This window comes from Oncorhynchus masou, chromosome 6, assembly GCF_036934945.1.
Source record: "Oncorhynchus masou masou isolate Uvic2021 chromosome 6, UVic_Omas_1.1, whole genome shotgun sequence".
Classification (NCBI taxonomy): domain Eukaryota; kingdom Metazoa; phylum Chordata; class Actinopteri; order Salmoniformes; family Salmonidae; genus Oncorhynchus; species Oncorhynchus masou.
In genome coordinates, this window is record NC_088217.1 from 53,193,201 (window position 1) to 53,265,289 (window position 72,089).

The window sequence follows — 72,089 nt, forward strand, 5'->3', positions numbered from 1 at the left end:
TCATCCTGACATGACCCTCCAGCATGACAATGCCACCAGCCATACCGCTAGTTCTGTGTGTGATTTCCTGCAAGACAGAAATTTCAGTGTTCTGCCATGGCTAGTGAAGAGTCCGGATGTCAGTCTCATTGAGCACGTCTGGGACCTGTTGGATCAGAGGGTGAGGACTAGGTCCATTCCCCCCAACTTGTTCAGTTTATGTCTCAGTTGTTGAATCTTGTTATGTTCACAGAAATATTTACACATGTTAGTTTTGCTTTAATAAATGCAGTTGACAGTGAGAGGACGTTTATATATTGTATTCTATTCTACTGTATTTTAGTCAATGCCCCTCTGACAATGATCGATTTGATATTTGTATATTTCTAAATTCCATTATTTTACTTATAGATTCATATGTATTGTTTTGGATCCTTTTTAGATACTACTGCACTGTTAGATATGACTGCACTGTTAATAAAACTTGGAACACAAGCATTTCTCTACACCCGCAATAACATCTGCTAAATATGTGTATGTGACCAATAACATTTGATTTGATTTAGTGCACTTCTGTTGATCTGGGCCCAGTTTCCCGATAGCAATGGAACTAACAAGCTGATCAGTCCGCTCCTGCATGGTTGCGCCATCTCCGGCATGTTGATTTTGTCCACCCACACCAGACGTAATCAGGACACACAGGTTGAAATAGCAAAACAAACTCTGAACTAATTATATTAATTTGGGGACAGGTCAAAAAGCATTAAAATATTTATGGCAATTTAGCTTGCTTGCTGTTGCTAGCTAATTTGTCCTGGGATATAGACATTGGGTTGCTAATTTACCTGAAATACTCTTCTGACAATTAATCCAAAGATAACAGGGTAAACTGAGTTCGTTTCTAGTAATCTCTCCTCCTTCAGGCTTCTTCTTCTTCTTCTTTGGACTTCATATGGCTGGCAACCAACTTCAAGGTGCATTACCACTACCAACTGGACTGGAGTGTGGACCTCAGTTCATCTTTCAATCTCTCCACGTGGGTATATCTTCCTAAATGAGGAGAAGGGAAAGGCGAGACTTACAGCGCGTCAAGCATTCCAACTAGAACCAAGATCTATTTTAGAGCCTGACAATGCAGATGCTTGTTGACGCGCGTGAGCAGTGGCGAACTGTGTGATCAGCATGTTAGGCTCACAGGTGTTTTAGCAATATACCGTTCCCACAACGGCCGAAGATGTAACGTTTCCCAAAACACAGCGCAGAGAGAATGTTCGCCAAATGTGTCGATATTGATAGGATCGAAAGAAGAGCAGCGCTGCTCTCGGATCAGCTGTCTCCATTCAAATGATTTCAATATGATGAAAATATATAGGCGCGTAGAACATGGGGCGGCAGGAAGCCGAGTAGTTAGAGCGTTGGGCCAGTAACCGAAAGGTTGCTTGAATCTCCCAGAGCTGACAAGGTAAAAAAATCTGTAGTTCTGCCCCTGAACAAGGCAGTTGGTCCTAGGCTGCCATTGTAAATAAGAATTTGTTCCTAACTGACTTGCCTAATTAAATAAAGGTTCAAATAAGTGTAGCTTATTTTAATGCCATCATCTCTGTGTTCATTTGAAGCATCTTTTTATTTTTGGTGTGTAACAATTGCAAACACATTGGCAACTACTCCGTGTGTTTGTAGTCAATTTTACTTTATGTTCGTATTCTTATCTTTTATCTTTTTCTTACTGTTGGTACATTGTTGAGAAGGAACCTTCACGTCAGCATTTTGTTGGACGGCGTATAGAATGTGTATCCCATACATACGACTAATAAAACTTTCAATTCTAAACTCAAGTTAACATCACAGAGAGATAAACATCTTTGATCCTGTATTTAGAGGAGATCTTCTGTGAGTAAACTGATGCGGACGGACAAGAAAGCACATAATGACCCACTTAGATGTTCTATGAGTGGTCTGAGGCAGTCAGCAAATAGCAAACGTTTTCAAGTGCGACTTTAGTAACGATGGTTTTGGGAAACAGCTCGGAGATTCAACCATGCTCCTACGAATGTTCTAACGATGAACTTAGCCTGAAGATGCTTTTGAGAAACCGTGCCCTGGGTTCTGGTCAAAAGTAGCGCACTATTTAGTGGATATGGTGCCATATTGGATGCAGCCTAATCCCCTGAATCCCCATTCTCTCACTGTAAATATGAAGGGATCGGAGTCTAAGTATATATTTGGTGTAATTAGTGGCAATAACAGGGATAAAGAATTAGTTCTTGGAGAGATTGGTCACCCGTGGTGTGGCTCTGAGGAACTGCATGATTCAGTCTCTTCAAAGACTAACAGACCAGTAGAGTTAATTAGGAATGGTTGTTTGAAGTCTGTGCTAATCAGATGTTCAGCTTTGTTTGCTTTTGTTGGGATTTTAAATAGGATTTACTGCTCTGACACACAGTTATAGACATAGTGAGACATTTGAGGGTATTTATGGTGGTAATATAAGACAAAAACATACTTTTTTGTGCCATGTTGCAAAACAAATTGCCCAGAAAATAGCAAAAGTGTAACGTCTGCTTCCAACTCACTCTCAAACACGTAGATCCCCTGAACGCAGCTCACTCACAAACACGTAGATTCCCGGTGTGTGTGTGTGTGTGTGTGTGTGTGTGTGTGTGTGTGTGTGTGTGTGTGTGTGTGTGTGTGTGTGTGTGTGTGTGTGTGTGTGTGTGTGTGTGTGTGTGTGTGTGTGTACCAATGACAGTGTGAACCGATGACATTCATTTGGGGATAGGTTGAAAAGCATTAAACATGTATGGCAATTTAGCTAGCTAATTTGTCCTGGGATATAAACATTGAGTTGTTATTTTACCTGAAATGCACAAGGTCCTCTACTCCGACAATTAATCCACCCCCAAACGGCCAACCAAATCGTTTCTAGTCATCTCTCCTCCTTCCAGGCTTTTTCATCTTTGAATTTATATGGTGATCGGCATCTAAACTTTCATAGTATTACCACGACTACCGGCAAAACAGTTCGTCTTTCAATCATCCACGTGGGTATAACCAATGAGAAGATGGCACATGGGTACCTGCTTCTATAAACCAATGAGGAGATGGGAGAGGCAGGACTTTCAGCGCGGTCTGCGTCAGAAATAGAAAGGAGTTCTATTTTAGCCCTTGGCATCACAGACGCTCGTTGTTGTGCGCGAGCAGTGTGGGTGCAATAATTTAATAACATGGATTTCTAAATTTATTTTGCGACGCTCGCACACGCAATGTGTCCGTTCTGGTCAGCATGTTAGTCTATTGGATTTCCTGTTATCAACCTATTGCCTGATCTCCCGGACAACGTTACTAGCCTTTTGCCTGCCTGTACTGTTGCCTTTTTGGACCCCCTGTGTATGACCTTCTGCCTGCCCCTGGACCCAGCTACCTGCCTCCTTCTGTGGTCCTTTCCAAATAAACACCTGCTGGAAACCAGCTCTGTCTCCCATCGTGTCCATTACAAAAAGTCTGAAGATGCAAAGTACATTTTTTTTTATTGAATAATTAAGTAGATGGTCTTATCTTGACTCTTAGATATTTAATGATAGACCTTTCATTGAATGAGTTGCATTCACTTGCATTTACTTCCAGAGACCATCTCCAGTGGCTGCCTAATTATACAGCTCACATGAATTGCCAGTGGCAGGAAATGTGTGAGATGACACTGGCACATCCTGCACATTGTCACACTGTCATCACACAATAACAAAGTGAGCAGATGTGGGGTCGGTATTTTTAGCTTTCTTCATGATCAGGTGTTTTCTATACCGTCTGAGAGCCTGAATGAATCTTTAGGAGAGTGACGAAAGGGCATTTTTTTACCATATAGGGAAGATTCTGTGATTTGCTCGTTACAGTATTAGGTTAGTGTGGCACATTCACTTCAGTACCCACCACTCTGAGCAGAGACTCTGCAGCAGAATCACTATGGCATGCATCAGATAATGTTTAGATATTTTCACAGTGTTAGTGACTTTTCCCACTTATAGCTACTCAGGATGAGCCAATGGGCAATGGGTGGTGCCCCCTCCATTTCAATGGGCATGCCCATGCATGCCTCTGCTCTTCAGGGAGGTCTTTTCCCATAGACCCGTCTAGACCAGGATGTTTGATCATCATCTCCACTGACCTGGATTGCTGCCTGCATGTATTCAATATTGCCCCTAATGGATAGGACAGGATGAGTGAAATCAGTTTAAATAGGGTGAGTCAGCTAAGGGTAGTGACACCTAACTGTCCAAGATGTTCTCATTTGGTGCCTTTTGAGATGTGTAACTTGCTCAAAAGAACTTGAGATTTCACCTCATTTTAACATTCTGTCATAAACGCGCGTTCCAAATATGTCTAACGGTTTCCCCCCCATGAGTTGTTTTATGCACGTGATGCCAGAATGCACTCACTGTTCCAAAATGTGATTGTTACGCAACAGGATAGTAAACACACGCTGCCTGCTAATTATCTATAGGCTATGTTTCAATTTGTCAATTTGAAATGATTTTCTAACAAATGTAATTTTCTAACAACAGTTTGAATTGAGGTGTGTTCCGCCTCCTCAATAATTCAGATAGAAGTAGCCCATTTCACTGTTGCGGACAATTTATGTTTGAGGCTTTACTGAGCCAGACAAACTTCTTCTATCTTCTACTCAAGGAGAGCCCAAGCACCTCCCCTGTGTTTCCTCAGATCAACTATGCAGACATTTGTGCAGTCTTGCATGAACTGGCACATTTTCTGGCTTGCGCACGCATTGCCTTCTTTGTTGTTTTCCTTACACATAATAACATCGGACATGTGTGCATTCCTTTCAAAGGAAGTGCCTTGTTTTCTGTATATCGTGTTGTCGTTTCTACTGTAGCTTAGAGTATGTATGTATGTATGGAGCATAATGTATTGACAATTTATTCATGTTTCCAAGTACTGGTGACAAATAATGCAGTCTGATTATTGCATTGATTGTAATGGACAACTATGATGTGTGTAAAATACTTTTTTGAAGGTTGTATTGATTATGATGAGCTAATGCTAAGCTATTTGCCAGCCATGTGTGGCGCCATGTTTGTTGACATTATACAATGCATTCTGGGTGTCACATTAACGTATGTATAATGAGATGAAGGAATGGTTCACACATTTTTCAAGCAAACATCTGTAAGTGGATGAAGGGAAGTGAATGACCGTCGACGACACCCGCCCTTCAACATGTCTATTGCAAACAGACTAAACTCATCTTGTCTTCTCTTCTTATCTTTGGTTGATGCGAAAAGAAAAAAAAACATGGTGGCGCACACAAACTACCCGTACTCAGATTACTTTCGATTTTTTTGTATTTCACTCAATTATTTAGATCAATAGTGAGCTCACTCGTGATGTGATGAATTGTAAATAGTAATTGCTATTAGCTAATTCATATTGTGGTTTCTGTCAGCCGAGAGTTAGCTAAATATGACAGCTTGTGATACGCAAATCTTTCCTCAGTTAGCGCCAGGAGTAATGTTGTCAGGCCCTGACCTTTGGTCTCATTCTGACTATGGACTCATTCTGACGATGGACGTAACAAATGTAGCCCACATTTTCCGGTTTGGATGATTGTGTTTTGCTGTCTTTACTTCTGTGAATGTCTGAATATTGCATCCAAAAAATGAAACAATCAGGACATAACTGTGTTTGTGCTAAATGTTTCTGTGAAGAAACAGTGTGGCCAGCACAAATGCTGACTGTTGCGTCAATCGAAACTGGACGATCTAAATAAGCGTTCTAATCACACCGGTTTGAGCATACGCTGCAGGGAACACTGTAGAATGATCACACCCGTTTGTTGGTACATGTAAAAAGGTTAACTTAATTAAGAAACAAGTTTTCCCATCTCAAGAGGTTAAAAAAAGATATACTATGGTAAGTGCCTATTAAGAGCCAAATAAAGTAACAAGGTTGAACATAACTGGGTTTATGATTTCATCTTAAATCAGTTATAGGTCCCATTGTGATCTGGAGAATGGAAGTGTGTTGTATGCAACAGGGAGTGGTCATTGAACGCTAGCTTCACAACAACAACAAAACATTTCGAGCCTGTCTACCCACGAGTAACAGGGTTGACTTGTTATGATCGACTCGCTCAGTTTTCCACCACAAAACACCAGACAATGGCAAAAAAAACTGGAATTAGTAGTGTTCAAAAGTTGACTGGTATTGTATTTTTATTTGTTTTAACACTTATTTTGGTTACTAAATGATTTCTTATGTGTTGTTTCATCGTTGATGTCTTCACTATTATTTTAAATCGTACAAATAAAGACAAACCCTTGAATGAGTAGGTGTGTCCAAACTTTTGACTGGCGCTGTATGTTTCAATTTCAAGCAGGGGCAGAGTATTTCTTCAATTTCTCTGGTGGTGGGGTTGTACATGGAGACGATTGCTTTTACCTCTTCTTCAAACTTTACAGCATCTTTTTTTCTGGGTCAGTGACATCACCCACTATCACTTTAATTTCATCAACATACAACGGGTCTCTCCATGTCCAACACGCCCCCACCTCCATTGAAGTTGGGGCAGTGTACTATCAGATACATTCCTGGGGAGGCTTTTTATTCTTTCTCGTATATTTCTGTCTTTGTCCTTGTTGCTGTCCTCGCTGCCGCTTGTTTCATCTTCTTCTGCTCAGCTACTTTACTGGCATTCTCCTGCTGCTTGCACTTCATTTGCGTCTTGTATTTCTACATTCTCTCTTCTCTCTTACATTTCCCCAGTTCTCTTCTGAGGTTCTCTAGTGCTTATTCTTTCACTTTCTCTCTCTTCTGTTCCTCTCAGCTCGTTTCCTCTCTTTCTTCTTTTTGCTGGTAACCTGTTCTGCAGCTCTTCCGAAAGCTCCTAAACCCCAGGTCCACCCCCAAATGGTTTGTGTAGGGGTGGGAGGCCACCAACTCTGTCCGCTGGTGGAGGATTTGGCAGTGATGGATACCAGGGAGGTCCCATGAAAGGGTTCCCCTCTGAAGGGCCAGCCGGGCTTCTTCTTTTTTCTTCTCTTCTTCCTCCTCTTTCTTCTCTGGTGGTTCCACTTGTTTGACCGTCAGACCACTTACAGCTTTATTTTTTTTGCATGTTTTGCTTCCCTTTCCCATTTTCTGAAATCGTCCCACTTCACTTTCACTTCATTGTTCTGTCAAGTTGGCTTCTCACAGATCCCAGTTCATTAGTGATCTGTCTCTGGTCTGCTGGGAAATCTCCATCTGTCCACTTGGTCCAATCTTCACTTTGTTCCCAGTTCAGATTGTCCCTCCTTCTCTTACTATTTCTATGACCCATATTTAAAGCTTTTAGAAAAAGAAAACAAAAGTTCCTCAAATTAACACTTACTTTAACAACCACACAGCTTTCATGCTGGAGCGAATCTCCTGTTCAGTACATTAGTCAAGCATACAATACTCTCTCATACATTGCTTTCACAAATTCCTCTTATACACTAGTGTTCCATTCATACACCATATTCAGTAATAGTACTCTCTCCGTTCTTCACATACATAATGTCATAAATCAAACTCCATTCATGAGAAATGCTAATGTAACGGCGTTATTCGTTTGTCGAAAGAAAGTCGGACCGAAATGCAGCGTGTTGGTTACTCATGTTTTTAATGGAACAAATGACGATACACGAAATAACTTATAAATACAAAAAACAACAAACGGAATGTGAAAAACCTGTACAGCCTGTCTGGTGAACACTAACACAGAGACGGGAACAATCACCCAACAAAATACAAAGTGAAACCCAGGCTACCTAAATACGGTTCCCAATCAGAGACAACGAGAATCACCTGACTCTGATTGAGGCAGCCAAACCTATGCAACACACACCCCTAATCAGCCACAATCCCAATAACTAAAAAACCCCACTAAGAAATACAACAAACAATAAACCCATGTCACACCCTGGCCTGACCAACTAATAAACTAAAACACAAAATATTAAGACCAAGGCGTGACAGAACCCCCCCCCCCCCCCAAGGTGCGGACTCCCGAACGCACCTCAAAACCATAGGGAGGGTCCGGGTGGGCGTCTGTCCATGGTGGCGGTTCCGGCTCGGGACGTGGACCCCACTCCATAAATGTCATAGTTCCTCCCCTTCGCGTCCTGGGATGATCCACCCTCGCCGCCGACCATGGCCGAATAGTCCTCACCCAGAACCCCACTGAACTGAGGAGCAGCTCGTGGCTGAGGGGCAGCTCGGGACTGAGGGGCAGCTCGGGACTGAGGGGCAGCTCGGGACTGAGGGGCAGCTCGGGACTGAGGGGCAGCTCGGGACTGAGGGGCAGCTCGGGACTGAGGGGCAGCCCAGTACTGAGAGGAAGCCCAGTACTGAGAGGAAGCCCAGTACTGAGAAGAAGCCCAGTACTGAGATGAAGCCCAGCCAGGCAGTTGAATCGGCCAGATCCTGGCTGACTGGCGGATCTGGAAGAGTCTGGTTGACTAGCAGATCTGGAAGAGTCTGGTTGACTAGCAGGTCTGGAAGAGTCTGGCTGAATGGCAGATCTGGAAGAGTCTGGCTGAATGGCAGATCTGGAAGAGTCTGGCTGACTGGCAGATCTGGAAGAGTCTGGCTGACTGGCAGATCTGGAAGAGTCTGGCTGACTGGCAGATCTGGAAGAGTGCTTCTGCTGCATGATCTGGCTGCTCCATGCAGATTGACAGCTCTGGCAGATCTGGAAGAGTCTGCAGACTGGCAGATCTGGAAGAGTCTGGACTGAGCTCTAGGCTCCATGCAGACTGGCAGATCTGGACTGGCAGCTCTGACTGGCAGATCTGGAAGAGTCTGGCTGACTGGCAGATGGCAGCTCCTTGAAGAGTCTGGCTGACTGGCAGATCTGGAAGAGCTGGCTGTCTGGCAGATCTGGAAGAGCGCTGGCTGACTGGCAGATCCTGGCAGACTGACGGCTCTGGCTGCTTCATGCTGATTGACACCGGCTGCCCAACCTTACCTGGCTTGAATACTCTGGTTGTCCTCCATGCTGACTGGGCGGCTCTGGCTGCTCCATGCAGATTGATGGCGGCTCTGGCTGCTCCATGCAGATTGACAGCTCTGGCGGCTTCCTGGCAGACTGACAGCTCTGACTGTTCCATGCAGACTGGCTGCAGTGCTCCCATTGCAGAGGGTCATTTCCATCCAGCAGCTCATTGCAGACTGGCAGCTCCTTGCAGACTCGGTCCGTGTGTGGTGGGTGATTCTGTAACGGCAGCTCTAGCTGCTCCATGCAGACTGGCAGTGGACACGCAAAAGTGAAACCCAGGCTACCTAAATACGGTTCCCAATCAGAGACAACGAGAATCACCTGACTCTGATTGAGAACCGCCTCAGGCAGCCAAACCTATGCAACACACACCCCTAATCAGCCACAATCCCAATAACTAAAAAAACCCACTAAGAAATACAACAAACAATAAACCCATGTCACACCCTGGCCTTACCAACTAATAAACTAAAACACAAAATACTAAGACCAAGGCGTGACAGCTCATGTAATCTAAAAATGAGTAATGTTACCCTCAGAGACGTCAAATCAAATCCAACTTTATTTGACACATGCGCAGAATACAACAAGTATAGTCCTTGCTGTGAAATGCTTACTTACAAGCCCTTAACCAACAGTGCAGTTCAAGAAAGAGTTATTATTTATTATATTTATATTTAGCATAAGAGCCGGTGTAGTCGGTTTTAATCTTAATCCAGTATTGATGCTTTGCTTGTTTGATGGTTCATCTGAGGGCATAAGCGTTCTTATAAGCGTCCGGATTAGTGTCCCGCTCCTTGAAAGCGGCAGCTCTAGCCTTTAGCTCAACGTGGATGTCACCTGTAATCCACTGCTTCTGGTTGGGTATGTACGTACGGTCACTGTGGGTCACGTCGTCAATGCACTTATTGATGAAGCCGATGACTGAGGTGGATCATATTCTAGTCTGTGCAATCACTATAGTCCTGTAACGTAGCATCCGCGCCATCTGATCAGTTACGCATTGAGTGAGTAACGGTCACTTCCTGCTTTAGTTTTTGCTTGTAAGCAGGAATCAGGAGGATATAATCATGGTCAGATTTTCCAAATGAAGGACAGGGGAGAGCTTTGTATGCATCTCTGTGTGTGGAGTAAAGGTGGTCTAGAGTTTTTTTTCCTCTGGTTGCACATGCTGGTTGAAATGAGGTAATAAGGATTAAAGTTTGTCTGCATTAATGTCCCAGGGCGCTAGGAGCGCAGCTTATGGATGAGCATTTTCTTATTTGCATTTTGCATTATAGAGTCTTAATAAATCAAAATATAAGTTTACAACAACTACCTTATATACACACAAGTGTAAAGGAATGAATAAGAATATATAAATAAAACTATATGGATGAGCAATGGCCGAACGGCATAGGCAAGATGCAGTAGATGATATAGAATACATTATATACATATGAGATGAGTAATATAGGATATGAAAACATATAAAGCTGAATTGTTTCAAGTGGCTAGTGATACATTTATTACATCCAATTTTTAAAAATGAAAGTGGCTAGAGATGAGTCAGTATGTTGGCAGCAGCCACTCAATGTTAAATCTCGATGTGGATTGGGGGCTGCTCCATCTGCTGTTTCCTGAAGTCCGCGAACATCTCTTTTGTTTTGTTGACATTGAGTGTGAGGTTATTTTCCTGACACCACACTCCGAGGGCCCTCACCTCCTCCCTGTAGGCTGTCTCGTTGTTGTTGGTAATCAAGCCTACAACTGTAGTGTCGTCTGCATAAGGAATGATTGAATATGTCCGTAAACACACCAGCCAGCTGGTCTGCGCATGCTCTGAGGACGCGGTTAGAGATGCCGTCTGGACCGGCAGCCTTGCGAGGGTTAACATGTTTAAATGTTTTGCAGTGAAGGAGAGCCTGCAGGGTTTGGTAGCGGGCCATGTCGGTGGGACATGTATTGTCCTCAAAGTGAGGAAATAAAGTTGTTTAGTTTGTCTTGGAGCAAGACATCGTGGTCCGCGAAGGGGCTGGTTATCTTTTTGTAGTCCGTGATTGACTGTAGACCCTGCCACATACCTCTAGTGTCTGAGCCATTGAATTGCGACTCTACTTTGTCTCTATACGGACGCTTAGCTTGTTTGATTGCCTTGCGGAGGGAATAGCTACACTGTTTGTATTCGGTCATGTTTCCGGTCGCCTTGCCCTGAATTAAAGCAGTGGTTCGCGCTTTCAGTTTTGCGGGAATGCTGCCAGCAATACCTTGAGACTTCTTTAATATTAGACATCGCGCACCTGCTGTTATTGACAAATTAACACACATCCCTACCCCTCGTTGTCAGGACCCGGTTACGAACCTGGGTCTCCGGAGTGAGAAACAGTCACTTAACCAACTGAGCCACGAATAGTCAGCAGAACCCAGAAGATGAGGCAGACACAGCAGTACTTAAGACGGTGTATTTAATAAAGCAAAAAGGAGAAGTCCTTCAATACAAAAATAGTAAATCCAAAAGATGGTAGGAATAGCACAAAAAACCGTAAGAGATCCTCAAAAACAAAAACAGAACTCCACAAGAGCATCCACCGGAATCGACAAGAATACACAGAACACTAGGGCTGGGTGCTAACATACAAACACAGAGCACAGAACTGAGGGAAACAAAGGGTTTAAATACAATTAGGGGAAACAAGGCACAGGTGCAATTAATAATGGGGAACAAGGGAAAAAACATAAGGTCAAAAAGCACAATGGGGGCATCTACTGACCAAAACCCGGAACAACCCTGGCCAAATCCTGACACTCGTCTTACCAGACGTAGCTTCTCTGTCCTGCCGGTGCGTGGAAAATTCAGCCAGCTCTATATTATCCATGTCGTCGTTCAGCCACGACTTGGTGAAACATAAGATATTACAGTTGTCCCATTAGTAGGTTAGTCTTGATCGCAATTTCTTACACTGGACACTCAAAGTAAATATTAAATGAATCACTCTTTCTTGTCAGCAAGCTGGAGAGGTCACAGTCAAACTGAAACGCATAAAGTACCGGTCTGAAGTGAGCTCTAAAAGGCTCCTTTCCGGTCTGACCAATAAGAATCCATCCTTCAGGATTGTTTTGATCACACAGACTGGTATATGTTCCGGGTAGCCTCTGAGAATAACATTGACAAATACACAGATGCGGTGCCTCTTTGTTTGACATCATAGGAAAATCTAAATAAATCAGCCAAGACCTCAACCAAGACCTTAGGGTGTTATACACATGCAACTCCCTTCCCTGCTCTGCCACGGGCCTAACTCTATCTGAATATTCTCTGAGGTATCAGCCCCCGCTCTTCCCCGAGCAGGAGGAAGAAGTCAGCGTACCTTCTGCTCAGCTGTCATCGTCCCTAGAGGAAAGCCCGGATGCGCCCTCCTCAAGACCACCTCCAGGTATTGACGACAAGCGGATCGCCATCGGACCCCGGCTCCCTGGTATCGTCTCGGGCAGAAGGTATGGCTATCCATCCGGGATCTGCCTCCCCCCCTAGTTTATTGGCCCGTTTCCCATGTCTGAAATTATTAGTCCCTCTGCTGTTCATCTTCTGTTTCCCCCGTAACCTTCATATACACCCCACCTTTCAAGTGTCCAGAGTTAAACCCATGTCTCACAGCCCTGTTCTCTGTTTGTCTGTTGCCAGTTGCCAGTTCATCTTGTTTGTCAAGTCAACCAGCGTTTTTGTATCAGCTCCTGCTTTTCCACAGCCTCCCTTTTCTCGTCCACCTGGTTCTGACCCTTGCCTGTCCTGTGTGGCTCAGTCGGTAGAGCATGGCGCTTGCAACGCCAAGCGTCGTGGGTTCGATTCCCGCTGGGACCACCCATATGTAAAAGTAGTGGCCCCAGCTGACTTGTAAGTCGCTTTGGACAAAAGCGTCTGCTAAATGGGATATATTATTATTATATTACCCTGAGCCCGCCCGCCTGACCACTCTGCCTGCCCCTGATCCTGAGCTTGCTTATGGTATAGAAATGAACATTCAATTCTCTGGCAACAGCTCTGGTGGACATTCCTGCAGTCAGTATGCCAGATGCATGCTCCCTCAAAACTTGAGATATATGTAGCATTGTGTTGTGTGACCAAATTGCACATGTTAGAATGGCCTTTTATTGTCCCCCAGCACAAGGTGCACCTGTGGAATGATCATCCTGTTTAATTAGTTTCTTGATATGTCACACCTGTCAGGTGGGTGAATTATCTTGGTGAAGGAGAAATGCTCACAAACAGGGACGTAACCAAAGTAGTCCAATGAATTTTAGAGGAATAAGTGCATACAAGTAATAGACAACAACAACAACAAGATATTACATAAGAAAAATAAATAAAAACAGTTATACAGTGTATTGGAAAGACACCAAGAGACAACAAAAATACTATTTACACATAATTCATATACACTGAGTATACAAAACATTAAGAACACCTGCACTTTCCATGACATTGACTGACCAGGTGAGTCCAGGTGAAACCTATGCTCCCTTATTGACATCACTTGTTAAAATCCACTTCGATCAGCATAGATGAAGGGGAGGAAACAGGTTAAAGAAGGATTTTTATAAGCCTTGAGACAATTTACGGTATCTCCTACACCTCCTCGCCCATCTCTTACAATGTTTTAGCTTCCTTTTCAAGTCATCCTTGAAATATGGCCCACCTCTTCAACCGTGATCAGACAGAAAGCATTGACCTAATACCCAAGGGGGGGGGGGGGGCTTTCTGCCCAATCCATTACCTTGACAGGATGTCATACAGTATATGGTGTGAGGAAGCAGTAATCCAGGAGGTTGGATCACCTATTCCCTGCACGCCTCCTCTACTCCAGATGACCTTCACATCTCATTGCCGTGGTGTCATTTGTAATAGTGTCTTAAGATGTGATATGCCATATGTCATTTCTGGGGCTGTAAGTCTTAGCTGGTGTTCTGTCACTCGTCGGGAGGTTGTACTACAGTATATCGCACTAAACATTTACCTTCAATGTCACTTTCTGGTGATTATGGGTCGGTAAAGCTCTTATTAAAATCGATCTTCGGGCTTCTATTCATGATCTTGTGAGTCAAGTGATCACAATAGCAGTCATTTGTAATGATGTATCACACAATGATTGTTTGGTTGGATATTTCTATCCAATACATACAGTGCATTATCCTCCCTGTATGTATGACCTCCACAGAGAAGGCTTATTATGGAAGCGGAGAGGTTTGTCTACAGCATTTTAAATGCAAAGCCTCTGAGCTGTGTGTGTGTGTGTGTGTGTGTGTGTGTGTGTGTGTGTGTGTGTGTGTGTGTGTGTGTGTGTGTGTGTGTGTGTGTGTGTGTGTGTGTGTGTGTGTGTGTGTGTGTGTGTGTGTGTGTGTGTGTGTGTGTGTGTGTGTGTGTATTTACCTGTGATATTAGAGCGTATAGCTAAGTTGATGAGAAGCTTCAATCTATCCCCCCAGGCCGTTTGGTATGTGTGTCATGCTTGTTTTGCACGTTGCCGTGGAAGCAGCTGCTGTTCACATTTCCGTGGTGGCAAGACCTAATTAATGAAGACGAAAAAACATCACTGAGGATGCCAGACCGCAAATTAAGTTTCCTATTGTTCCATTTAAAAAAAATGTACACTTCATATAAGAAATGAAACATTGTATTAAATTGTTTAATATTGTTTATCATGTATAAGTTGATTATGTACATTTAATTACACTGATGTATATATTTTCAACATATTATTTTAACACAATATCATTTTCGCATAGTATTAGTTTACTCAAATGAGTTAAGGTAATTAGTTACTCCAGTGATGGGGAAATGCAGATTGCAGACATCTGCTGTATAGATCTAATTGGAACAAATTACCCCAATGCAGAATGCGGACATCTGCTGCATGGATCTAATTGGATCCAAATGAACCCTAGTGGATCTCTCTCGCTGCCAAATGGTAGTCTGGTTGAAATAAATGAAAAATGTTATGTTATGTTATTTATGACCTTGACCCGCAATATTGTATAGATCAGGGGTCTCCAAAAGGTTGATTGCGAGCTACTGCCCACCTATGAGTAGCTCGCAGCATAATTCTGAAAGTACATAGAATGAGCACCACCGCAAACTCTCACAAACAAATCTCACAAGTATCAGAAACCGCAAGCAATTAATACAACATTGACATTATCCCAGAAATATATAATGATTAAGTATATCGTTTGTATCTATTATTTGCTAACTTTGCCATGAAATGAGCAGCAGCAGTACATAACCATGGCATGACCGACCCATTAGATGGCACATTACACTCAAAAAACGAAATTGGTTAGTTTTCTTCCAAACCTAAACAAAAATGTATTCTGATGTGATTTAAGCACTGGTATGCACACATACAACTGTGTTGTTTCTCTATGAGTTTTTTTTTCATTTGAGAGTGAAAATCAAAAAAAGTATGAAACCAGGAGAAATAAAACTGAGAACATATTATTTAGGAAAATGTAAAAATATATTTGTTTAATGTTTGGGGAGGGGGGGGGTGATCACAGATTATATAGGCCCCCTTAGAGTTGTTAATTAAACATTATTTTACTTGGCATATTAACAGAAAACATAGTGCACTACTTGTACACTAATGACCATGGGAGGAGTTGCGGGGTAGAGGAGAAGAGAAGAATGTGCCTATTTGAAAGCTAGGAAAAAAATAGTAGCCCACAACATTACATTTTTTTTAAAGTAGCTCTCATGCTACAGAGGCTGGAGACCCCTGGTGTAGATAGACAGTGTAGTGTGTAGTAATTCCACGCACAGCCAAGGGATTATGTATCGATGCCCCCTGGTCTCTTTCTGGCTCTATGGATTCCACCGTGTGCTTACGAGCTGGAGCAGACGAACAAAAAAAGACTTGTTTCTCATTAGTCAAAGAGGCACCTAAGCATCATTACTATGATAAAACATGAACCGCATTGAAGAAATGTCATCTGGCCTGGTGTACTGCAGTCGAAGTATGACTGGAGTGGCATATCCTCTTTGTTCCCCAGTGCAGATAAGACTGTTTTGTTTCCGAGGGAATTATTACGGTTGTTCCCAGTGTCCTTTGGCATGCCAGGTCCTTGTCCTAAGCCGTGAGACAATCGCACGAAGCAGTTTCGAATATCATATTACATTTCAGCCGTACCAAAGATAAACATTCCCTGCCGAAATGTAAGTTGTAGCCCAATGCTCTTCACTCCTAAGATTAGAGAACGCAGAACAATTCCCATTGGTAGGTTGGAATGGGTTTTGAATGTGGTAAATGCACGCAGGGACTTTATATGAAAGCATATTAACTATTAATGCAACTACTGTACGTGAAATTGAGCATGGGGATGTCTGGGAAAAAGGTTGTTCATGTCCAACCACTGCCCTGGCCTGTTCTAGATGGGAGAATCAATCACTTTTGGTGGCGTTACATTGTGACTGGAACAGTTCAAATAACCAACTTGATTTGCAGCCTGACTGACATCTTGGGGAATTCCATGCTCTCTCTCTCTCTCTCTCTCTCTCTCTCTCTCTCTCTCTCTCTCTCTCTCTCTCTCTCTCTCCCGAACACACAAGAACACGTGGATGTCATACGCGAAGATGCAGATGATGCACATCCCTGACACCGTCACCAAAATGACATTAGGCAGGTGTGATTAATGATGTCTGAATATGAAACGGGCCTATCAAACGATGTCAGGACTCCTGAATGAATGACCCTTCGTCCCCATTAATTGAACACATCGAACCACTTCCGAAAAAAGGAAAGGTATATGAAGACATACATGAAAACATGACGTTTCTCAAAGTAAGATCAGATCCCAAGTGGGTCAGACATGGTTCAGAACAGTTACTCCCTCACTGTTTACAGGGATGGGACAAACAGACTGCTTAGTGCTTACACAAATTCCCTGGGCAAATTACCGATTTAAATGATATTTACTGTTAGCTGAAGATGTTCATTTGGAGAAAGAGAGCAGGGGGGAAATAAAAAGGGAAAGAGACAGAGCAAGAGAGACAGAGGCAGAGAGAGAGAGAGACAGAGAAAGGGAGAAGAGAGAAGACAGAGATCCTATCATAGTAGTAACCATGGTGGTCTATTCAGAAGAGTATGTCCATTAAATTTTTTAAATGAAAGGTGTCTCTTCTACCCAGGGTCTTTTCTTTTCTTGTATCTGTCACTTTGTTGATCCAACACTAAAGTGATTGAAAAGGGCCTTCACATTCAACACAAAGAGCCTATTTCCTCTGTGTCTGAACTGAAAAGGGCTTTTCATGATATTTCCTTTAAGAAACATTTGGGAAATAGTCTCCTCTGTCCTTGTCCAACAAATGTTTTATTGGAAGTTAATGTAACATGTCTGTTGCCAACTCAAGACTTTTCATCCTATGAAAGCTTATAATGTTTTGTTTCCATGGAGGCCAAACGAGACGTAAACAGTATCCTACGAGGGAGGGGAAGGGCGATCAGCAGGATAATTGCTCTAGTCATTTTGATTTAGTTATTTTTTGTAGCAAAGCCTCCAACTTCCTTAAATATAAATTACATCAGAGTTTTAGTCTTAGTTATACACTGAGTGTATAAAACATGCTCTTTCCATGTCATAGACTAACCAGATGAGTTCAGGTGATAGCTATGATCCCTTATTGATTGTTAAATCCACTTCAGTGTGGATGAAGGGTGGGAGACAGGTTAAAGAAGGATTGTTAAGCCTTGAGACAATTGAGACATGGATCGTGTGTGTGTGTGTCATTTAGAGTGGGAATGGGCAAGACAAAATATTTAAGTGCCTTTGAATGGGGTTTGGTAGTAGGTGCCAGGCTCATTGGTTTGAGTGTGTCAAGAACTACAATGTTGCTGGATTTTTCACGCTCAACAGTTTTCCTTGTGTATCAAGAGTGGTCTACCACCCAAAGGACATCCAGCCAACTTGACACAACTGTGGGAAGCATTGGAGTCAACATGTGCCAGCATTCCTGTGGAATACTTTCAACATATTGTAGAGTCTATGCCCGACAAATTGAGGGCAAAGGGGGGTGCAACTCAATATTAGGAAGGTGTTCCTACTGTTTTGTACACTCATTGTAAATGCAAAAAGCATATAATGCAGCGTTTCATTAACCTTCTGTGGGCTGTGACCCACCAAATGTCTTTTGAATTTAGACAAAATAGACAAAAACATATTTCTACTAGAAAATCCAGAGGTTCTGACCCTACTTATTGGAAAATGCTGCGCCATAGAAGCTTTTCAAATGCAGCCAACTCCAAAAGCCTTTAAAGCACGCTCAAAACAATCACTATGAGAATGCAACCTTTTCATGAAAATGTAGATTTTTGCTTTGTTTCACCAATATAAATAATACCATTTTCGAATCAGTTATAGCTCTTGAAATGTTGCTGTGCAGAACTGGTGCAGGAGCAATCAGATTTTTTTCCTGAATTGCTGGTTTGAGTGAACTTGGTCATACCTTATTTCGTGGAGGATCTGTTTGTCTGGACAGATGAACGTGTTGCAGCTGACCATAAACCCCTCCCTCTGATGAGCCCCTGTCATCATTAATAAGTAGTCCATTGAGATTGAACATTGATGTTGCATTTTCCTCATCAATCCCCTGCTGCTACAGAGGTTGATAGCTCAGTTCAGACACTTGTTTGAGGCTGTTCGGAATACTGAATACTGACAGCACTGCACTTGTGATATAGTGATGAAAAGTGACTTTATGGCCTATTTTAAGGCATGAGGTCTGCGTGCTGTGATCTGATAAAATGGGAAAAGTGGTAATGGACCTACTGTTGCCACGGTCTCCAGATCTTAGCAATTGATTCATTACTACTGCATACCAGCAGTCTGGACAATAGGCTTCATAGTACACTACATGACCAAATGTATGTGGACACCTGCTCGTCAAACATCTCATTCCAAAATCTTGGGCATTAATATGGAGTTTGTCCTCCCTTTGCTGATATAACAGCCTCCACTCTTCTGGGAAGGCTTTCTACTAGATGTTGGAACATTGCTGGGGGACATTGCGTCCATTCAGCCACGACAGAATTAAGGAGGTTGGGCACTGATATTGGGTGATTAGACCTGGCTTGCAGTCGGCAATCCAATTCCTCTCATAGCTGTTTGATGGGGATGAGGTCAGGGCTCTGTGCAGGCCAGTCAAATTCTTCCACACCGATCTTGACAAACCATTTCTGTATGGACTTCTCTTTGTGCACAGAGGCATTGCCATGCTGAAACAGGAAAGGGCCTTCCCCAAACTGTTGCCACAAAGTTGGAAGCACAGAGTCGTCTAGAATGTTATTGTATGCTGAAGCATTGAGATTTCCCTTCACTGGATCTAAGGGGCCTAGCCCAAACCATGAAAAGCAGCCCCAGACCATCACTCCTCCTCCACCAAACTTTACAGTTGGAACTATGCATTTGGGCAGGTAGCATCTGCCAAACCCAGATTTGTCCATCTGACTGCCAGATGGTGAAGTGTGATTCATACTCCAGAGAACACGTTTCCACTGCTCCAGTATCCAATGGTGGAGAACTTTACACCTCTCCAGCCGATGCTTGGCTTTGGGTGACCTCGAAAATGAGTGTTGCAACTGAGGACAGACAATTTTTACGCACTAAGCGTTTCAGCATTCGGCAGTCTCATTCTGTGAACTTCTGTTGCCTACCACTTCACCACTGAGCCATTGTTGCTCCTAGATGTTTCTATTTCACAATAACAGCACTTACAGTTGACCAGGGCAGCTCTATCAGAGCAGAAATTTTAAGAACTGACTTGTTGAAAAAGTGGCATCCTATGACAGTGCCCCATTGAAAGTCACAAGGCTCTTCTGTAAGGTAAGTCTAATGCCAATGTTTGTCTATGGAGATTGCATGGAGGTGTGCTCGATTTTATAGACCTGTCAGCAGCGGGTGTGGCTGAAATAGCCGAATCCACTAATATGAAGGGATGCAATATACTTTTGTATATATGGTGTTTTACTGACACGTACATAAACAGCGAATAATGATTACTCATGATGAAATATAGACATAAAATAGCAGTGATTGGGTTATCATTCCTATGTGTTATGAGTACGTCAACAAGTGCAAGAGATTGATATGATGATTGGTCATGAATCATTGAGCCATGTTTTGTGGCCATGGGTAACGTTTTGCCAACTAATCAGTCATATGAATGGAGCGCTTATTTCAGCACCATGGAGAGCTATGGTTGTTGGCGCTGAACAGTAAGCAAACCTAAAAAAAAATATCAGTCTAAACATAGAAATTACTTTTAACCCCTTGCGACAGACGGTTTTGTCCTTTAATTGAAATTGTCATCAAATTAGACAATAGGATTGTACATGTATGATAGGGAGATGATAGGGGAGATGATAGTTTTAAATCAGGGAAAATATAAAATGAGGTAACCATTGGAACCCGATACATTTTGGGAACTTGCTGTTATCGCTTCCACACAAGGTGTGGAAACAAAGTGAGATGGCGCGCGCCTGCTTGTCTATGATTATGTCACGTTGGGGTCTGATTTGGTGAACGGTGGGAGTGTGTCAGACATATGTGCGACATGGGCGGGAATAAATATGTGTTTATAAACCCCCAGTGTGTGCTTAGTGGGGCGGAAACACTTCACTGTGGCAACGAGCGGAGACGACGAGGAGAGGGGATGGGAGACGCGTCGCATGAGCGTCGGCTCTGGTTCTCCAAGGGTCTTTGGGGGTTTGGCTAGAGGAGGCGCGTTGCAGTCTGACCCCTCCATACCACCTGTGTGGATGACCACTTCAACCTCATCCGACAGCGTTTAAGAACCACGGTTACTCAAAGACGGAGATGGGCGTAATTTCAGTGGAGAACATGTTAGAGGAGTCAATGGTGCTTTCGAGACACCTGTCCGTGGATCGATATGAGCAAGAGCTCGGCTGCGAGAGGGTGGTTATCAACATTTCAGGTTTGCGATTCGAAACTCAACTAAAAACTTTCAATCAGTTTCCCAAAACGTTGCTCGGGGACCGGAGAAAGAGGATGCGTTACTTTGACCCACTGAGGAACGAGTATTTTTTCGACAGAAACCGACCCAGCTTTGATGCCATTCTCTATTATTACCAGTCGGGAGGGCGCATCAGGAGACCTGTTAACGTGCCCATTGACATCTTCTCTGAGGAGATCAATTTCTATCAACTCGGGGAAGAGGCTATGGAAAAATTCCGGGAGGATGAAGGATTCATAAAAGAAGAGGAACGTGTTTTACCAGATAATGAATTCCAAAAGCAGGTTTGGCTTTTGTTTGAGTACCCTGAAAGCTCTGGGCCAGCTAGGGGAATAGCCATAGTCTCCGTGCTTGTCATTTTAATCTCAATTGTTATATTCTGTTTGGAGACCTTGCCTGAGTTTCGGGATGACAGAGACCCTGTCACTGTGGCACTTACAGTCAACGGGACGGCCTCCTACCACGTAAATCCATTCACCGACCCTTTCTTTGTGATAGAGACACTTTGCATAATATGGTTCTCTTTTGAGTTGCTGGTCAGGTTCTTCGCGTGCCCCAGCAAATCCACGTTCTCAAAAAACATAATGAACATAATCGACATTGTCGCCATATTTCCCTACTTTATCACTTTGGGGACAGAACTGGCTGAGAAGCAGGGTAACGGTCAGCAAGCCATGTCCCTGGCCATTCTCAGAGTGATAAGGCTCGTGAGAGTCTTTCGCATCTTCAAGCTCTCCAGGCACTCTAAGGGGCTACAGATTTTAGGGCAGACACTAAAGGCCAGCATGAGGGAACTTGGACTGTTGATATTTTTCCTTTTTATTGGAGTTATCCTTTTCTCAAGTGCTGTTTACTTTGCTGAGGCCGATGACCCGTCATCCAGTTTTACAAGCATCCCAGATGCGTTTTGGTGGGCTGTGGTCACCATGACTACTGTCGGATATGGAGACATGCACCCTGTGACCATTGGTGGCAAAATTGTTGGGTCATTGTGTGCTATTGCCGGAGTGTTAACTATTGCTCTCCCTGTGCCAGTTATTGTCTCCAACTTCAATTACTTTTACCATAGGGAGACTGATGGAGAAGAGCACGCACAGTACTTGCATGTCAGCAGCTGCGAGCACCTACCCTCAGCCACAGATGAGCTGAAAAGGACTCGTAGCACCTCATCTCTGGGCAAGTCGGAATATATAGAGGAGGGCATCAACAGTGGGTATAAACAGCCCAACTTCACAAATGAGAATAACCAAAACTGCGTGAACATCAAAAAGATATTTACGGATGTGTAAACGCTTTCACTTTATATGGAGTATGACGATAGATAGAATACAGTTGCAACGACTATTTTTTTCTATGATGGCTAATCGTGACGTGTCGGTGCGTACTATATCTGCCAGGTGGCGTGTGCACCGCTATAGTGCACCAGACAGGTTCAACCGTACTGTGATCGTTCGATTCGTCCTTGAGTCAAAAATAGGTGTTGATGTTCGGTAGTTCGTTAGGTTGTAAGTGTTGCATATTTACCCCCCGAATCTAAACAGAGTTGTTGTGGTTTTTTTAGGGGGAAAGTTCAGTTATCAGTGTTCAGTGTTCTTGTCATGAATATCAATATAATCTACAATGTCTGTATGATGTCATTTTCATCGGATGATAACATAGGCTATGGCCGGACTGAATGGGCAACCTATGCGTATTGGAAATATCATGGACATAACATACTGCACTATGAGAGCACTATGAAGCACAATTGGCCTAGCGTCGTCCGGGTTAGGGAGGGCTTGGTCGGTAGGAATGTCCTTGTCTCATTGCGCACCAGCGACTCCTGTGGCGGGCCGGGCGCAGTGCGGGCTAACCAAGGTTGCCAGGTGCACCCTCCGACACATTGGTGGAGCTGGCTTCCGGGTTGGATGCGCGCTGTGTTAAGAAGCAATACGGCTGGTTGGGTTGTGTATCGGAGGAGGCATGACTTTCAACCTTCGTCTCTCCCGAGCCCGTAAGGGAGTTGTAGCGATGAGACAAGATAGTAGCTACTACAACAATTGGATACCACGAAATTGGGGAGAAAAAGGGGTAAAAAAAATATAAAAAAATATAAATGTATCATAAGTACATAGGCTAAAATATTTTTATGTTATTTTGATAGTGGTACTAATCCTTGGTAATCAATGTATTTTATTAAAATTCGATCCTAAGGCTGTCATCAGGACTATTTGGAATTTATTTTCCTACAAAACATGACTTCAAGACTGTTTCCATCATGGAGGATAGTGTGAGCACATTGATGAAGACATGGACACAATGCATAGTGCGAGTGGATAGAAGAATGAAGAGCAGCAGTCACGCCCCCTGGATGTGACTGAGCCTGCAGTTGTGATGCAGTCGCCATGACGACTACCTATTCCTGGGTAAAAGCAACTGCCTCTAAATTGAAAATGGCCTATGTGTCATCTATATGAGTCAGTAACATTTATTCTGTTTTCAAAATTGACTGCAAAGTGTAAATCAGATGATTTTGGTCATAAAGTCAGTCTCATCCAAAATTGAGTTTTTGAATTATAGGAAAAAATGGTAGGCCTAGGTCACAGAATGAAGGTTACCCTAACAGCTTTCCATGGGCTGGGTTCATTTTAATCCTACCCACATGCCCACAACTCGCAACACGCTAGTAATCATCAATCATCAATTGGAGTGCACATAATCATAATGCCCATGGTCAATTTGGTTGGACATTTGATATTCCTATGGGGCCTATGGGGGTATTTAGGCACAATTGGTAAATTACACAATGTACATGGGACAATAGTTTTAAATGTCAATACCTCCAAATTTCAATGACTTAAAAACCTCAAACCAATGAAATTGTAGAAATTCATATACATATATTGGAAGCATTGAATGAGACAACTAAATGATGGGCAACATGAAAATATGGTCCCTTTTACATTGTGTTATATATTGACGGTACTTAACTATCCCCAGAGATTGGTTATCCAAAGTCAAACCAATTTTGCCACAGTTGCACACCAGCCTGCTGAAGCCAATTGCCTAAATAATTTGTTTAACTCTTCCCACCTGCGAACACATACAAGACACTCACATCAAACCACACCCCGAACCTGTTTAAATTCAGTCACGGTCGCTAGCATTTCTAAATTAACCAAATCTAAAACGAAGCCAAATCAGGAAGTGCAGTCCCCCTTTAATGTTATCACTTTGCGACATGACCGCCGGAAAACGTGTGTGTGACTTGCGCAACAGCTCTTTTGATTTAGTTTGATAAGATATATCGACGAAAAGTGTTAAAGGGTCCAAGTGTTGTTGTTTTTAACTGATTTGCCTCATAATTTGTCAACTCGTGTACATTTCTCTATCCTTCACATCGGAGTGATGCTGCAGTTTTGCAATGAAACAAGACTATTTTTGAGTCTGATCAACTGTAGGCTACTAACAACAGTTGATGCCTACTATGGGAGTTTTTCCTAGCCACCGTGCCTCTACATCAGCATTGCTTGCTGTTTGGGGTTTTAGGCTGGGTTTCTGAATAAACACTTTGTGACATCTGCTGATGTACAACACGTTTTATAAATACATTTTAGTTTATTTGGCCAATCCTCAAAAAGGGCTTTAGTTTTTGAGATACCCTTACCTATCCGAGGTAGAACAAAACACAACCACACTTTTTTCACATATCTTACAATATGTCTCCCATTTATGAAATGGATGATTGTGTAAAAATACTTTACTTGCAAAAGAGGTTAAAAACACAAAATGCATTTTTTCAGGCAGGACCATACAGAACTGAATGAGTGCAAATTCTACTTAGAAAGTTGTCTATTATTCAGCTACCAAAAGTTGATGCTTCCATTCATCAGAAATACATCTATGGTTGCTAGCCAAGCCAGCTGGCCATTCATTCTATCGGTTAGGTTGCCAGAGACATGACCCAGTCTTTTTGTTCTATATCTATGGACGCGACCCAGTCATTCTAAATGTTCCGTGCAACACTATTATCATTTCGATTTTAGGCATTTAGCAGACGCTCTTATCCAGAGCGACTTACAGTAGTGAGTTGCAGACATTTGTATACTTCTCCGTGGGAATCAAACCCACAACCCTGGTGTTGCAAGCACCATGCTCTACCATCTGAGCCACACAGCCCAACACGGGACACACGTACTTGCTAACTAGCCAAGCTAGAATAGCTGCATTTTATTTTGTTTAACCTGTTTTTCTATATAAAAAAAATGTTTGTATACATTGACAGAACAATTATGCTGATTCATGATTTCAACTGGTTGAGAAAGGTTGTCTGTCTTGTCCTGAAACATTAATTCTCTTTTGGACAGTGGAGATCGGATTTCAATATTGGAAGCAATGTTGCACATTTCGAGAGACAGCGAGCAATGTTCGTATAAACCGCTGTTGTTGCCAACCAAGTGTTAGGCTAGAAGCAAGGTGAAATAATATCTAGATGCTTTTTAACAGTGGAGATCAAGTTAATCAACTGTCTGGGTGAGCTCATGGGACACTAGATGCACAGGGATTAGTCTGATGGAACAGAAAACAACATTTTTGCATCATAGGCTTACCCGTGCTAAACTGATTTTCTTTAGTATGGCTTAGTGGTAACTAACAATGCTTGTTTTGATCAACCCGTCGTAGAAAACCTGCATGAAGTAAGAGCGACCCTGTCAGTTTTATTGTCCAATCATGTTGCTGTCTCTGTGTCTGTGTATAGGAACCCCCCCCCCCCCTCTCCTCTAGTCCTTTAAAATATAATGAATATGAAGAAGTACAGAGTTTCTGTAGTTTAACAGAGTTTTCCTCCTCCCCAAGGCCAGGTGTATTTCCAGGAGTTTTTTTGTGTGACCTGATTAGAAAAGCTCTGGTCCCATCATAGCCTATATATAGCCTATATACGTCATACCATATAAGGTGCAGAGTTTTACCTTGTTAAGTTACCAGATCAGGAAAGACGATGGCCCCCAGAAACTTTTTTTTCACCACACCACTCTGGGACCTCTGGTGCCACCTCTGCGTTGCGATTCCACAGATGGATTACCAACTCGCCTTGAAGGAGAGAGCAAAGAGTCCTCCTTGAGCCTTAATGTAATACTTAGGTTGACCCATAAACTAATGAAACAAGCATTTACATAACAATCGACTTTATAGAATGGTTTCATAATTTTTGTGGAGCCTATATCCGAGACAACAAATTGATGAGACAATCAATTATGCATTCAATTAATAAACATGTTTTTGGTTGTGTTATTGCATGCAAAAAGAGGATCAACATAAACCTAACACCAAAGAGCAGCAATAATATCATTATAGGTCTACTTCGACTGCCTGTTCGAAATATTACTATGTTATAGCCGTATTTTATTATCTGAAATCTTGCAGTCCTGAGTCGTGCATTACCATTCCTTCTCATTACTAGTAGTCCATGGGCCGGAGAGACACATTTCATTTTTATTCCCACTTAGGGGTGGAAAAGTCTAATGATGCATTTCATTAAGGTCCATATCTGTAGGTTCTATTTTGATCTGATACCCACGTATCGGCGGTAGCTGAATGTGGTTATCACTGCATTATACGTTATGCGGTTAGTTGGGCCAACAGGCTGGGGGGTATGAAATGTCATTTTGTATTATCATGGAACAATCTTTTCATACTAATGTAATTGATAGACAGTATTATTAACTTCATAATACAACACCAATTAAGGTATGAAACAATTGAAATGGTAATGACATCTCTATGGGCCCACCTTGGGGGGTCAAAGGTCATACATGTAAGCATTGTTGGGTACACCGAGACAGGAAGGTCAGATGTGCTCTATTATCACATGGCACCCTAGATGATAACTACATCACATTTCACACAGAACAAGGAGACCCATTGGGATTTTTGTTGTTGTTGTCATTATAGATTTCAGTCCCAGCAGCCTATTTTCAAGAAGGCCACCATTCATTTCAATGGTGAGGGACTGCATTGATTTTTCATGGCGATAGCTGAATACATAATTGGTGTAATATACACAATAATGGTTTAAAATGTGTGTTACAATGAGGATAAGACAACATGATGGCCCAAGTATATCAGTTTTATGTATTTAGCCAAATATGACCAGAATAGTGGTAGAAAAATGCCAGAAATAGCTGTCTGAATTGTTGCGTTTTGTAGCCATTTCAAATGTATTACATTAAAACACTTAGAATATGTTTTAGCAGCATTTACTGATGTCTATTGATGAAAATGATATGCAATATGATTCTATAAATTGTGTTATCAAGAAATGTGATGCAAAACCTGCCCCGTACATTGCACCCTATATGAAATCCCATAGGAATGCATTACGTCCAACAAAGAGGTACCCCAAAATGTCTTCATAACGGGCACACCAAACTTAACATAAAGCTAGGAAAAGTCTAAAAAATGATGCCTAGCTATTGCTGATGTAACCACAGGGTACACATTTTCCAAGATGGCCACCAACAGGCTCCATTGGATTTAATTGGATGGGCAGCACGTTGCCTAGCTGTTAAGAGCATTGGGCCAATAACATAAATGTCGCTGGTTCAAATTCCAGAGCCAACTAGGGGGAAAATCTATTGATGTGCCTTTGAGCAAGTCGCTCTAGATAAGAGCTTCTGATAAATGACTAAAATGTAAATTTCTGACATTGCCACAACTCTTTCAATAATGATAATTCCAAAATGCTTATGATAATACAGATTACACATCCAATTTAGCCAGGTTTTCAAAATAGATTATCTTTGCAAAATATTAGCAGAAATATGCCAAAACACAATTCATACCTGGTTTTGGTCAGTATTTGCATCCCTGATTTTATATTTTATTTTCAAACAATTAAAAAGTATCTTTAATATTCATAAAGGGATATTTCACTGGTTTGTAGTGATTTTAATGATATACAATATTATGTCTTGAATCCACTGTTAACTGTTCCTCTCACAACAAACAGAAAGGCCATATAGGCTTAAAGGACAAGAAAAGGAGGCGGTGGTGGACATAGACAGCCCACACACAAACATCAGCATACATAGAAACAAATGTGCCATGGCAAATGCATAAAAATGAGAAAATGACGAATGTAATAACACATGAACAAATAAAGAAATACATGAATTATTATTATTGTCAATCTCTGTTAACTCATCACTTATAACAACAATGAAGATGAGTAGCCTAATTATACTGAATCATAATTAATCCTGATAATTAGGTCACGTCTTTTGAAAGACAAAATGTGCGAAGGACAGTACATGCACAATGTAATGTCAACAAAACAACGTAAACAACATTTCATTTTCTTTTTCACTCTCACCGTCTGGGGGCTGTAGGGCTGGTCATTTGCACCGTACTCCCGCGGGGTATTGTCCCTGTTCTGCTCTGCAGTCTCCCTCTCCATCCCGCAGTAAGAGCAGCTGTTACGATGAATCAATGCCATCACCAGCCATGGTGCACCGTGCCCTTCCATCAAGGCTGATCAGACCCAATTCACCTAGATTTAATCAGTTACGCACAATTTAGATTTAGTTTAAATCTAAATGGACATAATAGGGCCTGACTATCTCTGTAAAAAAAAGACATCATCCTAGTTGAGAAACCATTTGACATTTGAAAGTGAGAAAATTGTAGTAGCCTAATTAATTGGTTGTTAAAATGGGCTCGAGCAAAATTAGCTTCACAGATCTCTTTTTATGTCCTTATAAATTTACCCACCACTACTTGAAAGGGCCATTAACAAAACAACGCTCAGTACTGCCCTCAAGTGAGAGAACTTATGTAGGACAGAGAGGATCATTCATTGTTATGTTCCACATTATGATAGTCTAGACCCTTTTACTCCCATATCAAACATGCACAATTCAATCAAAGATGAATGAACTGATAACGGCAGTATATGTAAGGATGTATGACTCGACAGAATCCTAAATTCACATGTAATTTCCCCTTTTTCACAGGATGGAAATTTTCATCGCCGCATCTCAACCTGCCAACAACCATCATCCAACCGACAATGTGGCAGTAAAACATCTCTACTCTGGAGGTAATTTATCTCTATATTTGTCTTCCTTATGCAATGTGGTGGATTATGACGTTAGCGAATGAGAGAACATATCGTCTTGGACATACTGTACAGTCATAAAAACTGCCTGAGTTTCGCCCAAAGTATTTTGACTGGCCCATAATAGACTTTAACGTCAGTGTCTCAATCTCTTACCTCCAAAGGCCTACAGGAGGATTGCCCTGACACATCACTATGGGATTCAAGCTCCACCAGCACAACCCTCCACCAACACAAACCTTCCACACATACACACGGTACTGTACTGGCCCGGAGAGAGACGACAGAGGCAAGGTGCCACGGACACAGTGCCTTTATCTGAGACCTCACCTCCCCTCCAATGGACTGCCTGGGGGAAAGGAGCATGTGCTCTACTCTGTCTCTTACCTAGTGTCTTAGTCCTGGAATAAGATCCCAGAGAGTCCCGTACAAGAGGACACATTGTGTATGTTGCCGTTATGTATCTCCCTAGTCTTCAGCAGGCCTGTGTTTGGTCTATAGCTACCCCCAGTGGAGTAGAAGACTGAGGTCATGTTTTGTAACATCACCATGTATTCATGGTGTGTTGTCGTTGTCCCAGGACAAAAATGTAAGCACATAAATGTGTCTGCAAATCAGACAGCGTTTGCATGTTGTCGCTTAAGTGAAAATAATTTCAGGGTCACAAATTGGGATTGTTCACCTCTTTGAGAAAATGTATTTAACACACTCACACACGTGCAAGCACACACACACACACATATATTATTACATTCCTCCACTGGCACCTTAATTGGGGTGGACTACCTTGTGGTAAAGGCTGGAGCGGAACTTGTGGAATGGTATCAAATACAACCAAACACATGGTTTCCATGTTTTTGATGCCATTCCACCCGCTCTGTACCAGCCATTATTATGAGCCGTCCTCCCCTCAGCAGCCTCCACCGCATCCCTCCTTTTTCCCCCCCCCTTCCCTCCTCCTCTCTCTTCCCATTCTACACTCTCATCCCCTATTTCTAATATTTTATCTTCTTCAACAACAGCGACAATAACGGCATGGGGAGTGTCACCAGATGAACTACTCTTCAGAAAGCAGTGGCCAAATAAGGTCACAGCTGCAGGTTGTTCCAGGTGGCTTGATCAGAAGTGCTTGAGTGGCGTTGTTCTCTCTGACTTCTTTCTCGGAACATGGGCCACTCTTCGCTTCTCCCCAATTCCTTTTTTTTTTGGGGTATAGTTGGGTAAATTAAAACTTGTCTGTGAGTTATCCTAGCAATAAATCACTTGTCAGTAAATCTCACCATTACTGCCCATGTGGAAAACCTCGAGCTGCAGTTCAGTGCATCTCCCAAGATTCCTAAATGAGTCATGTGATTCCATTTCTATTTAGTCAACCCCGCACATACATTACATACATTATATCTATGTAACGTGTGTGTGTGTGTGTGTGTTTGTGTGTGTGTGTGTGTGCGTGTGTGCGTGCGTGTGTGCGTGTGTGTGTGCGCATGTGTGTGACTGTGAAAGTGTGTGACAGTGTGTGTGTCGGTGGGAATGTGTGCAGCATGTACAGTACTGAATACATGTACACTTAAGCCGATACCCAGCTGTAAAATGTAGATGGTCTCAGCTGGTACTGTACGCCTGACTGACTGCACTCTAGAACCCTTGGCATCGGAGTGCTGAGAGACACTTCTCAGGAGAGGCACTCTCTCTATTGCCAGGAATGAGGAACAACCCCCTTCATACTGCCACACACACACACACACAAACCACACACACGTCATCCATATCAGAGATTAGTTGCACAAAACGAAGCCAATGCCCCCTTGTTCTCTGTGGCTCGGTAGGGGCTCTGGCTGCAGGCAGACGTATGTGCGTGTGCATGTTTGTGTCATGCTCATGCAGAGGAGGAGAGAAGACCCCGAGCATACTCCTTCCACTCCCAGGCAGACATCTGCCACATGAAAAGAGTGATGCTGTGATGCAGAAAGGAGTGATGCTGATGGGGCGGCAGGTAGCCTAGCGGAGTGTTGGGCCAATAACCTGAATGGTTGCTGGTTCAAATCCCCCAGGCGGCTAGGTGAAAAGTCTGTCGATGTGCCCTTGAGCAAGGCACTTAACCCTAATTGCTCCTCCTGTATGTCACTCTGGATAAGAGCTTCTGCTAAAAGCTATAATGATATAGGGGATGCAGTACATTCTGGGGAGAGTACTTTTATGGTAGTACTAACTTCACCAACTGTATTGATGATTGTTTATATCTGCAAAAAAAAAAACTTTTTCATGTTGTCTTAGCCCTAAAACTGTTATAAAAATGTACATTATATGGCATCAGCCAGTAATAGCATGCTTCAGACATAGTGCTGTTATTACTCTGGGTGCAAACTGCAAAGCATCCATCTACTCTTCAGAGGAGATATTTATAAAGTTCACTCTTCTGAATCATGACTCTGCGTTCAACGCTTTGAGTCAAGACAAAGGGAAGCCCACCAATCATATCATGAGGAGTGTACACATACACACTTTTCTCTCAATGGATCTAAATACCAAGCCAGTCATTAAAGAACGGGTTTTAGTATAAAATGTTTATTGTATACTGTGCTTAGCTCTTTGGCTGTATGTATAACGACGATCCACTCTCCGATCAGTTGAAGGAGCTCAAACAGAGGATACCAGAGGTTACGGAAAATGTATAAATGAATTCATCAATCATTTGAAGGGGAAAGAAGACTCATATTACCTTCATTGCTAAGTATGAATACCACCGTTGCAAAAAACTGTCAATTTCTAACATTGTCATTGCCCCCCCCAAAATGTCCCAGCCAACAAAGTCAGACAAATCCTTATGGTATTGCAAGGCCTGTTTCAATAAACTGCTTTAGTGTTGTTACTGGACACTGTAAAAATGCATTGGTCTCTAAAAAGAAATGCAAAGTGCTGTGTCACTGTGCTTTGACTTTACCTCTAATATCCTAGATGTGAGGAGAGAGGGAGACTCTCCAGGAGTGACGACAGGGCTTCCTCTCCTCTGCCTTGTGAAGCCCTAGGAGCAGTCACCATAGCAACAATATTAGACTAAGCACAAGACTGTTCAATGGTAGAGGAATTTCAGGTTGGAATGTAACAATATAGTCCTATTAAACACAATGGTTAGATCTAACCATGTTATTAAAACCGTCATCATTTAGCGGCTCTCCATCTCGACAGTCCTTAAAACACATTGATGGAAGAGACCAGAAACACAAATAGACTCGCTATCAACAAAGGAACTCGCTATCAACAGTTACCAGGAATTCACTATCAACAGTCACCAGGAATTCACTATCAACAGTCACCAGGAATTAACTATCAACCGTCACCATTAAAACAACCAGATTCAGTTGCATTCTGTTTCAATTTCTATCATTGTCATTGCCCCCCAAAAGGTTGCCCCCGTTCATTGACAGCTGCCCAAAAACTCCCGGCTCGGGGGGAGGGGACGTGACCCAGGGATCTCTAGGTGGCCTCTGTACTCCCCCAGATGTCTACACTGAATGCAAGGTCCAGCTTCCTAGCATCACATACGCACCATCTAAACACACGCTCCTCATTCCTGCTCCTGCAGTACTGCAGGTTCTTGTCCCAAACTCTGCAGTGAAACACCTGACTTAGCTCCTCAACCACAAAATACCTCTTCAGATCCAAATATATCCAAAAGGGCTAGGGGCTAGGAGGTAGAGGAAAGCCAGTTGTTTCTGGCCCATACCCCAGTAACACACATGGAAGTTCCATCATGGAGCACAGGGATTCCCCTGCTATCAGTAGCACTGATTCGTCCCTGCCTCTCACTGACTGGGTCTGAGTCATGCAGCAGCAGAGCCAAACGAAACTTTACATGAGCTCATAGAAAATGGTTCCCTGCAGCAATGGGATAGTTTACTGGTTGGTGTCTTCATTTATTCCCTGTTCGTGCGGTCCCCAGAAATGCAAATTTTACGAATGTGACCTGTTTGAGTGAAATGTCACATTTCCATGGACCATAATCTTTGACCTATGCAAACTTATGATCAATAAAACACTGTTTTGTTTTCAATACAAACTGTCCCTACTGACAGCTTGTTGGTCTATAGCGGCATGTGTGTTCACCTCTGTCTGAGGTGAACTAGTCTGCTAGGCTGAGAGGGAGGCAACTGCTGATGCTGCTGCTGTTGCCGCAGTGATATGAATGCCCTTGTGGTTCTCTCTCCTGGCGTCCTGGCTCGGCTCCAGTGTCTGCTCCGTGGTCACGCCCTCCATGCTGCCTGCCCTGCTGTGGCTGTACGTTGTCCAGGCTGCAGCATAACTGGATCTCTCTGGACCTCCTCTCTCCTGTCCGTGCACACTGCAGCACAGGGACACAGAGAAGGACAAGAGAATGTTCAACTACTGCAGCACTCAACCTTGGGTCTCTTTGAGAACTGTTCACTCAGGGTGTCCACATTGCCAACACCGCTTGTCTCGCAGCACTCTACAGTATGTTTAGGCCACTTTGTTTTCTTTCAGTATCCTGTATGGTGTGTATACCACTTCCCCGAGCTGTAGTCCTTATGGTACCTCAAGAGACAGCCCAGTAATAGTCTCTCTCTCCAACACAGTTGTGTTGAAATGACTCACATCCCAAAGGGATTGGAAATGTATCGGGGGAAACCTTTTTGCTTCAGGGTGCACAATCGCTAGTTGTCCTAGGAAAAAGAATGTAGAACTTAATCTGTTGACAGTATACAGACTATAGGAAGGTCATTTCAGTCCAAGTTGCCCACGAGACTGAAAACGGACCGACGCTAATGAGGGTATTGTTCAAAGGTGGGAATTACATCATCTTATCCAGTAGCAAGATAATGTGTTTTCATGCATTTAACAAATGCAGGGAAGTGGATGATATCATCTGTGCCCTCTCCCCTGGGCATTTCCTGGGTGTGCTACCTGATCTTGGCTGATAAGCTATTACTGTAATACAATTCAGTACATCTTTGAATGAAGGTGTCCTTGAATCTCTCTTTGAACCATTACTGTCATTGAATCATTCTAAACATAAACATTTCAAAGTACATATTTTGAGTACTTCATCAACCAGTTACAGTGATTCTCTCTTTGCATTATGAACAGTATAATTTGTTTATATGCCATTTAGCAGACACTTTCATACAAAGCAATGTGGGCATACATTTCACATAGGGGGGGTCCTGGGAATTGAACCCACTACTCTGTCATTCCAAGAGCCATGCTCTACCAACTGAACTACAGGGTAACATGTTCAATTTATGTGTGTGTGTGTGTGTGTGTGTGTGTGTGTGTGTGTGTGTGTGTGTGTGTGTGTGTGTGTGTGTGTGTGTGTGTGTGTGTGTGTGTGTGTGTGTGTGTGTGTGTGTGTGTGTGTGTGTGTGTGTGTGTGTGTGTGTGTGTGTGTGCGTGCGTGCGTGTGTGTGTGCGTGCGTGCGTGCGTGCGTGCGTGCGTGCGCATGTGCGCGTGCGTGTATGATTAAGCTGCTGAGACTGGGCAGTAATAAGGCTGGCGTCGTCTTATAAGAGGAGGCTGTCAAGCGTGTGGCTGGTGCATTGCGGTGTCAATAGTCCTCCGCCTGGAACACACCACTCCCTGCTCTCTGCTACTTTCCACACAAATAGACAGCTCCCCCAGAGAATTACAACACCACTCAGGCTGTGAGAGACATCAACTTATACTGCCTATTCAATACGTCTAATTAAGCTCACACGAGCTGTGTGCAAATGACAGGAAACAGATGCATCAAGAACATCCACTGGAGTTAATATTGAACGATAGCCACTAACTGCATCGCATATTGTACTGCCATATATGTTAATGGAACAAAGGTCAGAAAACTAGGTTGCACTACCAGACGTTATCTGAAGAAAAAGTGGCCATACTGTAAGTGTCAAAAACAAAAAGCCTTAGCTTCACCACTCGAGATTATTCTCTCAACTCTCTTTTCATGCTACGCGGGGGTATTGACAGATCTGGAGAAGAGGACAGGTGGGGAGCGAACGGAAATCGATGCCCTTTAGACTCCATTCACTGTTGTTGCCCCCCCAGCCCCCTCCTCCACCACCATGTGATTAAAACACACACCATTAGAGCACTAGGTCCCTTCACGTTTAATTCAAGTGACAGCAAATGCAACATGAATTGAGTTTCAGAGACTGCATTAACAGTTTTGTAATGGGCCCCTCGCTCATAAATAATGTCTATGCTGTCATGGAGAACCTGAGAAAGCCTTTAAGAGATATTGGGAAAGGTGTGAGCATGTGTGGCAGCTTTATGGACGGAGCTGCAGGGGCAGACTTGACGGTCCTTCTCCTACAATAGGGGCTGTAGCCAGCAGTAACCTTGATGAAGCCAAGTCTTACAAAAATCACCAGCTGTTCCTTCCCTCCCTAACTCTAACCCTTTCAATTTGTCATGAACACAACCAGTCAAGACTCTTTCATCTTATTGACGAACAAATCGCTTCAAAAAGTAGGCTATGTTTGTCCACTCCAAAATAATTCCAGCATCGAAACAGTGCATTGCGCCATTTGATGAATGAACATCTATCACAAAACACCCAAAAGTGTGTCATGATATTTGGGGATTTTCATTGGGTCTACACTTTTGTAGCCTGAATTAATTGATGTGTCTTGCTGACAAAAAAAACAACTTTTTCAGTAGAAAGAAAAGTTGGGACACCCAGAAACTGGCTGAGATAAGGGACTGTCCTGGGATGACAAGTGCAGCCACATACATTTTTTTCAAATGACAGAAGTGACATATTTACCACTGTATCAGTACAAATGGCATTTTAAACAAATGGGATAATGGTTGAATGAGCATTATTTAGAGACCCCCCCCCCCAAAGTTTGACTTTGTTCCATTTAAGGGGACTCATGTCTCATTAGGGGAGTCTGAGACCCCCCTGGGCCCCCCGTAATTCGCACTCTGATCCTCCCCCTGTGTACAGCATGCATTGTTTTGTAAGATATGAACAAGCGTCATTCCATTGTAATCTATTCATCCTGGTATCTCTCTTAACTTTAACTCTCACAGTCACACAATAATAATGTTTAGTCAATACCACCTGCAAACGTTTTTTTCATAAACGTTTCACTTGACACCATGTAAAGTGTATTCGTGGCCTTGAAATTGTGGAATAAAGCAGACTATAACTTCCTATGAGTCATCACATCCCAAGGGGGCAGAACCAGAGTATACACGGCTAATTCACAAAGGCTGTGAAATTGCAAAAACTAAAAACAAACTCTATGCACTCTCTCAAGGAACACGTCTGCCTTGTCACTCATAATTTCATTAATTGTTATAACTATTCGGGGTTCTGGAAGCCCCTGATTAAATCCTTGCACATGGAATCACAGTTATAGTGTCCTGTTAGTGTGAGTCCTTCACAGTAGCTGGCTCTGTGAGTGTTACAGTGTTATGACTGGCTGTTTTGTTTTCTGCCAGTAGAAACTGTGGCCATACATGTTCACTGCCTTCTGATGACTGGAAAAGCACTCCATATGAGAATGAAAAACTGATAATTATTTAATTGAATCGATATTATGTAGCTCTCTATTTTGAAATGCATTACATCTTTGTTGGATGCCCCTATTGATGACAATATGATGGTGCAGAACAGAACAAAACACTAAATGGCTGCTGTGTCAAGTCAAATGAAGAAATCCTCAATTATGAAACCGCCTCTCCCTAGCTGTCACCCTCATGTTTGAGAAGTGTCACAGTTTCATAGGACAGAATAATTTTGGGGGATTACTTTCATAGCAGAAGCCTTTTGAAGTCATGCATGAGATTGTGTCAGATAACAAAATAGTCGTTTACAGTGTTAGGCCTACAGCGTAATAGAATCAGATAGTTACACATTTACATAGTAAACACTGTTAACTGGGTCGTGCATAATGATAGCCTGCATTTCATATTAATATACAATGATTAGCTATAATTTAAGTCCAAGACCCGTTCCCTTTAAAACCCCCGCTGCAGATAAGTGATGAGTGGCAGGGCTACAGTGTGTTTTCTCGCCCATTCTCCATCCCTAGTCTCTTTGTATGCATATCACTGCACGACTGAAGGTTTGAAGCTTTAGGTTACACCAGGCTAATGGCTACCACTGATCCTTAGAAATACTGAGACCTGGGGTAATTAAGCATGTTTTACCCCCAGCTAAACAGAGAACCAGGAAAGTGATGCCACTGATTCGGGGTTCTGGCACTGAGGAATTGCATAATCTGGCTCTCAGTCCAGGGTGATTCTTCATGCATGTCATCTCAAATCAATGTCGGAAAATGCCGTTCTCTTTACAATGTATAACGAGGCTGCAATGCATGCATGGTTTTAAGAACGATCCTCTCTTCATAGACAAGCACAGTCATAGCCCCCTGCATGTGTATATCTGTGAGCATTCTGCGTTTTAAACGCTGTAGCGTTTTCAATTAAGGATAAAATAATGCACGGATTGTGATTTTCTTATTGTGCACTTGTCTCTTATTGAGCACTTGTCAATAGCCTACGCATTACTTGTAACCCACTAAACACAAACATAAATACAACGTCTCGTTTTGATTTACATTTGGTTGAGTTGTCACCTAATGTGAATTCAACGTCTCATCAATCAACATCTTCACCCTTTAATCTAGTTTAAAAATTGGGAGAAAAAAATACAAAATTCCCTTAAATTGTTGACTTTTTGCAAATACAATCAGTTTGTCATCACATTGACATTTTTGGTTGAAATTACGTGGAAACAACATTGATTGACTGTTTTTCTCAGTGGGAATTTATTTAAAATGAATAGTCTACTTTTAATACTCAAACATGTAGTTAGTAGACTAGGTTTATAGTGATGAGTCATGGTTGCAGATGGAGGTCTTTTAAAAATGAGAAAAATATCGGAAAAATAGATTATCCTTGCTTGGTTACTCAAAACGTATCCATCAACACAATTTATTAACCCCGTTGGGATTCTATCTTTCTCAGTGTTCGTCTGCATGTTGTCCCTATTTACATATATATGTTTTGTCATATCACACGTTGTAATACAAGTCCGCCTCTACGCCACCTCCCTCCTTGCTTTTTTCTTTGCAGATGTTGCCACTGAGTACCGTACGAGGTCCATTACCTGATGCGGTCAACGTCATATAGCGGCTAAGGACACTTAATGATGCATGGGATTCTGCAGATTTTTAGCACATTTGGACATCACCAGAAGTACCAGTCCTCCAGTACGGAACATATCTCCTCCGTGTTTGCCAGTCGCCAACCTACCACAACCTGCGCGAAGAACTAAGACTGTGAGGTGGAGGCGAGGACACACCCGCATACTGTAGCTCTCCAACACCGGTGCACGCGTGGTGATGCTGCAGACAACAGGATTATCTGATTAACCGTGCAGAGAAGGAAATATATTTTTCTTCTTCTCGGGAAATAAAACACACCGCTGGCCGCTGGCAATTTACCCCATTATATCAGGTGACAAATGGGAACAGCAACTAACACCCAGTTTTGAACAAGGTGACTGCTGGTATGTATGGTTTTTAATATGTCTGTTTGTTTTGCTATAGGCTACATCACTTTCATTTAGTAAAGTATAATCGACCTCTGCAGTAAAGGGGATACAGTAACGTTAGATGACCATTGAACAAAACAGCTATTTGATGCTCAGTATTTATCAATTGAATAGTGTTTCTGGGATACTTCGGGATTTTGGCAATGAAGCCATGAATCTATTTTCCCAGAGCCAGATTAACTCCTGGGTACCATTTTTCTATCTCTCTGTGCAGTTTGAAGGAACTTGCTATCTTGCCTTAGCGCAATGACTTGAAGTCTATGGTAAGAGCTAGCTGTTTAGCATTGTCTCGAAACAACCTCTTAACTTCCTTCACACTTGATGCAGAGACATGCAAACGGTAACGACGAGTTCATCTGACATTGGGGAAGTAGATAAAGCACTTTGTTGCCAAAAATCCCAAAGTATCCCTAATAAAGCTATGCATCTTTATGGCAGATACAAGAGATGGTGGTAGAGGGCAGAGACAGAAGAGATTTCTCTTGAAACCTATTTCCTACTTCAGTTTAATAATGTATGGATGTTTTTGAATATTGCAGCGACATGCACCATTTGAGACCAGTCTAAAATGCTTCAACAAAACGGTCTTAAAGTGAATGATGAATAAGTGACATTGAGGGTGTCATGGAACATAAAAATAAATGGTGCATACGTTTCACGATTCAGTTATTGCTTTTCAGTGATCAAATCAAATTCAATTGTATTTGCCCCATACCTCGAATACAACAGGTGTAATAGACCTTTACAGTGAAATGCTTACTTACAAGCCCTTAACTAACAATGCAGTTTTGAGAAAATACCTAACAAAAAGTAATAGATAAGAATAAAAAAATAATTAAAGAGCAGCAGTAAATAAAAATTGCGGAGCTGTATACATGGTGGTACAGGTACAGAGTCAATGTGCCGGGGGCACCGGTGTCGAGGTAATTGAGGTAATATGTATATGTGGGGGGTGCAAATAGTCTGGGTAGCCATTTGATTAGCTGTTCAGGAGTCTTATGTCTTGGGAGCAGAAGCTATTTAGGAGCCTCTTGGACCTAGACTTGGCGTTCCGGTGCTGCTTGCCCGTGCGGTAGCAAAGAGAATAATAATAATAATAATAATAATAATAAATCCCATTTAGCAGACGCTTTTGTCCAAAGCGACTTACAAGTCGGCTGGGGCCACTACTTTTACATATGGGTGGCCCTACCGGGAATCGAACCCACGACGCTTGGCGTTGCAAGCGCCATGCTCTACCGACTGAGCCACACAGGACCAGTCTATGACTAGGGTGGCTGGAGTCTGACAATTTTTAGGGCCTTCCCCTGACACCGCCTGGTATAGAGGTCCTGGTATAGAATCTTGGCCCCGGTGATGCACTGGGCCGTATGCAACGATAAGCTAGATAAGGTCTATCTGTATAGATTTGGTGCCTTTACAGCATAGACATATTCATGCATTATTTCACGGCAGGAGGTGAATTGATATTGTCCATGGCAGAGGATCAGAAAGAGCACTACAATATCTATGCAAGTTGTAAACTAGTTGGCTGCATTGCGCTCTGGGTATACAATACATTTCCCCATTAATATGCAAACGTTTATGTGTGTTTTAGAGTGCCGAATGCTTTGGTTGTAGCCTACAGAAGTATATTTTATTTGATGCCAGTGTTCCATTACAGTATAAAACAGTTGCTCCAAATGTATTGGGACAGTTATTGTGTTGTTGTTGTTTTGGCTCTGTACACCAGCACTTTGCATTTGAAGTGATACCATGACTATGAGGTTAAAGTGCAGGCAGACAGTTTAATTTGAGGTTATCTTCATCCATATTGGGGGAAACGTTTAGAAATTACATCGCTTTTATTTGTGCATAGTCCTCCCATTTTAGGGGACCGAAAGTATTTGGACAAATTCAATTATATGTGTATTAAAGTAGTCAAAAGTTTAGTATTTGGACCCAGATTTCTAGCATGCAATGGTTACATCAAGCATGTGACTCTATAAACTTGTTGAATGCATTTGCTGTTTGTTTTGGTTGTTTCAGATCATTTTGTTTCCAATAGAAATGAATGGTAAATAATGTCATGTGTCATTCCGAAGTCACTTTTATTGTAAATAAGAATGGAATATGTTTCTAAACACTTCTACATGAATGTGGATGCTACCATGATTATGGATTATCCTGAATGGATCGTGAATAATGATGAGTGAGAAAGTTACTGGTGTACAAATATCATACCCCGTGGGATAAAATGCTGACCTCCCCTGTTATTGTAATGATGAGAGGTTAGCATTTTTTTTTTGGGGGGGGGGGGGTATGATATTTATGCCTCTTGTAACTTTCTCACTCATCATTATTCACAATTAATTCAGGATAATCCATAATCGCGGTAGCATCCACAGCGCCAACACAAAAATGTATCACTGTCCCAATACTTTTGGAGCTCACTGTACATGGCTTGAGGACAGACTAACACAAATTCTATCAAATGAATTTCTTATGTTATACCAATATGTTATATTATTTAAATGATCTCTGCTATCTATCCCTTTCAGACAGATCAATCCATGAGGTGACATCCTGTGAGATCCTGTGGCCGCCCGGTCTTTACGGCATTGAATCCCCTCCCTCTCCTCCGTCCCCCTCCCAGCAGATTCCTGGCTGAAAAGCGCAGGCTCCCTGCTCCCCCAGCAGAATGACTGTAGCCACTGGCGACCCCTCTGACGAGGCGACAGCGCACCCGGGGAACCCGGCTGAGTACGACCCTGACGCTGATCACGAGTGCTGCGAGAGAGTGGTCATCAACATCTCTGGGCTGCGTTTTGAGACACAGCTTAAAACCCTCTCCCAGTTCCCCGACACTCTGCTGGGGGACCCCAAAAAGAGGATGCGCTACTTTGACCCACTGCGGAACGAGTATTTCTTCGACCGGAGCCGCACCAGCTTTGATGCCATTCTCTATTTTTACCAGTCAGGAGGGAGGCTACGGCGGCCGGCCAATGTGACCCTCGATATTTTCTCAGAGGAGATCCGTTTCTATGAGTTGGGGGATGAGGCCATTGAGCTCTTCAGAGAGGATGAGGGTTTTGTCAAGGAGGAAGAGAGGCCACTTCCTGACAATGAGTTTCAGAGGCAAGTGTGGCTGCTCTTTGAGTACCCAGAGAGCTCGGGTCCCGCTAGGATTATCGCTATCATCTCCGTCATGGTCATCCTCATCTCTATCGTAAGCTTCTGCCTGGAAACCCTGCCCATCTTCCGCAACGACGACGACGAACCGCACAGTGTCTTTGACACCAATACCAACACCACAATCTACTTCACGTCCACCTACTTCACCGACCCATTCTTCATCCTGGAGACGCTCTGCATCATCTGGTTCTCCTTTGAGTTCCTGGTGCGCTTGTTCGCCTGCCCCAGCAAATCGGGCTTTTTTGGTAACGTCATGAACATCATTGACGTTGTTGCCATCATCCCTTACTTCATCACCCTGGCCACAGAGCTGGCTGAGAAACCAGAGGATGGCCAGGCGGGTCAGCAAGCCATGTCCCTGGCGATTCTCAGGGTCATCCGTCTAGTGCGAGTCTTCCGAATTTTCAAGCTCTCACGACACTCCAAGGGGCTTCAGATCCTGGGCCAAACCCTGAAAGCTAGTATGAGGGAGCTGGGTCTGCTGATCTTCTTCCTCTTTATTGGAGTCATACTTTTCTCCAGTGCTGTCTACTTTGCGGAAGCTGATGAGCCCGAATCGCAATTTGAAAGCATCCCAGACGCCTTCTGGTGGGCTGTTGTCTCCATGACGACAGTAGGGTATGGTGACATGGTCCCGACCACCATTGGTGGCAAGATTGTGGGCTCCCTCTGTGCCATTGCAGGTGTGCTGACAATTGCCTTGCCCGTGCCTGTCATTGTTTCCAACTTCAACTACTTCTACCACCGTGAGACAGAGGGCGAGGAGCAGGCCCAGTGCCTAGGCCCAGTCACCAAAGAGGACTCAAATGAAGAGCTGAAAAAGAGCCGGAGCGGCTCAACCATCAGTAAATCAGACTACATGGAGATCCAGGAAGGGGTGAACAACAGTATTGAGGACATCCCTGAAGAGAACCTAAAGACTCAGGCCAACTGCACGACGTTGGCCAACACAAACTATGTCAACATCACCAAAATGCTCACAGACGTGTAGCCAGCCGGCAGGCATTGTCCTCTCGGTGAGGTTGAGGGGTCAAAGGATAGGACAGGTGTGTAGCCTCCTTTTTCACATGTGCTGCTGGAATATCAAGGCAATAGATTCAGGACGTATACCTGTACTCGTCTCTTGTGAGTGGTGAGAAACACCAGAGACCATGTGCTCACTCCTCCCCTAACTCCCCCTGTTAGCTCGTCACACCTTGCCCTCAAACTGACCTTCTGTCAGATTTAAAATCTTATAATCCACATTTTGCTTGTTGATGTCTGCATGGAGTTGGCTTTGTCAGTGTGACTTTTTCAAATAACCTGTTCACAACAGTAGTTCAAAAAAGAGGAGAAATGTAGTTAAAAAAGGGAATTTATAGTTTCCAGAATAACCACACCACCAACCCTGCTTCAGCCCCCCTGTGCCGGCCCCTACCCTGGTCTCCCTTCATTGCTAAAGGCACACTGCGCTTCTGAAGAGTCTTGTCTGCGTTACAATATGCTGCTTCCTGGAGCAAGCGAAACAAACCCGTTCTGTGGTGAACTACTTGGAGATTACAGCACGTGTGAGCATTCTGCGTGCAGCGCTGCTGAGGCCTGTCATGACCTGAGTCGGAGGAGTGTGATACTGTAGTAGCAATCCACACGATTTACGGGATATCAGCTCCATAAGCTTATGATGGTTTGACTTATTTTCTTCAGTAGACATCAGTATCTGATGAATGACTGAGAATGTCCTTGACTTTTCACTGCTTTAGTCTTACATGATGTATGTGTTTACTGTGCATTGCGATGCAAGCATCCCTCCTCCACTCACCTGCATCAGTCTGAACCAGTCTTACTGCAGCTTTGAAGACAAAGTGAATGTCTCTTCCTCTTTCATAAAAAAAAGTGTACTCATTTACATACAGATAGGTAAGTAGTTGTGACTGTAACCGATACTGTAGCTAGATACGGTAGGTAATGTAGGTAGTAACTGTAGCCAGTTGATTGTTGCATGGAGTTCTTAACTGAATGAGTGTTCTCACTCACACAACTATCATTGCTCCAAAGACACAGCTTATTGTCTTGCTCTCTATAACCTTCTATCATACATGTGAAGGGGTGACTATAAAGTGGGTATCATACATGTAAGTATTCACCCCCCCCATGGATTTTCTCACGTTTTGTTGCCTTACAAAGTGGGATTGAAATAGAATTCATTGTGATTTTTAGCCAATGATCTACATAAAATACTCCAGAATGTCAGAGTAAAAAAAACATTTAAACACAATTTGACAAAGTATTCACTCCTTTTGTTTACTCAAGCCTAAATGAGTTCAGGAGTAAAATTTGTCTTAACAAATCACATAATAATTTACATAGACTCACTCTGTGTGAAATTATAGGGGTTGACATGACATTTGAATAACTACCCCTTCCTCTGTCCCCCACATATACAACATCTGCAACTTCCCTCAGTCAAGTATTGAACCTCGAGCACAGATTCAACTACAAAGACCAGGGAGATTTTCAGAAGCCTCATAAAGAAGGACATGGATTGGTAGATGGGTAACAATAACAAAGTAGACATTGAATATCTCTGTAAGCATGGTCAAGTGAATAATTCTGCTGTTAGATTAGGTATTCAATCACCTAGACACGTCAAACATACAGTCGTCCTTCTAGACTGAGCTGCAGGGCAGGAAGGAAACTGCTCAGGGATGTCACCCTGAGGCCATTGGTGATTTTTTTAAACGGCTACGGAGTTCAATGGCTGTGATGGGAGAGAACTGATCAACAACATTGTAGTGACTGCACAAAAATGACTTAAAAAGAAGAATCCACATTTTCAGAATAGAAATATTCCAAAACATGCATCATGTATGCAACAAGGCACTACATTAATACAGAAAGAAAACATGTTTGAGGAAAATCCAACAGAACACATCACTGGCTGCATCATGGTATGGGTATGCTTGAAATAGGCAAAGACTGCTGAGTTTTTCAGGATAAAAAGAAATGGGATGAAGCTAATCACTGGCAAAATCCTAGAGAAAAACCTGCTTCAGTCTGCTTTACACCAGACAATGGGAGATTAATTCACCTTTCAGTAGGACAATAAACAACAACACAAGTGCAAATCTTACACTGGAGTTGCTTACCAAGAAGACAGTGAATGTACTTAGTGGCCAAGTTACAGTTCTGACTTAAATCTGCTTGAAAATCTATGGCAGTACTTGAAAATTGCAGTCTAGCCATGATCCCCAACACCTTGACAAAGCTTGAACGATTTTGAAAATAATAATGGACAAATGTTGCACAATCCAGGTGTACAAAGCTCCCAGAGACTTACCCAGAAAGACTCATCGCTGCCAATGGTGTTTCTAACATGTGTTGACTTGGGGTGAATACTTGTCTAATCAAAGTACTGTATATTAGTGCTTTATTTTTCATTCATCTTTAAAACATTTTGGAACTTTTCTTCCACTTTGACATTACAGAGTATTTTGCGTCGATCATTGACGAAAAATAATAATACTAATAATTACATCTATTTTATTCCCACTTTGTAACACAATCAAATGTGAAGAAATCCAAGGGGGTGAATACTTATGATAAGCACTGTAGGTTATTATCTAACAAGCTACAAGGGTGTCTAAAAGGTTACCATGCCCCAAACCGGCCCTATAGTTTGAACGATATTGTGTTCCTGACATTTGCCCCAAATATAACATTCCAGCCACACCGCTGAGCTGAAAACATAGAGGTGTTTATATTACCGCAGTCATTGCAGCTGAGCTTTAATTTGAGGCAAAATGCATTAGTTAATTACTTACAGTACTCATGCAGTTTAGTTGCAGCATTAATCTCAGTTACAGACAGACTTGTGTGGCCTCGCCTCACGGCTGTCTTGTACAACTGTGTCCATCGTGTCTTCACGATGAGCTATTGGCACAGCTAATGGGACATGTATAAAATGATGCTTCCTCCCTAAACTGCGATCAATACAAGAAGGCTAACTGAATGCTAACTCTCCTAGTGTTGCATGACCTCAATACATTCACAGAAGCATGTTCAAGGAAACCTGTGAAACAACCTATGAAAACTATTTAATAGGATACCTATATTTATCTCAATATACACTTACGTACTTTTAAATGTGATAACAAAGCAATCTGGAACGTATAAGAAGGGGAATTGACATTCAGCTGACGATTTAGAGATGAGGATGACCATGACGGAGATGATAGCGTTAATCCGATAATCCTTGAAGATATGCAGATCGTTGCTATGTTTGCTTTATGATATGAACAATGACACTTGTTTATTTCGAGCACTGTTGGGGTAGCCCCATTTCAGGGACTTGTCTGTTGGACAGAGTGCCAAAGACATGCATGCGCGTAATACCCTAGCCATTTGGCAGGACAAATGGAGGTACAGTAGTATATCTGTGGTAGATGCATCCCTCAATCCCAAAATATGAGCGCTATCTAAATTCTGTCCTCGTACTCGAAGGAGAGATGGTTTATACATTGCCAACAGCTGAAGTATGTAGCTGTGCGGCAACTCTTAACTACACAGTTCTAGGTCTCTCATGACATTGCTGAGTCTGCTGCCTTTCTACATCTTTTTCATAGTGGTCTTTAGGGCACATGAGAGTAATAGCTGTTTCGCCAGTGCAAATTACATGGTAAATGGATTCAGTCTTATTTACCCTTTGGTAAATATTGGTTTGACTCTTAATGTCTAAGGTGTTTCTAATAAGTCTGATCTGTCGGTTCGGGATGAGAAAGACCCGTTTACGTTTTTAGGCCTAAATGTTTACTACCATTGCCGCAGTTTGCACTCAGGGTGCCTCGCTAGATAGACAGAAGTGAGGTTCTTATCTCCTGGTCCCTCCCTCTGCCCTTACCATGTTCCTTTCCTCTCTTGTGTCTTCAATTGAAATGAAGCGTGTTGGAAAGGAACTTGGCTCTGACAATAATCTGGGTCTGGAACCCTGCTTGTTGATGCTTCCATTTACATTATAACATGATGTTATTGTGTTCTTACTGTAACACACTTCCCCTCTAATGCACCACCTTGTCCACAACACACATCCTATACATTAACTGTACATGATGTGACTATGTAGGTACACAATTATGTGGTGTTTATTTGTGTGTGTGTGTGTGTGTGTGTGTGTGTGTGTGTGTCTGTGTGTGTGTAGCCCACCTCTGAATGTCAGTGTCTTAGCTTGGTTGTACTGCTGCATTAAAGTGACAGTGTGCAACCATTCATGCATGTGTGCATACCATTTTAATTATTTTTTACTGCGCACAGTATGACCAAAAATGACCAAATTGTCGATACAATGCATTTGCATTGTATGTTTTTGTATTATTTTTCTATTTATTTTTCCACACACACTGTCAAATTTAGCAACATATCGAATTAGAAGCACTGTTGTTGAGTGTCAATGATTTGCTTTTTAGATGCTCTAAGCACAAGCACAAATGGAGTATACCCATTTGTATCACTGGCCTTTTCAGATTTACTATGTATGTCAAATGTTTATTTGCAAAATGGAGTGTCACAAAATTGAAAATGTATATTTTGCTTTATAGTAAGCATCTCTATACCATTTTAACTCAAAGTGTACAGAGGGTTCCACCAGCAAAATCACAGTCAGAAAGATTCAGAAAATTCACTGCAAAGTCTATCCAGAGAAGCACTCTAGATTGGAAATATAGACACACATAGGCCAGGGTGTAGAATGGAAGGTGACTTCACAATGCAGTTCAATGGAAGATGACCTCACAATGCAGTTCAATGGAAGGTGACCTCACAATGCAGTTCAATGGATTGATTCAATAAATAAGAATACAGGAAAACTGCACCGCCGGTTCAAAAATGCTATGCTCTATTGGAGGCCGTAAGTAACTGGGTTAACGGTGAATACTTCCGCAAGCTGTACCTCTCACCAACATTGTCATTGAATATGAGTGTGAAACTTTCCTGAGTGAAACCGCAGTGTGATTTTCCTTCTATCTGTAATTGTTTGAATTTGGGACACAGTGAAAGCCTTGTATTGCACCGTATGCTTTCCATCAACAAAAAAGTAAACGTGCAAGTATCTAAACAAGTAGTAGCTATACAATTGACTGTATATGCATGTGTTTTAGAACAAGAGAGTGTGTTTCTGTGGTCTCAAAGTGAATGGTACTGTGGCAACACTGTTACAGTATAGCTGTTTCACCTTCAACCCTCCCACACATCATGGTGGCCTGACTACTACTATCTGCTTTGGTACAAAAGGACAATGTTTGTTTTTTTATGAAAATAAATGTATGGAAATACTGTGCATAACAATATTGGATTAAGACGACAAAAAAAACAGTACTATAATGCTATGCGAAGTCTGGATTTAAAGTAGTATGAACTGCACTTTACAGGAACAAAAAGACAATCTGCAGACAAGAAAAATGCGTCAAACTAAAATGCATATAATCCTTCCAAATGATCATAACCATGATAACAAAGTAATATCAATAATGAAGACAATAATAATTCAACCAAACTGTGTTGTGTGTTTTTAAGGTGTGAGATTACTTTTTGTTGGACGAGCTATATTTTGTTTTATGCCAGTGTCCTTCTGCAATTTCAACATGAATTGTTGTATTTGATGCATTGCACCATAATTAGCACAATTTCATTTGCAGTCTTTGGCTACATGATCAAACAATAACACAATGTCAAAGAGATCTAATGAACCTCAACCTGGAAATAAAGAATAGAAAGGCATGCATAGAGATAAAATATAAACTAAATGTAAGTATATACAGTGGGGAGAACAAGTATTTGATAACCTGCAAAATCGGCCGTGTTTCCTACTTACAATGCATGTAGAGGTCTGTAATTTGTATCATAGGTACCACTTCAACTGTGAGAGACGGAATCTAAAACAAAAATCCAGAAAATCACATTGTATGATTTAAGTAATTAATTTGCATTTTATTGCATGACATAAGTATTTGATACATCAGAAAAGCAGAATGTAATATTTGGTACAGAAACCTTTGTTTGCAAATACAGAGATCATACGTTTCCTGTAGTTCTTGACCAGGTTTGCACACACTGCAGCAGGGATTTTGGCCCACTCCTCCATACACACCTTCTCCAGATCCTTCAGGTTTCGGGGCTGTCGCTGGGCAATACAGACTTTCAGCTCCCTCCAAAGATTCTCTATTGGGTTCAGGTCTGGAGACTGGCTAGGCCACTCCAGAACCTTGAGATGCTTCTTACGAAGCCACTCCTTAGTTGCCCTGGCTGTGTGTTTCGGGTCGTTGTCATGCTGGAAGACCCAGCCACGACACATCTTCAATGCTCTTACTGAGGGAAGGAGGTTGTTGGCCAAGATCTCGCAATACGTGGTCCCATCCATCCTCCCCTCAATACGGCCCATCCCAGCCTTGTGCAGGTCTACAATTTTACCCCTGATGTACTTACACAGCTCTCTGGTCTTGGCCATTGTGGAGAAGTTGGAGTCTGTTTGATTGAGTGTGTGGACAGGTGTCTTTTATACAGGTAACGAGTTCAAACAGGTGCAGTTAATACAGGTAATGAGTGGAGTACAGGAGGGCTTCTTAAAGAAAAACTAACAAGTCTGTGAGAGCCGGAATTCTTACTGCTTGGTAGGTGATCAAATACTTATGTCATGCAATAAAATGCAAATTAATTACTTAAAAATCATTCAATGTGATTTTCTGGATTTTTGTTTTAGATTCTGTCTCTCACAGTTGAAGTGTACCTATGGTAAAAAATTACAGACCTCTACATACTTTGTAAGAAGGAAAACCTGCAAAATCGGCAGTGTATCAAATATTTGTTCTCCCCACTGTATATACAGTACCAGTCAAAAGTTTGGACACACATACTCATTCAAGGGTTTTTCTTTAATTTCCTATTTTCTACATTGTAGAACAATAGTGAAGACATCAACACTATGAAATAGCACATATGGAGTCATGTAGCAACCAAAAAGTGTTGAACAAATCTTCAAAGTAGCCACCCTTTGCCTTGATGACAGCTTTGCACACTTGGAATTTTCTCAACCAGCTTCATGAGAGTAGTCACCTGGAATGCATTTCAATTAACAGGTGTGCCTTGTTAAAAGTTAATTTGTGGAATTTATTTCCTTAATGTGTTTGACCCAATGAGTTGTGTTGTGACGAGGTAGGGATGATATACAGAATATAGCCCTGTTTGGTAAAAGACCAAGTCCATATTGCAAAAACTGCTCAAATAAGCAAAGAGAAACGACAGTCCATCATTACTTTCAGACATAAAGGTCAGTCAATCCGGAAAATGTCAAGAACTTTGGAAGTTTCTTCAAGTGCAGTTGTAAAAACCATCAGTCGTTATGATGAAACTGGCTCTCATGATGACCGCCATATGAAAGGAAGACCCAGAGTTACCTCTGCCTCAGAGTTCATTAGAGTTACCAGCCTTAGAAATTGCAGTAAAAATAAATGCTTCACAGAGATCAAGTAACAGACACATCTCAACATCAACTGTTCAGAGCAGACTGCGTGAATCAGTCCTTCATGGTTGAATTGCTGCAAAGAAACCACTACTAAAGGACACCAATAAGAAGAGGAAACTTACTTGGGCCAAGAAACACGAGCAATGGGCATTAGACCGGTTGAAACCTGTCCTTTGGTCTGACGAGTCCAAATTTGTGATTTTTGGTTCCACCCACCGTGTCTTTGTGAGACGCAGAGTAGGTGAACGGATGATCTCTGCATGTGTGGTTCCCACCATGAAACATAGAAGAAGAGGTGTGATGGTGTGGGGGTGCTTTTCTGGTTATACTGTCGTGATTTTTTTAGAATTCAAGGAAGACTTAACCAGTATGGCTACCACAGCATTCTGGAGTGATGCGCCATCCCATCTGGTTTGTGCTTAGTGGAACTATATATTTTTTTTCAACAGGACAAACACCTCTAGGCTGTGTAAGGGCTATTTGACAAAGAAGGAGAGTGATGGAGTGCTGCATCAGATGACCTGACCTCCACAATCACCCGACCTCAACCCAATTGAGATGGTTTGGGACCGCAGAGTTAAGGAAAAACAGCCAAAAAGTGCTCAGCATATATGGGAATTCCTTCAAGACTTTTGGAAAAGCATTCCAGGTGAAGCTGGTTGAGAGAATGCCACGTGTGTAAAGCTGTCATCAAGGCAAAGGGTGGCTACTTTGAAGAATCTGTTTGACACTTATTTGGTTACTACATGATTCCACATGTTATTTCATAGTTTTGATGTCTTCACTATTGTTCTACAATGTAGAAAATAGTACAGATTAAGAAAAACCCTTGAATGAGTAGGTGTGTCCAAACGTTTGACTAGTACTGTATATAATGTAACATATTTGAAATCACATACAGTACCTTAGGCTACAATAATTGTTAATGCATATGTATTTGATTATACTTAAGCAATAAGGTTTCCGAGGCGGTGTGGTACAGTATATGGCCAAAATACCACGGCTAAGGGCTGTTCTTAAGCACGACGCAACACAGAGTGCCACCATACAGCCCTTAGCCATGGTATATTGGTCATATACCACAAACCGCCATGGTATCTTATTGCTATTACTAACTGGTTAACAAGGTAATTAGAACAGTAAAATAAATGTTTTATCACACCTGTGGTATACAGTCTGAAATACCATGGCTTTCACCCAATCAGCATTCAGGGCTCAAACCACCCAGTTTGTCATTTAATTTTCTAACACATCAATTCAATTAGACATGCATCCAAATGTATCATGGCTCTCACTGAGAATGATGGTATGTACATTTCATTGTTTGAGAGTGAGAATAATTTGACATTGTATTGAACATCTTTCCTTACATCTTATTAATGCTAACGATGTGAAGGGAAATCTTAGCAGAACCATTGCTAGCTGTTTGTGACGATACAAAGGGCTATGAATCGATCAAAGAACGCTTTGGTGTTATTCTTAGTACATTCAGCCAAGAGTCTTTGTAGCCCTCGGCTGTGTGGAGGACATTTTAAATGCCTCCTGGCATTTTGGTTGCTTCATCCTTTAAGTGCACTGTATATGCTCTTTGCAATTTAGAGAGAGAGAGAGAGAGAGAGCAAGGAATGTACTATTAATAGCCCTTTTGTTGGAGAGAGAGAGAGATTGGGGGAAAGAGAGAGGGAGGGGATATGAGAGAGAAAAAGAGATATGGGAGCGAAAGATAGGGGAGTGGGCGGGAGAGAGACTCGAGCAGGAGAGGAGCGTGAGAGAGGGAGGAGAAGGAGGAGGGGTACATTCTTTAAGGAATCCTTCACAGCAATTAATCACAGCTATACATCTGGGGTGCTGTTATAGTCTATTCATACTCTACTTCCCTGTCCTAATTGTATTCCATCTATGGTGGGTTGGGTTTCTGTGTCCTTTATGGGATTGCTTACTGTCACCAAAGTATTATAATGTGCCATGACATTTAAGGTGGCTACCTGTGACAGAAGTAGTCAGATCCAAATTCAGATTTTATATGAAACATAATGTTTTAGTGCTGCACTGCTCATGCTTGGCACTGTGCATTGGAACTGCAGGCCTATGTTTCTCTGCTGTAGCTATTACAGTAAGTTACTTTAATTCTGAATTGCAGTGCAGCGCTGTGCAGCTCTGCAGCTATGCACCGCGGCTAAAAGGAGAGACAGGAGAAAGAGGGTGTCAGTGAGAGACGGGGAGAGACGGGAAGAGACAAAGAGAGGAGAACGGAACAAAACAGAGAGAGACGGAGAATATTTGTATTTATTATGGTACCCCTACTCTTCCAGGGATCCAGCAAAATCAAGGCAGTTATATACACTTAAAAAACATTACATTACATTTCACAATATACTGTATCTACATTACAATATCTATGTGTACATGTGTGTTTAGTGAGAATGTTGTTGTGTGTGTGTGTGTGTGTGTATGCCTGTGTCTCTTCACAGTCTCAGCTGTTCTATAAAGGTGCATTTTTATCTGTTTTTTTAATCAAATGTTACTGCTTGCATGAGTTACTTGATGTGGAATAGAGTTCCATGTAGTGATGGCTCTATGTAGTACTGTGTGCTTCCCATGTTCTGTTCTGGACTTGGGGACTGTGAAGAGACCTCTGGTGGTATGTCTTGTGGGGTATGCATGGGTGCCTGAGCTGTGTGCTAGTAGTTTAAACAGACAGCTTGGTGCATTCAACATGGCAATACTTCTCACAAGTACAAGTAGTGGGCGGCAGGTGGCCTAGTGGTTAGAGTGTTTGGCCAATAAGTTGCTGGTTTGAATCCCTGAGCTGACGAGGTAATACTCTGTCGTTTCATCCCTGAACAAGGCAGTTAACCCACTGTTCCCCAGTAGGCTGTCTTTGTAAATAAGAATTTGTTCTTAACTGACTTGTTTAGTTAAATTGAAGAAAGAAACTAGTGATGAAGTCAATCTCTCCTCTACTTTGAGCCAGGAGAGATTGACATGTATATTATTAACGTTAGGTCTCAGTGTACATTTAAGGGCCAGCCATGCTCCCCTGTTCTGGGCTAATTGAAATTTCCCTAAGTGTCTCTTTGTGGCACCTGACCACCAGCGGAGGCTGCTGAGGGGAGGATGGCTCATAATAATGGCTGGAATGGCACAAATGGAATGGTACCATTTCATTCCACTATTTCCGCTCCAGCCATTACCATGAGCCCATCCTCCCCAATTAAAGAGCCATCAACCTTCTGTGTGGACTACAGGACTGGACAGTAGTCCAGGTGCTACAAAACTAGAGCCTGTAGGATCTGCCTTGTCAGCCTGGTCTCATAGACTAGATGTAACATAGTAAATGTAAATCCGGGACACTGAAATTGTTATGATATGTTATGTTTGGGATGGTTACGTAAGACAATGGTTACTTAAGGCATGATGGATGGGTGGGCGTATAACGCGAACCTCTAGCAAACCCAAATGTTGCATGTTTTAATCTCATCACGGACAACTTTAATATTTTAGCAACTTTTCAACTACTTACTAATTTTGAGCTACTTTGGCAATGACTTAGCAAGTTAGCTAACCCTGCCATTAACCTGAATCCTTTAAACTAACTCCTAACTTTAACCCTAACCCGTAGTCTAGCTAATATTAGCCAGCTAGCTAACATTAGCATTAGCTGCCTAGACACCTAGCTAATGTTAACCACAACAAATTGGAATTTGTAACATATCATACATTTTTCAGATTCATAACAAATAATACTTTTTGAAAATTCGTAACATATTGTAGGTTTTGCAAATTCGTAACATATTGCATCTTTTGCAAATTCGTAACATATCATATGAATTGTAATTTGTAACATTATACATATCATCCACAAATTAATACATACCATACGAAACTTAAAATATCATACAAAATGTAGTACTTTATCATGGACAGACCTCTCCTCATCTTAGCTGCTGTTGCATCAATATATTTTGACCATGACAGTTCACAATCCAGTGTTACTCCATTAAGTTTTGTCTGCTCAACTTGCTCAATTATGCACATGTTTAATTGCAATATTTTCTTAGGGTTTAGGGTTTAACGAATGATTTGTCCCAAATTCAATGCTTTTATTTTTTTAAATATTTAAGACTAAATGATTTCTTGCACCCATTCTGAAACTGACTGCAGTTTTTTGTTAAGTGTTGGAGTCATTTCACTTGCTGTGGTAGCTGACAGGTGTAGTTTTGAGTCATCAGCCTACATAGACACACAGGCTTTACATAGAGATAGTGGCAGGTCATTGGTAAAGTTTGAAAAAAGAGAATGACCTAGTCAACTGCCCTGGGGAATGCCTGGCTCTACCAGGATTATGTTGGAGAGGCTTCCATTAAAGAACCCCCTCCGTGTATAGTACAATATAGTAGGAGATGTAAAGCCATAACACATAAGTTTTTCCAACAGCAGATTATTATTGATATCGTCAAAGGCTTCAGTGAAGTATAACAAAACAGCTCCCACAATCTTTTTATAATCAATTTCTCTCAGCCAATCATCAGTCCTTTCTGTAAGTGCCATACATGTTGAATTCCCTTCACTATAAGTGGCTGTTTGAGCCAGAAAAGAAGAGTGCTTTGCTATTCTTGGCTAGCAGAATGACTTTTGCTTCCCTCCAGGCCTGAAGGCGCTCACTTTTGTCTAAACTTAGATTGAAGAGATGGCAAATAGGATTGGCAATATCGTCCACTATCATCCTCGTTAATTTTCTATCCAAGTTGTCAGACCCAGGTGATTTGTCATTGTTGATAGACAACAATGCTTGTCTTTCGTAATTTGGTGCATGGATGTGTAGGTTCAGAATTTGTTATTGGCATATCATGCCTATATTTTCTAATCTTGCCAATGAAAAAAATCATTAAAGTAAGTTGGCAGTATCAGTTGGTGTTGTGATGAATAAGCCATCTGATTCAATCAATGATGGAGCAGAGTTCGCCTTTTTGCCCAAAACTTCATTTAAGTTGCTCCAAATCTTTTTAATACAATTCATTATATAATTTATTGTTGTTTCATAGTACAATTCCCTCTTCTTTTTGTTCAGTTTAGTCACATGATTTCTCAATTTACAGTACGTTTGCCAATCGGCAATGCAGCTAGACTCATGTGCCATTCCTTTTGCATCATTCCTTTTGCCTCATCGCTCTCAACCATTTTACAGTCATTTTCTTAATGGGTACAAGCTTATTAGTAACTGGAATAAGCAATTTCATAAATGTGTCAAGTTTAGCACATGGTTGCTCCTCATCACACACCACAGACCAGCAAACATTATTTACATATTCAACATAGGAATCACTACAAAACTTGTGGTATGACTTCTTATACACTATATTAGTCCCAGCCTTTGGAACTTTGGTTTTCCTAGAATGGCTACTATATTGTGATCACTACATCCGATGGATTTGGATACTGCTCTAGGGCAGATTTCAGCAGCATTAGTAAAGATGTGATCAATACATGTGGACGATTTCATTCCTGTGCTGTTTGTAAATACCCTGGAAGGTTGACTGCTAGCCTGAACTAGGTTGCAGACACTGGTTACAGTTTGAAGCTTTTTCTTGAGAGGGCAGCATGATGAAAGCCTGTCAATATTTAGGTCACCCAGAAAATATACCTCTCCGTTGATATCGCATACATTATCAAGCATTTTACATATATTATCCAGATACTGACTGTTAACACTTGTTGGTCTACAGCAGCTTTCCACACGAATGGGTTTCAGGTGAGGCAGGTGAACCTCAACAAGGGTTATACTGTAGTTCGCAATCGTTAGCTAACATATTCCATTTGTCTTGTGTTAGAGAATGGTCTGAGATGGTAATGTGCAGTGAACATGAGTGTCTGTTTCTAAATTATTGCAGCTACAAGTTCACATTAGTTCACATCGTTCAACTGACATTGTCACTGAGTAACAATGTCGAACTGAAGCTGTGTTGAACTCAACTCTGTGGCCATATTACTTCAACAGCATTTGACATGAGATCCTTTCGAAGCGATACAGGAATATACCTCCCAACATAAACGGCAACACCACCATTGGTATTCCTGTCTCTTCTGAAAATGTTGAAACCATGTATTGCTACCACTGAATCATCAAAGGTATAATCTAATTGAGTTATAGAGATTGTCAGTATATGAACTTAATCTGTTACTAGCAAGTTATCGATTTCATGAACCTTGTTTCTTAGACTACATATGTTACTGTTGATCTATTTCTAGCACTTTTCTGGTATTATTGATTGTTTTTATTGCTTTACTGGGAGGCTTATCAGAGGTAGACATGACAGTGATACTTATTGTTTGAGCTGATAGTGCAGAGTGAGCTGCACACAGTGTACTTCCTACTAGGGTCTCAGTGCTCACAGTATAACTCAGGTTCATAGGCACCTGATTACTGCACACAATAGCTGTTGGATTGACAGATGCATTCCGTGGAGTTAGAGGGACATACATTAGGTTACTTACATTATGATTGCCAACGCCCCTGGGACAATGTACATTTGCAGCGGCACTACTACAACAGTTACACAATGGTAGGAATTATCTGAGCAGGGCATGGGTCACTGTTAAGTCATTGTCTCAACGCAGCCTTGAAATGCGCAGACAGGGTGCAGGAGAGAAGATGATTTGGATGGACTCCATCATTACTGTATAGCATATTCTGTTTCCAAAAGGTGTCAAAGTTATCTATAAAAGTTATGCCAACAGATCTACAGTAGTATTTTAACCAGGTGTGTAATGCTAGTAGCCTGCTGAATCTTTCACACCCATGGCCCAGCGATGGTACCGGGCCTGAAATAACTGGCCACCTTTTGGAATCTTTCAGCGCAAGGATCAGTTCTTTAAAATCCATTGGGCAGGGAGAGACAGGGAGAAACAGAGAAAAGAGAGGAGGGAGAGACAGGGAAACAAGGAGAGGAGGGCAGGGAGAGACAGAGAAAGGAGGGCAGGGAGAGACTGGTGGGAGGGGAGCAGGGAAAGGTGTGGTGAAACAGCCTGTGCTCTCTGGCATCTCTCCCCAGGATAGGGGATCCCACGACTGGGGCAGGTGGCCACACATGATTTGCCATAGTGTCAGGAAGAATTGTGTGTGTGTGTGCACATGCATGTGTGTGTGTGCAGTGTGTGCAGCTGCATGTGTTTCTGTGTTTCTCTGTGTGTGTGCCAATGTGTGTGTGTGCTAGTGGTAGAAGCACGACTGAGCAATCGTAAAGGCAGCCATTTTGCTCAGCAGCTCAAAATGAGGAATACAACGCTGTGCCTATGAACCAACAGGAACCCAATCTCTGTAGCTAGCACAGTGTAACAAAGGGGACTTCTTCCTCACTCATATGTTTTCTATGGGCTGCAGATTTTTATTTATTTATGCCAAAATAAGTTAAACTTCCTGCAATAGCAGGGTTGGTTATTAAATTATCCAACTTGAAAAGTTGGAGGTCAGTTGAAGTCACTCCAGCAGCAACCTCACAGCAATTGTTGGTTTAAAAACAGTGGTTGGGTAGAAAAATAACTACACTAACATGTTCCCCCTCATTCTCATGGAGGCTTGCCCCCTCATTCAAGGTGAAAACTAAGCAGAACACATTACTGCCCTCTAGAGGATTTTCCTTACACCGTGACATCTCCCTCATTCACTCCTCCATTTTCTTTTGCCTGCATGTGGACTGCAGATCACACCATCCACATTTTGTGGCTGAGGCAGTGTTGTGTAGTCTGTCTGTGTGTGATCTCCCACAATTTTCCCTGTGAGGAGGTAACAAATAAGGAGAAGTAATTGAAGAGAGTTGTAGCAGAGGCATCGCAATGAGATTTCAATGTACATAATATGCACATAAACTTTTACATTTATATTAGCAATAGAATATCAGGTGCCTCGACAGGGATCGGGGGCTTGGCAACGGACATTCTTGCTTCGCAGCTTAAATTTACCGTAAATGACCCAGTTTAGTCACCAGCCAAGCCAGTCAGCATGGTTTTAGCAAACTATTCAACTTTGCAAGCAGCTTTTCAGTTAAAGGGTTTATTTTCTCGTCCGTACACTCATTACATTTTAGCTTCAAGACAACACAGTTACTGCTAGCTAGCTAGCTTGCTAAAGCTAACAACATGCTTCATCAAGAAACGTCGGCCTATCAAAAATGAACAATTACCCCTCTTATATGAATATAAAAGTACAGTAGGCCTATCTTACAACTTAGCTTATCAAATTTACCTTTAAACAAACCAGGATCTTTTTAAATCAGTATAATGCAAATCATTACATGTGGTAAAAGCAAGTTGCGACTGAAAACTTTTTTAATTCACCAGGGAGTTGAGATCAGTAGGTGCAGTGCAGCCAAGCACCGTTTACCTTTTTTTTAAGCTAGTGCGACAATTTCAGAATGTAACAGGCTATTACTGCAATTTTTACTGTAGGAGCATTTCGCTTGAAGAGACAATTCCTGTTTACATCTGAATGCTCAGAGAGGGGTTCTCTCGGCCCGAGTCTCGCCTGTTGACCTATGGAAAGCGGAGTTGGTGACGCGAGCATTGCATTTCACAAGATTACACCACAGTAAAAGGTCTCGAAACCTCTAAAGAGTCTATCGTTGTGTAAAACGCCCTATGCTCAGCCATCCATTTGGCAGTGTCCCTCCCCTGGGAACATCAAACTGTCAGGCCCAACAGGAGAGCAAGAGAGAGCTAACTCCCACACAACAGCACACAGCATGATATGATAGGACAGCATGACGCCTGGCTGATGTTGATACTGTGGAAAATTCTTTATTTCACAAGACAATGAGGGCTGAGTGAACTACATTGGACAGCTGAGGAGACGGTGATGTTTGGATTTAGGCTATTTGTATCGTCATTCTGTACATACACAGTACCAGCTGTGTCAGCTGATACAGGACTAATTTAAACGCATGGTTCACCCAAACACAAAATGATACCTCAGGAGTTCAGACACCATTTAGCAGTATAACTTCAATTAAAGAAGACCAAACTGTTTGGGTTTTATTCATCTGATATGGTATCAAGCTTTACAGATGCTGCATTTCCTAATTGTCATACATGTATCACGAGGCTATAAATACTGTACATGCTAACCTTTCATCCACAGAGACGTCTTAGAGAAAGAGAAAAAGCGAATCCTCAGTCAAATCAGTCACTGACCTCACCTTGATCACGATCACTTCCTGTTGGGGTCAGACTGTACCGTACTTTGCCTCACTGATGGGTGTTGCTTCGTTCCATCTTGTAAGATATTGATGTTGTATGGAGGCATTTCCAACAAACCAACCAGAGTAAGGATGTCAGAGTCCTAAAATATCCCATGTGAGTTAATATTTCATAGCCATCTAGGTCCTTAGGCTTCTCCCCCCCCCCCCCCTCTTCATATCCCACTTCTACAGTAGCTCCTGACTCAGAGATGGGAGATTGTACAGAGAGCAGTGCAGAGGAAACCAAGAAGTCTCTCCCAATCCACCGAAGATAGATCATATCATAGCAAGGTGTTCCACTTCCTCTAGCCTTTGCTAGTCTCAACTAATGCATGTTGATGATGCAATTTACATTTTCATTAAAGGTTAACATTTAGGGATTGAATGGCGTTGGCCTGTGTGGTCAAGTGGTTAGTGCCACTGACCCCGGCACACATGTTAACCAGAATACACTCTTAGAAAAAAAAGTGCTATCTAGAACCATTGGCTGTCCCCATAGGAGAACCCTTTGAAGAACTGTTTTTGGTTCAAGGTAGAACCCTTTTGGGTTCCATGAAAAACCTTTGAACCCCAAATAGTTCTACCTGGAACCAAAACGTGTTCTACCTGGAACCAAAAAGGGTTATCCTATGGAGACAATCGAATGACAATTTTTTTCTAAGAGTGTAGGCATGGGTTCGAATCCGATCCATGCTTTTCTGACTCACAATATCTCCTACCTTTCCTGCCTAATCTTCACTATCCTAACTCAAAAAATGCAGAAGGCCTTGAAAAAATATGTAAATAAAAAAGGGATCGAGTGGAGGTGTTGTATTTATTTATACCATGTACGCTTTCTTGATACTAGATCATTTTTTTCCGTATTGATACATGGAACTTTGGTGCATGATTTGACCAAATCATTTTGGGACAAATATCATTTTTTAAATCTATGACTGGAAAAATTCAGAATTAAAATGCATGATCAAGGAAATATCAAATTATACAACTCTAATGGCTATTTAGAATTCATGTCCCAGCCAGGCATTGAATCAATGTAGAGCACAAAATAGCCCCCAGTGTCTGTGAGGGAGGGATATTTGCAGAATGTGTGAAACTCTGGAACTGCCAGAAATTGTGTACGCTGCTCTTTCTTGAAGACGCCGAGGAGTGTTCCCTGGATGATGCTGTTCATCCTCTTCCACCATTAAACTAGCCTATAGAGGAGGGGGTAAAAACAGGGGGAAGAGGAGAAGAAGGGGGTAGGGGACTCCTCTTAAGCACCAGAGCGACTTACAGGATAATTAGGGTTAAGCACCTTCCTCAAGGGGACATTGACAGATTTTTCACCCTAGTCATGTCAGGGATTCAAGAACACGACCTTTCAGGTTATTAATCCAACACTCTTAACCGCTAGGCAACCTGACGCCCCAAATAACACACATGCCTGGATGTAGTGCACTCAGTCTCACATACTGCGCACACACACACACACACACTGTCTTTGGGGGGGTTACATAGGGAGTGGAGATATAGAGATATTGAGGTAAACGGTGCTTCTGGTGCTCTTTTTGATTCATTATTTATCTGCCATCTAAGACAGTGATCCAGTAGTAACACGGCCTGAAAGAACACAGTGGAGTCTTGGATACCAGTTTATAGGCCCATTTCAAGGGTATGCAGTATAACAAAAATATATGATGTGAGGAATCTGACGGTTCTTGCAAGTTATAAAATGCATTTGTTCCACAAAAGGGAGAACAAACATGGACGGGACTCTTGAGATGGGTAAAACACCATATGTTGCAATTCAGATTCTTGGATGGAAGGTATGCAGGTTAGTCTTCTAAATAGGGAGATGCAAGGCAAAATTACACAATAGTCTAAATACCGATATAATTCCTTTCATCACAGGACGCCAGCAGCACACACTGAGAAGCACTGCAACTATTGCAAATGTGAGGCACACAATTGAAATGACACCCTACCTGATTACACCATTTTTTTTTTTTTTACTAGGCAAGTCAGTTAAGAAAAAATTCTTATTTGCAATGATGGCCTAGGAACAGTGGGTTAACTGTCTGTTCAGGGGCAGAATGACAGAATTGTATCTTGTCAGCTCGGGGATTTGAACTTGCAACCTTTCGTTTACTAGTCCAACACTCTAACCACTAGGCCAACCTGCCACCCCATACCAACCTAAGGTGGGGTGTGTTCAGTCAGGGATGTGATAGAATACCTATTGCGACGGTACGGACAGGACAGGAGTGTTGTTGGGAACATGGAGACCTCAGCTTTTCAGCACCTACGTTACACCGTTTGATGCCAGGAAATGAATATCACGTTATCAACACCCCGCAGGCAGGCTCCAGCTGCACTGTGGAACTAAAGTCCTCACCAGGGACACAAAGTGATTAGAGCAGAAATATTTTATAAGCCAATAAGAATCAGTGGGGATAGTAGGAGCAGGGAGATGTGGGAATGCTTCATCTTTGTGCTGCAGTCTGAGAGATGACACCTTGTTGGATTTGAGTTGAATGGCCGTTGTTCATCGCTAACTAGCATCAGAGGATCAGGGATATGCTGACGAAGATCTATATGTGACCGTAAAATTTCACTTGAATATGTTTACAGTATTTGCAAGTACACTGTGTGCAGGATAATCCCTTCAATCATGACTCTCTCTAAAACCCCTTCCTATCTATCCAGTGTAGAGATAGTGTCAATGAGGGGAATGAGGCCATGAAGGTGGGGGTAGATCTGAAACATGGCATAGGACGGACCAACAAGGCCTAAGCGTGTGTATGTGAAATATGATAGAGACCCAATGGCACCTGGCCGACAGACAGACAGGTAAGTCACTTACAGGACTTTACTAGCATTGGGATAAATGAGCCCCTCGCTGCACCAACACTGGCGGTTGGCAATTGATCATCCCAACAAACAGAAAGACAGCCGGATAGGCAGAAATAGAGACAGAGATAGATAGTACCTTCAGAAGTATTCCTAGTATTGGAACTTTCACCGGTAATCCTGTACTATTCCCAGTACCGGTATACAGTAAGTAGTGCAAGAAGCAATGCTACTGTAGTATTAGTAGTATTACTATAAGCTTGCCAGGCACAGTGCTGCCTGTCTAGAATGTGAAAGCAACACCAAGCGCCTGATGGACCACATGTGGATTTTTTTATTTTTCTCTCTCTCTCTCTCTCTCTCTCTCTCTCTCTCTCTCTCTCTCTCTCTGGGAAATTGGCCAGATTAATTGTAATCGTGTTGTTGTTGTTACATCAGAAGACATCTGTACCGCCTATTGACCTCCCGAGCTGTAGCTGCCCTGCCGTCTGTCCACGCTAGGCTAGGTGCTAGGGAGAGAGCTTTCATTCTGAATTAAGACATCGCCTGGCCACGGACGAGATCTAAACCCATTCTAATAGGATACGGTAGCAGCTCCACATGGATATGCATCTTATCCCGCTTAAGGATGAGGTACCAGGTCTTTTTTTCTCTAACCTTTTTAGCTGTAATATTTTGTAATGTTAAGGATTAATGACATGGAAACCCAGTGTTATTATGAGTAATACTGGGCAGATTACTGTGTGATGTACAATGAACTCATGAGTAGTATCTACATGTAAGACTAAATAGCGGTAGCTAGTGCTTCAGATTTGATTTTGGGTTGGCTTTTGGTTAGTTAAGACCAAGTTGAGAGGAACCGTTTTATCCTGTATTGATAACATTCACATTAGGTCGTGTTAATTGAGTGTTGGTTGACAGTTTTTGTCATATCAATTCACTCTATCGTCTAAAAAAAAATTGCATAAATATGTAAGAGTCGATGAAGAAATGCTCTACATGGTTTGGATGTTGTCCAATATAACAGAAATGACCCTACCATGACCTTGTACACATATTTCCACACAGCTTTAATTTGGTTGAAAAGAGTGGAACGCTCATGCAATAACTACCTCTCACCGAGCCCTCGCGGATTTTGTCTCAGGGCAGAAGATCACAACCAAAAATGGAGTCTGTATAGCTACTTGAATCCATCCAGCCTGTGTCTAGTAACCCGCGGTATTGCAGGTCCATTTGAATTAGAGAACGAAGATACTGTAGATGGTGGAATGAGCGAGAGTGAGAATGTGACGCCAGAGGTATTGAAAGAAATCACACTACCTGTGACCGTAGACTGTGTTACCCGCATGGTGAGGAATGTTGATTAGAAATAGTGGGTGGTGGATGACATCTCTCCTCTCTACAGGGTTGTTGGCGTGTTTTTTATTTCTCTATGTCTGTGATGGAGAGGAATTTGATCATCTGTTTTCTAAGGATGAGTCTCCTATGCACCATACTTGTAATCAATCTTCCCTGTTTATATTGAATATTTGGGTTTATTAAATCAGAATGTGAATGGAATAGTCTTGTCACAGAATGACTGGACATGCGTTGCTAAATTGCAGTGGTTCGTTGGTCTTAAGACTGTATGAGATTTGACTTTCTCTTCCTGGTAGTTGGCCAAGACATGCAGAACACTCTCCATTCAATTGTATTAGTGAGCTGGAAACAATCCAGACATTTCAATTAAGTCTGCAATCTTTAGTCACTAGTGTTCATCTATGAGAGTGATCCCCAGGGCTTATATCCCTGATCTGCTACACGTTGCATAATCTCCGTAATGGGGTAGAATCCACACAGCAACACACTGGCCAAACACCTCCTTGTGTCTGATGAGTTAGGACTGTCTAAATATAACAGCGAGGGTCACACTGGAACCTGGCAGTTTTTGCACGTCAAATAACGGTGCATGGCCCAAGGTTTCTGTCCCCTGGGGTTTGCCCAACAAATTGCAATCACATACATTTTGTAACTGAAACAAAATAAGGAACATCTCCCTCCAAAACAGTAACAAAATGGTCACATGAAACTTAAAGCTGGAAGGCAATTTGAGTGGTTAGGGGTTAGTTGCTGGGTTAAGGTGAGGTGTTAGGAGTTAGTAAGTGGGTTAGGGTGAAGAGATAGAAGTTAGTAAGTATTAACAAAAATAGGGCGAGATTAGAAAAACTAAAGCACACTAAAAACAATGGTAAGGCTGGATTCGACCGATGCAACTTGCAGATTGTGAGCTCAGGGTATTTGCATCCACTGCCATCCCCCAACATACCTCATTCCACGTCACATTGTCTTTTCACTCAATCTGCAGTTTCACCCCACTGCATGACCATATAACCACGGTAGTCAAATACAACTAGCAAACAAATGCTCTATTAGCAAGAGAACAGGCTGCTTATCATTAACTCACAATGATCCTGGACAATTTCTCTTATGGGTGGAAATGCATTCGGATTGCCTGAAGGGCCTCACTCTGACCTCTGACCTCACTCGGACCCAAAGCTGTTCACCTCTGAAGGGGGCAGGACCTAGGACAGCCCTCCTACCCTCCTGGCCCTGGCCAAACATTTGTCCCGTGTTTGAAGTCGCCACTGAGATAGGTGTCTTCTGAGCTATAGGATTACTTGACTGATAAAACTAGGGGCATAGTGTTACACACGTAGATTGGAATAACCAGAGGAGCGTTCTACCTGACGTACACTTTGAAATCCTTCTGGGCCTAATGGATGAGCGTGTTATGGAACGTTTAGATAGAATGTCTAGATCATGTGTTCTGGATGATGAGACACACGCGCCTCAATGACATATCATGTTCAACCTGGCTGTCTGCTGAACCCCCAAAAAAACTGCTTTTGGATACTGTATACCCTGAGCGGAGTTTCCTACAACTCTGGACCTATCAACATTCATGAATGGAAAGCTGATTGATTTCACCTTCCCATTTCAACTGGATTTCTTTAGCATGTTTCCATGTCATGCTACATGCATGATCGGCGTAGGCAATTAGTCATGCAGTGTGCTGGCAGACACACACAGTACAAGCAGCCCCAGCATATTCATTACACGCATGGGTGACTGAAAAAGTGCTATGTAAACAGTGTCCATGTTCACAGTTAAGGGGATAGTGTCACTGAGAGGGGGATCAGATGAGCAACACTGGGATAATGATACCAGGGAGAGAGTGACACTGCAGAAGCTAGAGACCTGCGAACAGGAAAAGAGTGGCACTTTTTTTTATTTTACCCAGTAAGCCGAATAAGAACACATTCTCATTTACAGCAACGACCTGGGGAACAATTACAGGGAAGTGGATGAATGAGCCAAATGAAAGCTGGGGATGACTACTGTAGGTGGCCAAGATTGTATGAGCACCAGAATAGGAATTTAGACAGGACTACAGGGTTAACACCCCTACTTTTACAATAAGTGCTATGGGATCTTTAGTAACCACTTAGTGTCACAACACCCATTTAACAGCACCCTACACAGGGCAATGTCCCCAATCACTGCCCTGGGCCATTAGGATATTTATTTTTTTGACTAGATGAAATATTGCTTCCTACTGGCCCTCCAACATCACTTCTAGCAGCATCTGATCTCCCATTCAAGGATGACCAGAACCAACCCTGTTTAGCTTCAATGAGAAGCCAGCAGTGGTGAGCTGCTGCAGTAGCTAAATGACCAGGGAGAGAGTGGCACTGTGACACTGTAGTAGCTAGCTGCTGTATGCTGCCTCCCTGATCATCTCCCTTCTGTCCCCTTCTTTCACTCTGCCCTCTCTTTCTAGTTCACTCTCGCCCCCTCTTTTTACCTCTTTCCCTCTCACTCGCTCTGTCTCTCTCACTCTTTCTTCTCTCTCACCCTCGTCTCCTCTTGGTTTCTCTATCTCACAGTCACAAATCACTACGCTGGGAATGCATTGATTAGACTCAGGCAAGTGTTTCTCGCTCACTCTGTCTCCTCTGTTTATGTGTGCAGTGTTTAACTGGCAGCCGCTGCTTCAACAGCCCGCCTGCCTGCCTCAATGACATAGTAAAAACACATCCCTGTGGAAAAGTGTGATGCCTCAGCACTGTGTGTGTGTGTGTGTGTGCGTGTGTGCGTGTGTGTGTGTGGAGGGCATGGAGAAAGCCCAAGAGGGATTGGCGGGCGTTGAAGGTTTGCTTGACCTTGGGAGCCACTCTCCGCTCCTCTATTCCCGCAGTGTTTTTTGTTGCAAACAACCGCAAGACAGAAATCCCAGGCTGAACCAAGCTGACAGGTAGACTAGATGGGTTGAATCTATTCCGACTATATGGATAATCGGCTCTCTGCGTAACACAATAGCCTTGTGGTGTTGCCAAGTTGGCCGCCCTTCTCAGGGAGCACTTGATTAACTTTGATTGGAAGCTTTTTTTCTTTCTTTCTAAGGAATCAGCAATTCAGCATGGAGATGGATGTAGCCGTGCTGTAGATTTAATGTCCTTTCTGCTTTGGCTCACTGCAGAGCGTTGTGACAGAGCAGCCGTTTTGATAATTTGACAAAGCCTTGCTCGCTGGCATGCAGTGTGGACGTGCTAAAATGATATCAAAGTGAATTGGTCGCGTACACAGTTTAGCGGATGTCATAGCGGGTGCAACAAAATGCTTATATTACTACTTCCTAACGATGCAGTATAATGTCAAACAAGTACACAAATAATAAAACAATTAAATAAACAACAAGAAATCAAAAAATGAACAAATTCAATTAACCACCCAAATAGCACTGTAACAGTAATCCAATTAACACCCCAAAAAGCAATGTAACCGTAATCCAATTAACACCCCAAAAAGCAATGTAACAGTAATCCAATTAACAACCCAAATAGCACTGTAACAGTAATCTAACTAACAACCCTGATAGCACTGTAAAAGTAATCAAATTAACAACCCAAATAGCACTGTAACGGTAATCCAATTAACCACCCAAATTGCACTGTAACAGTAATCCAATTAACCGCCCAAATAGCACTGTAACGGTAATCCAATTAACCGCCCAAATAGCACTGTAACAGCAATCCAATTAACCACCCAAAATAGCACTGTAACAGTAATCCAAATGCAATCTATAATTATATACACCAGATTCATTTACACAATATACTGTATATCAAGAATGATATGTACAACAGTAGATAGAGTGAGCTATGTCAAAAAGTAAAATATGAATATATTAGAATGAGCTATGTCAAGAATACAACATTTAAATACAGAAGTACAAAACCCCATGGCAAAATGGATAGAATTTTAGGAAATTAGCTTCCTAAGGGGCAGCCCTCTCTAAGGTGCGTGTTAGAGTACCGAGCGGTAACTGGCTAGTGACAGTACGCCTGAGGTTCAGGGGGGGGGACTGGGCAGAGGGTGGCTAGTGGTGACTGTTTAACAGTCTGATGGCCCGGAGATAGAAGCTGTTTATCTGTCTCTCAGTTCCATCTTTGATGCACCTGTACTGTCTCCGCCGTCTAGATGGTAGCGGGGGGAACAAGTGTCTAAATTCCTTGATGTTCTTCTTGGCCTTCCTGTGACAACGGGTGCTGTAGGTGACCTGGAGGGCAGGCAGCGTGCCTCGGTTAATGAGTTGGGCTGACCGCACTACCCGCTGGAGAGTCCTGCGGTTGCGGGCGGTGGAATTGCCGCACCATGTGGTAATATAGCCCAACAGGATGTTCTTGATGGTGCATCTGTAGAAGTTTGTGAGGGTCTTAGGGGCCAAGCCAAATTTCTTCAGCCTCCTGAGAAGCTCTTGACCATCTCCACTGCAGCCCGTCAAAGTGGATAGGGGCATACTCTCTCTGCTGTCTTTTGTAGTCCAAGATCAGCTCCTTCGTTTCGTTTCGTTAGGGTGAGGTTATTGTTGTTGTTGTTGGTAATCAGGCCTAAAAATGATGAACTTGGATTAGCTAACACAACGTGCCATTGGAACACAGGAGTGATGATTGCTGGCCTCTGTACGCCTATGTAGATATTCCATAAAAAATCTGCCATTTCCAGCTACAATAGTCATTTACAACATTAACAATGTCCACACTGTATTTCTGATGAATTTGATGTTATTTTAATGGACCAAAAAATTGCTTTTCTTTCAAAAACAAGGACATTTCTAAGTCACCCCAAACGGAAGTGTGTGTGTGTGTGTGTGTGTGTGTGTGTGTGTGTGTGTGTGTGTGTGTGTGTGTGTGTGTGTGTGTGTGTGTGTGTGTGTGTGTGTGTGTGTGTGTGTGTGTGTGTGTGTGTGTGTGTGTGCAGAGATGGGGGATAGAGTCCTCAGGTACACAATGGAAGTGTATGGAGGGTGTATGACAGGAAGATCTAATCCTTAGAGTGAGGTTGGATTGGATGTGCGCCCCTGAGGTGTTATGCTGTCTGCTTAGTCTGCAGGAGCTGTGGTAAGATCAGGATCTAACGTCCCTAGCCGCGTCAGACTGATCTCTGTTGACTCCACAACAGTGGGGATATACTAGGGCTCCCTAGCTACCTTCAGTATCACAATACCCCACTAACTGAGGAGGGCACAGTGGGGGGTGACCCCCGCAACATTCACACCACTACAGTAAGTGTGTGTGTGTGTGTGTGTGTGTGTGTGTGTGTGTGTGTGTGTGTGTGTGTGTGTGTGTGTGTGTGTGTGTGTGTGTGTGTGTGTGTGTGTGTGTGTGTGTGTGTGTGTGTGTGTGTGTGTGTGTGCGCTTGTGTGTGTGTGTGTGTTTGTGTGCGCACTTGTGCGCGTGTGCGTGTGGGCGTGCGTGAGTGTGTGTGTGCGGGTGTCCGTATTAGAGTCTCTAGTTTCGTATTGGGTGTATGATTACCAAATTAGAGGCTTTACTAGAGCCCAAGACAGTCCGATATCCTGACTGTCATGCTGTATGAGCAGAGGTAGGGAGAAGGAGCACGGGAGCACAGATACCTGGAGAGGAGAGAGAGAGAGCGGTCAAAAGAACTTCAGGCTCAGACCTGGGGACGCTGGTAAGTGCTCCAGACATCTGTACAGTTAGCTTCAAACTTGTTAATGGTGTGTGTGTGTTCCTCTTTCCCTGTGGTGTGAATGGGGATGGAGTTAGTCGTGGGACGGGGTCCTGTTGTCTGATTTGGTAACACTTTTTATAGTGATTTTTAAACTGTGCCTGTTTTACACATGATGGATACTTGTGACCAGCAAAGCTTGTTTTGAGCGCAAAAACCTTAAAATTCTAATCAAGGATTGAATGGTGTTTGATTTAGTTTTCTGTGTGCTTTTGGTTTGGAAAACTCATTAAACTGCATCTGAGATTAAGGTGGTCTGGACCCCCAGACTGTAATGTTTTGTAGCACAAGCGTTTCACCTATGTCTATTAACAGCTACTCAGAACGATAGGAAATTCATTTAGAAACACTGTTAAGGTACTATAAAAATGTAAATGGTAGCTCTTTGGTATGTTTTCAACAGCAACATACAGTATATTCAAAATGAGTAGATTCACACTAACTTCAGCAAACGCTCATAAAATTCAAGGTATATTATATATTTTTTTTTAAATGATTTCACCTTTATTTAACCAGGTAGGCTAGTTGAGAACAAGTTCTCATTTACAACTGTGATCTGGCCAAGATAAAGCAAAGCAGTGAGACACAAAGAACAACACAGAGTGACACATGGAATAAACAAACACAGTCAATAATACAATAGGAAAAAGTATATATAGAGTGTGTGCAAATGAGGTAGGATAAGGGAGGTAAGGAAATAAATAGGCCAAAGTGGCAAAATAATTACAATATATCAGTGAAACACTGGAGTGATAGATGTGCAGAAGATGAGTGTGCAAGTAGAGATACTGGGGTGCAAAGGAGCAAAAATAAATAAATAAAGCCAAAGCCTGCAGTGCCACTGTATCTGTAAGTGAGCCAAGAGTTTCTCTCTGCATGTGCAAGGCCCTAGGTGTCAAGTAGAGACAGCGGTCGCAATGTAAAAACTTGTGTCAGGATATGTTTACCTGTCTAAACCTAACAAGTGGAAAGATAAATGTCCTAACACCACTCATCCATCCCAAGTTGCTTTACTGTAATGTTCGATTGATATGAAAAATAACCAAGACTATGTAAATGTACCATCCAGGCATAACTCTGACGATCAAAATATATGTTGTGTTTTTGAGTTGTGAGTCATTTATGACTGAAGTGCAATGGAGAGCTGATCTCCTGTTTCAGGAGACTGAGCTGAGAGATGATGATATAGAGGGATGTCTTGTTTACGGTCACACACAAACAGAGCCAGAGGATGGAAACTAAGCAGACTTGTATTTAATTTTTTCAGATTACAAGGAGATGGCATCTTAAATCAGACCACCCTGTTGAATACACCTGTCTGAATGCTCTTCGGGAACAAGGAGACCGTGGCAGGATCATCAGGCTGGTTGTGGCGTCGCCCCAGTCCCATCTCACTGAGGATCAGAGGAGTGCCCCGAGAAACGCACAGTGATGGAGGTGCCACTGGTGAACTTTGAGAACATGGATGATATCGGTATCAACATGGGCGACCCCAGTGACTCGGGGTACCCCACTTCACCCACCTCAGAGGCGGTGCCTGATCAAAACCTAGTCACCAATCGTGTGACGTCACAAAATTCGGCACAGCAACGTGGGCACCAGATCAGGCCTGAGGGGTTTTCTCCCTCTACACCACCTACACTGACTGCTAAAGGACAATCTAGATGCAACAGTCTGCTGTCCAACTTCAAACTGCTGATGAACAGTGAGGGCTCGCCGATTGACAGCATCTTCAATCAGCTGGTTCAGGAGTGCCGGGACAACGAAGAAGACCTGTTTGGCGAGAAGCTGGAAGTGAAGGACGGGAATCAGAAAGTGGTCATCAATATTTCAGGCATGATGTTCGAGACACAACTCAAAACACTATCACAGTTTCCAGACACCCTGCTAGGAGACCCCGCGAAAAGGATGTACTACTTCGACCCCATGAAGAACGAGTACTTTTTCGACAGGAATCGTCCAAGCTTCGATGGGATCTTGTACTTCTATCAATCTGGGGGCAAAATTCGAAGACCGGTCAACGTCCCCTTAGAGATTTTTGCAAAAGAGATTGTTTTCTACAAATTAGGAAAAGAAGCTATGGAACAGTTCCGTGAAATTGAGGGGTTTATAACAGAACCCGAGCCGCTGTTGCCCACCAACGAGGTCCATAAGCAGTTTTGGCTCCTTTTTGAGTATCCAGAGAGTTCCAGTGCAGCTCGGTCAGTGGCCCTGGTGTCTGTCTTTGTCATTGTCATCTCCATCTTCATTTTCTGCCTGGAAACTCTTCCAGAATTCCGTGATGACGTAGACTTTATCACCACCTTTTCCCTGGGTGTCAATGGAACTCAGGAAGGACCTGCTTCAGTACAAAACAATTTATTTACCTATTTCACAGACCCCTTTTTCATTGTGGAAACTATCTGCATAGTTTGGTTCTGCTTTGAGCTTGGTGTACGCTTTGTGGTCTGCCCGAGCAAAAGTGACTTCTTCCACAACATTATGAACACCATTGACATTGTCTCTATAATCCCTTATTTTGTAACCATGGTGACAGAGCTGTGGACCACGCCAGATACAGACATCAACTCCAGCCAGAACATGTCACTGGCCATCTTACGCATCATCCGTCTA

At 42.5% G+C, this 72,089-nt stretch overlaps 3 protein-coding genes across 4 annotated transcripts in view; all 3 read left to right on the plus strand.

Annotated features, from left to right (window-relative positions):
- The first annotated feature begins 20,682 nt into the window (after window positions 1-20,682).
- On the plus strand, window positions 20,683-22,636 carry LOC135542270 (potassium voltage-gated channel subfamily A member 3-like). The gene has a single exon (XM_064969108.1). It carries the CDS (start codon window positions 20,855-20,857, stop codon window positions 22,298-22,300), a length of 1,446 nt encoding a protein of 481 aa, XP_064825180.1. The 5' UTR covers window positions 20,683-20,854; the 3' UTR covers window positions 22,301-22,636.
- Window positions 22,637-38,244: 15,608 nt separating this feature from the next.
- LOC135542271 (potassium voltage-gated channel subfamily A member 2) lies at window positions 38,245-48,375 on the plus strand. The gene is made up of 2 exons (XM_064969109.1): window positions 38,245-38,633; window positions 41,219-48,375. Exon 2 carries the CDS (start codon window positions 41,359-41,361, stop codon window positions 42,841-42,843), a length of 1,485 nt encoding a protein of 494 aa, XP_064825181.1. The 5' UTR covers window positions 38,245-38,633; window positions 41,219-41,358; the 3' UTR covers window positions 42,844-48,375.
- Window positions 48,376-70,907: 22,532 nt separating this feature from the next.
- Window positions 70,908-72,089, plus strand: part of LOC135541155 (potassium voltage-gated channel subfamily A member 10-like) — a 1,847-nt gene continuing 665 nt past the window's right edge. The window contains exons 1-2 of one of the 2 annotated variants that reach the window (XM_064967270.1): window positions 70,908-70,981; window positions 71,084-72,089. The exon at window positions 71,084-72,089 is cut by the window's right edge and continues 665 nt beyond it. In XM_064967270.1, the coding sequence (XP_064823342.1) occupies window positions 70,908-70,981; window positions 71,084-72,089 (1,080 nt within the window). The other variant, XM_064967269.1, reaches the window with a different exon arrangement.

Bases quoted from the DNA above. Each gene is read 5' to 3' on its own strand.
- LOC135542270 (XM_064969108.1), top strand. From the start codon at position 20,855: ATGGGCGTAATTTCAGTGGAGAACATGTTAGAGGAGTCAATGGTGCTT.
- LOC135542271 (XM_064969109.1), top strand. From the start codon at position 41,359: ATGACTGTAGCCACTGGCGACCCCTCTGACGAGGCGACAGCGCACCCG.